We start from the raw sequence: 72,089 nt of genomic DNA, 5'->3' as shown, positions 1-72,089 counted from the left end.
TTGCAGACAGCACCATTATCAGATTCGGTGGAATCAGTTAAACCTCTAATACTCCAAAAGAAGGTTTTCAAGAAGCCCCCTTTTGAATCATTATGTCAAACACTTTGCCAAATGGCCAGGAAATCATGAGGGGTTTATCAGTATCATCTGTCAATGTGGGAAGTAGTCAGATGAAGTTTGCCTCTGAAGTACGGGATGACAGCTGATCAATACTCTAATGAAAAAGACCAAGGTGACAAAATTTTAAAAGGGAAATATATCAAAAAACTGTGTATGTCTCACATAGTCTTCGAGGAAGAAATGAAAGAGGTAGAAAAAATTAACTACATACATTTGCAATGCTTTATAACTTGCAAAATATTTTCATATATAACATTTTATTAATTCTTATAACAATACAATGAAATACTTAAATTACTGCATGATGAGAACTATTAGTAAATCAAGTATTGTTAAACCAAAATGCATGTGCCTGGGCATCTTTAAAAAAGCATTTCTCAAGCCTGGCTCGGGGATCCTGAGAACATGTAACAATCTTTGTAGTCCCATTTCTGCTTTTTTAAATTTCATGTTTTCATTCTGATGATTATCTAAAAAAAATTAACCCATGTAAAATCTGGATCATGTGAATAAGCAATTTATAATCAAGTACAACTGTGAGATTTCAGAATCTCACTGGCATTGAGGAATTCTTGGTAAATTAATTCTTGTTGATGAGCTAATGAGAAAAAAATTGAGGTGTCCTTGGTAAGCATATGTATTAGTCCATTTTCACGCTGCTGATAAAGACATTCCTGAGACTGGGAAGAGAAAGAGGTTTAATGGACTTATGTTTCACATGGCTTGATAGGCCTCACAATCATGGTGGAAGGCAAGGAGGAGCAAGTCACATCTTACACAGATGACAGCAGGTAAAGAGAGAGAGTTTGTGCAAGGGAACTCTTCTTTTTAAAACCATCAGATCTCATGAGGCTTATTCACTATCACACGAACAGCATGGGAAAGACCTGCCCCCATGATTCAATTACCTCCCACCAGGTCCCTCCCACAATACATGGAAATTCAAGATAAGATTTGGGTGGGGACACAGCCAAACCATAACAGCATATCATGTGTTCATGCCACTCAAAGACCAACAGCCATGCAAAGGAAGTTTATTCAGGAGTGCCACTAGAGAAAATGATAATGAAACTGAGCCATCACACAGCACTCACTGGTAAATACTTGCCAGATACAGATACCTATGCTATGGCAGTCAGCACCATATTTATTTTTACAAAGCGTACATCCTTCCACTTAAAAAAAAATTATCCACTACATTAAGGTAAAGATTGTATTTTGAATTTCATTATTGGAAAGACTTTTGGGGGGTATATAATTTGAAATTTTCTATTTGTTCTAGGCTTCTGCAAGGATTATAAGCATAAAATGTATAGCAATTTTGACTTTATACATTTAATACTTTATTATGATACTTAACTCACTCTCACGACACGCACAACTACATGGTCATATCATTATTGAGTATTTATAAGTTATTTTATTGTAATCTTTCAATAATATCAACAAACCTCTGAGTCTCAAGGAAATGAGATAATTATCTAGAGAAAGTTCTGAAGCACAAATTGTCTTTTTGAAATACGAAAAACGTTTAATTCAAACTCTGTTTTGCTAAATTTATTTTAAGATTAAAATCTCGTTGAATAGGAACTAGAAAAGAGCATGATAACAAAACATTGGAATTCTTTTTTTAAGTGAGTAATCTTTTTGCACATGAACCATCACCAGGTGGCCTTGTCTACTTTCTATGTTTAGATTGTCATATAACCATATTTTCCTGAAGTGGTACATCTGACACAGTGAAAATAGTGAAAGGAGAATTAGGAGAAAGACAGCCAAATCCAGAGGAAAATGTCCATGACATATTGTGGAAGCTGAATATATGATCAGTCTATAAGTTAAATAACCACAACTGAAACCCAATACCAAGGCATGCAGGAATGGAAAAACAGAAGAATGTTACCAGGGTAACTGGCTCTGTATCTGGCGCTCTTCGTGACTTCCTCCGTGACTCTGAATAAGGTCCTTATTATTGCCTACCTCCTTTTTTGTGCCAGTTACAAAATGGGGGCCAAGGATATTAGTTTGTAAAGTGTTTTGTGAATCACAGATGCCCTGTATTCTCAAGTATAAAGATCTTCAAGATGTGCAATTTATGAGTCTTTGAAAGTTATTTGTGCAGCATGTCTTGCCATTTTCTTTCTTTTCATTTCACCTCCAATCACTTTACTGCTCTTATGTGAAACAGATGGAATAGAATAAATAGTACTCCAGTTAGGGGGTGTGTTTGATTTCCTACTAAAAGGAATAGCACTTAAGGGCACTGAAAGATGTCTTCTCATTTTGCCCCAGGATAAAATGCAGGAGGGAAGGGTGTGTCGGCTGTCAGCTTCTAACTAGAGTCGGAAGGAAAAAAAGTGAGGCTTCATAGGAAAAAAGAAGTGAATTTAGGAGACTTCTATAGCCCAAGAACTTTAAAAGATTTCATTCTGGTTTAATAAAAATTGTGCACACATTGCAACTGCTCTGTGAACTGGATCCTCTTTGCTTTTGTTTAGAAACAAATAAAATAGCTAAATTATTAATGTGAAGTAAATTGGTTACTATGCATTTAGCATCACTTTTTAATTCACACATATATCTGTATTAACATCTTAATGGTGCTTTACTACAGATTACGCCATAGTCATAATGGCAGCGAAGGAACCATTTAAAGGATAATGTTTGTAGCAGAAACGTATTTGAAGAAGGAGATGATGTTGTTGGGGAGAGGAAAGAATGGTCCAAATAAAGTCAGAAAATGCACCTGTGAGGTCAGGGAGTATAGTCCACAAGACTTTCCTCACTCCTGACACCAACAGTAGAGTTCAGGGGTTCCCAAGACCACCCTCAGTTTCGACAATTCAATAGAAGAAATTGCTGACAGCTGTAATAATCGTAGTTATGGTTTATCACAGTGAAAGGATACAGATTCAAATCAGCCAAGGGAAGAGATACGTGGGGCAGAGTCCAGGAGGTTTGTCCACATGGAGTTTCCAGTTGTCTTCTCCCCATAGCATTGTGAATGGTGTTAATATTCCTGAAAATAACATGTGACATTGTGCATGGAATACCACCAGCCAGGGAAGCTCCCCTGAGCTCTGGTGTCCAGAGATTTTATTACAGAGACGTGGCTAACTGCACACATAGCTGACCTTCAGTTTCCATCTCCTCCAGAGGTCGAGCTGATACCTTTAGTCTCCAGCCCTTCTGGAACCTTTCCTGTGGTAGAGCAGATACCATGTGAGCCAAAGTCCCCATCATAAATTACATTGTTAGATTGCCTGCTGTGGTCCAACGCCTCCTGTCATAAATTCTGAGGAGTTTCTAAGTAAATCTCCCAATACAGTTGATCGTCGATATCAGTGTTATCATACGACCTATTTACATAAGGTAATTGAATCTTACCAGCAGTGCCAATGTTATGCTATATCCCAGTATGACCATGGTATAGTTCAGCTTTATCACAGAACAAATCACTAAGAATTACAGACATATTTGCTATCCCTTCACAAGATAATCAACCTTGCCCATATACCATATATTACTATGAATAGGCACCGTGACAGCTGGTCATGATTGGTTATTCTACGGTCCAGGTCAGTTACAGACAAAGCCATTCACCCTGTCTCAGTTCAGAGGCTTGTACTAAGACCAGTTTTTATTGTGTGCTGTCACATAGCAGGGCTCACCTCCCTGCTATAGGGAGGACATGGTAATATTCAGAACAGTTCCTCCCTCTGATAACTGTACTTTAGGATATGTCTCATTTTGATCTATCCTAGAGCAGGGGCAGTCACATTGCATCAGCGTAAATTGCAAGTGTTCCTAGAGGACTCCCACAGGTGAAGAGCCATCAGATTCCCATACGTGTGCTTCCCGGGTCTCAACAGCTAGAATGGAGGGCTACTGTTCCATGGCTACTTCAGTCTCTGTCTGTATTAAATAATCAAGAGACCCTGTTGTGTCTGGGTACAAGGCTTTCCCAACACTGGGTCCTAGCATCATCCAGCATTATTTGTGAGTTGGCCTGTCCTACTTCACTAAAGCCTCACCACCTGTCCAGGCTGACTCTCATTTCTTGCATTCCTCCTGGAAGGAAATTCCCTTTAATCTGCTCATACTAGTTAATAAGTCTTTTTCTCCAAATGCCACTCCTCACTAAAAGCAAATTCAGTTCATTCGATGAAGCCTCAACTAGAAGATGTCTCCCCTAAAGTACCTTTCTGTTTCATAGGCCAGTGCTGTGTTCTACCATTCATGTTGTTGCCATTGTGTACTAACAGCCTGAGTGCAACTAAAATACACGTTGTGTACCCAAAATGCTGAGTCCACCATACAAGACACAGGTAGACATAATTTAGTTTCTGTATACCAGCCCTGCTATAGCCTTCCTCACCTCAGGGTGGGGCTATTCCCAGAGGAAGCAGAATCACTATGTGGTACCTACTGTTCTACTCCCATCAGGAATCCACCGTTCTTTCCTATTCTGTTTAATAGTTTGCCATCCACAAAAACAAGGGTGATGTATATTTGTGCATAGCACACTATGGCATACTGGGCATGCCACTGCTACATCTTATTCATTATAATCAGGAACCTTTCTAAGCATGGGATCATCCAGGTTTATCTTTACCCAATAATCTATCAGCTAGGAGTTGTTTACCACATGGTCCAATGGCTCTCTTGGGAGCAGTTCCCAGAAATTCCTTCCCAAATGATATCTTTTGTAGTAGATAAAACCTGAAAAATAAGAGTCAGAGATATTGACTTATTACTAGAGCTCTACTCACTCATTAACCATTAGTCCAGTTCATCATATTGTATGACCACAATGTTTCCCAGAGCAGCACTACTCAGGTTTGCAGGCTTCTATTCCACCTTGTCAGGTTCCAGAAGCAAGATGAATGTGAGAAACATATAGCTTCACCCATCTGGGTATCTAGTATAATTGTGCTAATATATAATGTTATTCTTTTCCTCTGAGCCTCTCTTAAGGCACCAATGTAAAATTGGATTCCCCTTATTGCAATAATCCATTTCTTCATTCCTTTATCCCCAACTACTAGTTCTTCTTCTTTCCATTTGTGGTTTATTTTTACTCAAACTTTCCTCCTCTAGACAGGATGTTCAGGTACAAGAAATGTAACCACTTTACATAATATCCATTCAAACATTTCAATTTTAATCCAATCTTCACCTTAATCCCATCAAACACTGCATCCCCATATCCTCTCATTTAACTGTAGATTCCATTAAGACTTCACCAATAGGTTTTGGAATCATAGAGCATTGGGATCCCATGTCAAGAAGCCCTAGAAAATTATTTTCTCCCTTGACCCCATAGGTCATTTTACCCATACATGTACATGTGCCCTTATGTTCTCAGTTGGGGATTGAGCCAGAGGATTCTGGCCCCTCTGTCAATTTTCATCTTTATTAATGTGCCAGACCATTACTCCAGGTCATTCGAGATCAAGTTTCTCATTGCCATCTTTTCCTTCCAGCTTTTCAAATTCCTCCAAAATGGAGTAAACAGAGTAGATTTGTTTGGGGTCTTTTAATGTTGGGGGACCAGCAGGGGTGCCCATTGGTCCAGCCAAGCTCCAGGAGTGCTACATTAATACCTCTGTTTCAACCCATTACTATCTGCTTTATTCATCCCATTTCTTAACAAGGATCTAAAGATTACCACCCTGCACGGTTGACTCTCTTGACTCTCCTTTTTGTCCTTCTCCATTTTCTTCTGAATCACTCTAATTTTTTTGGCATCTGTAAAACCCATAAGGAAACTGAGACAATAAATGTGAGGAAGTTTCTCAGACTGTTCTTCATATTGCAGCTGTAATATTACATGGGGTACTGATGCAAAGGTGGCCACCTTAATCGCAGCATTTACCATGTTAGGGGCATATTCTGTAGATGAATTATCATAAAGACAATCCAACATGGCTTGCATACAAGGCACACTATCTACTTCATCTGGAGTCTTCCATTTGGCAATTATAGGGGGAGTTGGACAGACCTCCCTTCTCAGGGTAAACTAACTTTACAGTAACTTTTATTCAGTCAGCGAGGCTAGCTGTCCTCTCAGGAACAACCTTCTGTGTGTCCAGATCACATATAGTCATCCATGATTGTTCAATAGTGAGCTAGGTCTTATATCAACCCAAACATGCTCTTTCACTCTGCAGCAATCAAAACCAAAGATACCTCCCCTAAATTACTAACTCACAATCCATTTTTGTAAAGGTTATTTGGGAATTTGATGATACCAATGCACAAAACGAAATAACTCTTTTACATTATACGCCTTGGTTTCACCAGTTCCTTGATTTTTCCTTTCCCCAACCCGGCCACCTCCTTAATGACTAGAGGTCATAGAGGTGCTGCCTATTATTGTCCCAGCATAACTTTTCCCTTTGGTAGCAGCCCTGAGACAATGTAGCCATATCTAAGACTGGCCAAGACCTGAGCTTGGTATAGAGTCAGGATCTGCCCCAATACTAGTTTACTTTTATTTTAGCTATTATAGATAACAAAGCCAATGAATTGCATATTTAGCATATTTCTTGTTATTTTACATTTCCTTGTATATCCAGTGAGCTAACTCCTTGGAAGCTGGAACCATCTCTAAATTCCACTGGTAATTTTTGCCTCTAATAACTGATTGCCACACACTTGTAGTTCCATACCATAGGTGACCAGGTAGTCATTCAGGAGTCAAAGGTTCTTCAGCCTCAGCCCTCTCATTCTTCTTCTCAAATCATGTTTCAGCGAGTCAGGGTCACGTGCGAGAATCCCACTCTTGACATCAACTGTGAACTTAGGGGGTATGGTCTCCAAGACCACCCTCATTTCTGACATCAACTACCAGTTTAGGTAGTCTCCAAGACTACCCTCAATTTCAATTAAAAAAACTCTTCATTATTTTGGCAAGTTCAAATTATTAACAACGTAATACTAAAATATTTCTTAGGCTTTTCATGGACCTTACCCAGTTTATGCCACATCTACACCAGCCAAGGCCAACAGCATCATGTGCACAGAAAGAATACAGTTAGGATTCCTGCCTTAGAATTATTCTTGAGTTTATTTGGCAGGATAGTGATGTCATCCCTGTCAGCATGGAACTACGATAAGTTCATCCATGGATAGAAATTTCCTGATGAGGACTTCTTTTCAGCCCTGGCACATTTCTACAGCAAATGGTGGACCCAACATAAACAGCTCCCAGTTTTTCATTTGTCCTGCTAAGACTGGCTGGTTGGGTGGTAAGAATATACCCTTTATCAGAGTGAACGACAGCACAAATATTGCCAAAGTTTTGGGCATAGGAATAGCAAGATTAGCAAGAAGTTCACCACTGTTAACTGCAGTAACTCTCCTAACTTTAATTTGTGTTTATCCTAGTCAACAAACCATTGCTTCTGTACTGGGAAGAGCAGCCTCACGCCCAGTTTGACTGCATACTCTGTCTTTATATTCTCATTTGCTACAATTATTTCAATTCTACACTTCCTTTATCTCCCTCCAATTCTATCCAGACAACAAAGTTAAATTTGTAATTATAAGATAAAAACAGACTACAAAACCTTTAAAAGTTTCTTCATGCTCTGGATTTTCCGATCTTTTTATAGAGATATTATTCAATCCAACCCTTGTTAGTGAATCTTGTTGACACAAAGCCACATTCTTATTTAAACTAATAAACAAAATATGCCAAAGGGATCCCTAAAAGGATGTCATGATTTCCAAAACATATTTGATATAAACAAAAACTAACATTTTAAACCGACTCAGAAGCTTCCCAAATCAGATGAAGAAATATGCAAACTCTATGTTTTCTCTCCGTCCCTTCTCTCTCTCTCTCTCTTTGTGTGTGCTACATTTGTTAATTTTGATCAAAACTTTTATCTTATTTGACTCTACAGAGGATATTTCTTGGTTTCCTCCCCAGCAAACCCTCCCCTTCTCATAGCCCTGATTTCTATAGGCTTTAGAAATTTCACTCCAGCTTTGCTCCACTTGTAGTTAAATAAATCAATTTATTTCATCTGTACAATCAAAATGAATCTTAGCAATTTTGTTGGTAATACTGGAGACAAATTTTCTGCTGGTCACACCCAAGGAAGTATGAACCAAAGCCTCAGGGACTGCAGGCAGTCATCTTGGTCCCATGAGGAAAGCCAGCTCAAAGGTGGAGCCAACTTTACAGAATACAGGAAGAAGTGAAAAAAAAACAGCACTTTCATGACATTATTGAACAACTGTTACAAGTCTTATTTGAAGTCAATACTTTTCCTGAGTCTTTAAATTAAACGAGCTAACATTTTCTTTATTGTTAAAGCCCTCACCACTGAAAGTGTGATCTGTAGGCCAGCATCATCAGAAATGCACACATGAGATCATACTCTGGATGCTCCTGAGCCAGAAGCTACAGCTTAACGAAATCCCCAGGTGATCTGCCTACAAGGACATTTAAGAAGAACTCACCATCCCTTGTTGAATCAGCTTTGTTTGTAACTGCATCCTGAGTCAGACGCATCTAATACTCCTGTCCAGATCAGTGTTCAGACTCCTCTTTAGAGATACAGAAACAGAGTCAGGGAGTTTACATGCCAATCAAAGATTGCACACACCCAGAGAGACAGAAGCAGCAGTTCTATCCTGACTCCCAGCAGCTCCATTCCAATTCTCTCCTGTGATGGGAGGGCACTGATCAACAGTCTCTGTGGGCCTTGTGGCCAGGGTCTAGGGCTACTTGTTCAGCAACCTTGCATTAGTCTTTATTTTAAAAGACTATAGGTTTTAAAGACATTCATCCTTCCCTGTGTTTATAATCATGGAAAACTCCTTAATCTAGGTAATTTATTTAATGAGTAGCTCCAAATATTGGTTCCCAACTACCAGCAGTTTAATACAAAAATTACAGGCTAGCTTAATTCCACTTAACTAAGTAAGCCCTCTGAACAATTTTCCCTCATTATTTCTCACTGAAGCATGCACTCTTGGCACAGTTCTCTCTTTATTAATAAAATCAAGGAGCAAGTGTTGAAAAATCCTTATGCTCTTTGATATTTTAAAATCCTTACCTATTTCTAAAATCCAGAGAAAAGGGAATGCTTATACACTGTGGGAGTGTAAATTAGTCCAGCCATCGTGGTAAGCAATGTGGCCATTCCTCAAAGAACTAAAAACAGAATTGCCATTAGACCCAGCAATCCTATCATTGGGTATGTATCCAAAGGAATATAAATTGTTCTACCATAAAGACACATACATGTGTATGTTCACTGCAGCACTATTCACAATAACAAAGATATGAAATCAACCTAAATGCCCATCAACAGTAGACTGGACAAAGAAAATGTGGTGCATATATACCATGGAATTCTATGCAGCCATGAAAAAGAAGGAGATCATGTCTTTTGCTGCAACATGTATGGAGCTGGAGACCTTAGCAAACTAACACAGGAAAAGAAAACCAAATACTGCATGTTCTCACTTATAAGTGGGAGCTAAACAATGAGAACACATGGACACATAGAGGAGAACAGCAGATACTGAGGCCTACTTGAAGGTGGAGGGTGGGAAGAGGGGGAGGGTGTCAAAAAAATATCTATCAGGTACTATGATTAGTACCTGGGTGACAAAATAATCTGTACAACAAACCCCCATGGCACAAGTTTGCCTGTGTAACAAACCTACATATGTACCCCTAAACCTAAAATAAACGTTAAAAGAAAAATAAAATAAAATAAAATCCAGCCAATGGGATAAGGAAATATTACTATGTAGAATGGATTTCAGAGAAAAGCTTTTCCACAGAAACTTCTCAACTGGTAGACTAAAATGACAGGAAACACTTAAAGATATACCTGGTAAATTGCTGTCACCTTTGTTAAATTAAACTAAATTTAACCCGAAGATGCCTCTGTACATGAGTCCTCACATAGATTGCAACCTGACTTGCATATAAGTTTACTGGAAGCCTAGCTTAAGGGTATACATTTGCAACAAACAGCTGAGTCTCCACCAATCACAGCGGCCAAACTTCAGTCAATTGCAGGTAGCCAACCGTTCAAACTATGTTCAAATAAGGCAAATGCTGAGCTGTAACCAATCAAGCTGTCTCTGTCCCACACTTTCATTATCTGTACCTCATTTCCATTTTCTGTCCATAAATGCTGTCCGAGCACATGGCAGACTGAAGTTATTTGAACCTGTTCTGGTTCAGAGGGCTGCCTGATTCTAAAGTCATGAATAAAAGCCAATTAAGATATTTTAATTAGTTTTAATTTTGTCTTTTAACATTCTTCATACAATTTATGTGCACAATAATTCCTCAAAATGCTTGTTACATGAATTACTTTCATTTTCAAGTTACTTTACAGTTTGTAATACATCTTACCTTTTTCTCTTCCTTTAATCACATTGATTTATATTTTTGCAATAATCCTTGTAGATTGGTGTTATTACCTCCATTTTAGAAATGTTCAAGCTAAGGCTCAGAAAGATTAACAAACACCTGCCCGGAGTCACAGATTTATTCACAAAGGAAGTGAAATTTAAATCTTGGTCCTATGACCATCATTCTAGATCCTTCTATTACCTTGTGCTGAAGGTGGTAGAAAGACCTTGGGTCTTATACTCAATTGCTATTTATCACTGGCACCACTAACGCCAGTCTGGGAGCACACCCACCCACAGCCTATTTCATGAAAACTACTTCAGATGCAAGTCTTACTACAGTAATTTGCATTACACTGGATAAATCAGAGTAGACCATATAATATTCCACTATGTCCAAGACCCTCGAATTCCAAACATGCTGCACCTGAATCCCGCACCTGCTGCTTCTTGCATCTGTGCCCAGCCAGCGAGTGACCTAGATGCAGGCTTTCATGTGTACAATGGTAGAAGACAGATCTGTAGATAAAACTTACCTACTGTTCAGGTACACACCAGTGCACTTCCTGGAGAAGAGAGCCCCATTGTCTTTGACAACTATTCTGCCAATGTTACAGTGGATGGAAAAACCAGTGAATTTGGGCTCATGGGATACAACTGGACGGGAGAGTATGATGGATTACGCTTCCTATCCTATCTGCAAACAGATGAATTCTTTATTTGCTTTTCCTTTGTGAGTCCTGCATCATTTGAAAATAGTGGTGTCCTGATATTCACCACCATGTTCCAACATGCCCATCATCTTAGTGGGAACTAAGCATAATCTTAGGGGTGATAAAGCCATGATTAGGAACCTGAAGGAGAAGCAGCTGACTCTCATCACCTATCCACAGGGTTAAGCTACAGCTAAAGAGATCAGTGCCCTAAATAGCATACCTAGAATACTCAGCTCTCACAAAGTGAGGTCTCAGATGGTGTTTGGAGGAGTTATTGAAACAGTTCTCTGCCACTGCCTGTCAGGAAGAAACAGCAGCAGCAGTGCCTGCTGTTGGAAATGTCCACACCTCCCACTCTTTGTCCTGCCCCACTTGGAACCTTTCTATGCTTTGCTCAAAAATGGTAGTCTTTGCACTCAATGCCAAGTTTTATTACACACCAGTTTCTCCATAATTATAGCCATTGTGAACTAATCAGTAATTTGAAGATTCCATATCTCTAAAGTTTAAGATTTTAAACTTTAACACTCTTAAAACGTAGTCTTAAAATGACAAGTCTTCTTAAGGCCTTGTTTTCCAAAATCCACTATTCTTTCTCAGCTGAAGAGTTGCCAAAATACACTCTGAACTAAGTTACGTCAGTGTGCTATGAACTCTAAGCAGTAAACTGTTTTAAAGGCCTTTGTCTTTAAGAAAACGGTAGCTTCTGATGTTAAATGCAGACACTTTCTGATTAGGTTTCAAATATATAAAGCAGTACACCCTCCTTATGAAATGCCATCATTGGATGCATTCAACAATTACCTCATGCTTATCACATAACATTGCCCTGTATATCATAATGGAAAGGGTATAACAACTATGTTCTTTGGGTCAATATTTTATATTTCATAACATTTTAAAAAATTAGTTTGTTTTTGCCAAAATTTAAAACAGAAATCATATTCACATTTTGCTCCAATGAAGTATTCTGCTCTTTATCATGGTATACTGGGCTGGAGTGCATGAAACAGACCCAATCTCTTCCCTAATAAAGCTTCCATGTTATTTATAATAATCAAAAGGACACGAAGACAAGGAAAATCCTGCAGCAGGATTTGAGAGTGTGGAAAGAAGCCATCCACAGATATTTCTGCAAGATATAGTATAGAAGGGAGCAGATCAAAGAATATACTGAAAAGTGACCTGTATCACCTCTTACTCAGAAAGCAGTATGACATTAGAGAAAGTAAGCACAATACACTCAGACCCCACTAAACTCCTAACCTGGTGGAATAAGTCATGGGGCAGGCTTGAAACACCACACTTACAATCCTTTTCATTGCTATTGATCAACAGTATTCAAAAGGAAGGATAATTGGAATGAAAGTAGTCTAAAGGTCCTTATGTTTTCATGAGGGGAAGTTTTAAAATATTTAATACATTTAGACTTGTTAAGCTATGTAGGCACAATTAAATGTCAAGAGTTATGACAAGAGTATATACAAATCATTGGGAGGGATAGTTTTCAAGTCAATTATTAAAGTTAAGAAAAGTAGAAAAGCATGAAAATGCAAGAAAAAATAGAAAGCATAAAGATGCTAGGAAAAAGTCTAAATATTTAAATGATCAGAGTAAATTTACATAAGCAAAACTTGCAGTTAAAACTGGTGTTACTGGGCGGGTGTGGTGGCTCACACCTGTAATCCCAGCACTTTGGGAGGCTGAGACAGGTGGATCACTTGAGCCCAGGAGTTCAAGACCAGCTTGGCCAACATAGGGAAACTCATCTCTAAAAAAAAAAAAATTAGCCAGGTGTGGTGGCAGGTGCCTGCAATCCCAGCTACTTGGGAGGGTGAGGCAGGAGAATTGCTTGAACCCAGGAGGCGGAAGTTGCAGTGAGCCAAGATCACACCACTGCACTCCAGCCTGGGTGACAGAGTGAGACTCTGTCTCAAAAAACAAACAAAACACTGATGTTACCAGTTTGTAAAAGTTTAATCTAAACATATACCTTTTAGAAAAAAACACACATAAAACAGAAGGAAACAAAAAAAAAGTTACAATAGAAGGATAGAAAACCATATGACAGACAAACCTCACAAGAAAGCTTATATAGCTATATTAATATCAGAAAGACATAGATTGCAAGATAAGAAGGATTATTCAAAAATGTGGAAGAAACTGTTTGGTGTCCAGCAAAATTCATTTCTACTTCTTCCTGGGTACATTACTAAAGTACGTTTCCCAGCTTCCTTTGCAGTGAGGTGTGGCCATGTGACTGAGTTCCAGCCAATGGAATGAGAGCGGAAGTGACTGAGCCATGTCTAGGCCCAGGATTTTAGGAAGCCAATGAGCCTGAGCACTCTCAAGCCCCAATCCATCATGGGATGCAAACACAATTAAGGCCCTAGAGAATGATAGAAGTAACAGATGGAGGAGACCGGGTCCCTGAAGCCTGGTAGAGAGCCACTGGTCAAGAAACACCCACACTGGGCCTTAGATGAGCAAGAAGTCTTGTGTAAAGCCACTAAAATGTGTCCCTTCATAAACAAGAAAAAAAGCAAGAGTTTGCAAAGAATTCAAGTCAAGAGTCTAGAAAATTCTAACAAGGAAAGAACACCAAAGGAATTAATAATGAAGAACAAAATTGAAATGTATGTATTAGAAAAAGAGGGGGGAAAAACACAATTGAAGAAGAAATTCCAAAATTTAAAGGAGGCCAAAACACATAAAATTGAAAATCTTGTAACGAATTAAGTAAACAGAAGATCTTAGATGAAGTCAAGAGTGAGACAGGATGTGGCAAATACAGAAGAAATCAATTACAACAGAATACTATGAAGTCTTGAAATGACTTATTTTCAAGAAATACGAATGTCAAAATTCCCTTGGGAAGAAACAGAAAACCTAAATAGACAAATAACCATGAAAGAAACAAGAGGAAAAAAAGGTCCATCAACAAATTATCTCCAAGAAGGAGATCAGACCCATAAAGTGTTTCCACCAGCTACGCACATAAAGTCAAGAAATAGATTATTCCCCTGTTTACACAAAATATTCCATGAACTGGAGGTCACTATGTTAAGCATACAAGCCAAGCACAGAAAGACAAATAGCAAATGTTCTCACTCATATGTAGGAAGCTAAAAATGTGGATCATGAGATAAAGAATAGATTGGTAGTTACTAGAGGCCAGGAAGGTTAAGGAAAAAGAGGGATGAAGAGAGGTTGATTAGTGACATGGAAGAAATAAGACCTGGTGTTCAATAGATCAATAGGGTGACTGTAGTTAACATTAATTAATTGTACATCTCAAAATAACTAGAAAAGGATAATTTGAATGTTCCTAACAAAGAAAATGTCACTATTTAAGGTGATGGCTATCCCAATTACCCTGCTCTGATTAAATGAATGTATCAAAAAATCAAATGTACCCAGAAAATATGTACATCTAATATGTATCAATAAAAATAAATTAAAATATCCCATGGCATAAAAACAAGAAAACTTCACAAATCATTTTACAAAGCCAGCATATTCCTTATATGGAAACTCAAGATAAATATCACAAAAGGGAGGCAGGAGAATTGCTTGAACCCAGGAGAGGGAGGTTGCAGTGAGCTGAGATCACACCACTGCACTCCAGCCTGGGTGGCAAAGCAAGACTCCACCTCAAAAAAATCACAAAAGGGAAAATTACAGCCGTACCTGTTCAATAAGCAACCATCTAGAACCTTCCCTTGGTGCTCCCTGTCTTTGTCCCTCACTGCACTGCTCACTTCGCACTAGCAAGGTGAGCACCACTCATTCTTTGCACGGTGCTTGACACATAGTAGGCCCGCTACAGACCTATCAAACCCTGTAACCATGTGAATGAGTGGTTGGAATTCAGCAGGTCAGTGGCTGAGCCCAGATTGTTAACCTCATTTTCTAGTCCTTAGCACCTTTCACAACAAAACAGCCAAAGACAGCAGCCTGCTTGTCAATATTCATTCTGCAAAATTTTTCATAAATGTGGCTTACTAAGACCTCAGATAATTCTTTTGAGATAAACTAAGGCTACAGGGGACACTTGCTAAGAAGCAATGCTTAATGTGTTATTGAAAGGATATGTAATCACCTCTGGCACACAACACAGGTTGAGAGAAACTGCAGTTTTCCCTCACCACAGAAACCTTTGAGTGCCTTGGGAACTGAGACTACTCTGTTCTCTGAGGCCAGGAAAAAAACACCTCTCCAAAGTCATGTTTCCTTGCACCCTGCAGATATTACACTTCCTAAGAGTTGGATAGTCAAACAAAAGGATCTAAATATATTTCCCCTACTTTTTTGTTTTTATTGGTACATGATAGATGTATACATTTTGGGTGTACATGTGATAATACGTTCATACAACTTGCTAAGATAAAATCAGTGTAATTGAGATATCTACCACCTTAAATATTTGTCTTTTCTTTACGCTAGAAACATTTGAATTATTCTCTTCTACCTATTTTAAAATATACAATAGATTATTGTAAACTATGGCCACCCTACTGACCTATCGAACACTAGATCTTTATTCTCTCTATTCTTAACTGGTAAAGTGATAAGCTATTCCTTGGGTCATCAAGCCACCTTCCTCTAGAGTCATGCTTTGAGTTACTCATCCATTTGTGCCTTTCCTACAGTATCAACTTTATATGAACAAAGAGTCCCACATCATGTGATAAGAGCGGAAAGATGGTTCATGACCCATGACATAGGAACACAGATGTGATCTCCTCTCACCTCAACCTTCCACAGTTCACCCATTTTAACAAGACAAACTTCTAACTCATTGGCTAAGGAGTGAGTATCAAAAAACCGGCATAATCAGATCACAGGCTGTCTTTCCAATCTCATCTTCCATCATTCTCGCTATGCCCCGGCCTCATACCTTGAAGTTTCCCAATCTCAGAGACTTTCATTCTCACTACTCCCTCTGGTAGGATGACTCTGAGAAACTTCCCTTACTGTCAAGCTCCTACTCACCCTCCCAGGCCAAGACCTGATATCACTCTCACTAGGAAATCTTCCACCAAGCCAGAAATAATCACTCATGTGTCCCAAGAAACCATCATACCCTAGAGTTGAATTATAATTATATGATCATGACTTTTCTCCCCATAATAAATTATAAGCTTTTTGAGGGCAGGGACCATATCATATTCGTTCTTGTATCTACAGTGCCTAGCACGGCAATGCAGGAGCTCCTTCTATTTTCGTCAAATGACCCTGTTGAGTGTCTACTAGTGGCCTGACACGAAATGGTCGTAATCTGATGTAAAACTTACAGTAATCAGAAGAACTAACAAGACCACCTTATAACAATGGGAAAATGGCACTCATGAGGGGGAAAATTGAGGGCAATGCCTTCTGAGACTGGCAAGAAGAGACGATTCCCAGATCAAATGCGAAGCCCGAGAAATGGAGTCCTAGATCTCCTTGAGAACATTTCTTTCTGCCCTGATTCTCTGATTCACTAGTTGATTTGGTTTCCAAAGTAAACTTTCCTTCAGGGAAGACGGTGGGTGATATGAGCCAATACTTTGGATTACCTAGTGCTGTGGAACAAACTACCCCAAAACATAGAAGCTTAGAAAATAACTGTTTTACTTGTTCATAGTTCTGTGGGGTAGGAATTCAGACAAGGATAGGCTGAATAGTCCTGCTCCCTGTGGCATTGGCTGGTGGCCCAACCAGGCTAGAAGTTCCAACAAAGCTTCGTGTACCTGCCTGACACTCAGTGTTCCCTGGTGGCCAGTTTCTCTGTCAGTCTCTCCACACAGCTAGCTTGGGCTTCCTCACAGCCTACTAATCTCAGGCTAATCACACATCTTGCATGGATGCTGGCTTCCAAGAGGGCATGTCCCAAGCAGTGAAATTGGAAGCTGCAGCTCTCTCGAGGCCCGAGCCTCAGAAGACTGCCAGAGACTTCTACCACATTCTACAGGCCAAAACAGGTGCCAGGGCCAGTCTGGACTCAAGAGGAAAAGAATTAGCTGTCATCTTTCAATGGGATGAAGGTTAAGACATTTGTAGTCATTTTTAATCCACCACACTCATTTTTCCTGGGACCAGATAAACTTTGGATAAACCAAATATCAAAGGTCTAAGCCTACCAAGATGAGAGTATAAATCTTCACAATCAGACCATTGCTTAGCATGAACAAATTACTCATCACTATAATACATAATAGGTATACTTAACTTGGCACTCAGTATATGTTCCTGAAACATGTCTATACTTAAGCATTTTGAGAAATGAATCACATTTTAAAGGCATCAAAGGAGTTGCTAAAGGAAATCTATTCTTCTGCAGGAATTTCTTCACTCATTTCTAAGCTGGTTCCAATTCTGCTTATCTCTATTTATTTCACTAAAAACTATTCAATAAATGTGATACTGAATATATTCCTAAACACCTCATTAAATAAGATGTAATTTTATGAATTGTAAGCATTTCACATAAGTTCACAAAGAAGTAAAAAAAAAAAAATACTACCAGAATTACCACAGATACGTTAATTTGTTGAGACTCTCCCAGAGTTTGGAATTTTTACAGTTACTTTTGAAAAATTCTGATAAAATCAGAGATGTGACTTGTGGCCAAAACATCTTTTTAATCAAAGCCTCAGGCATTTACTTGGCAGAATCTTATGGTTTTGAGAGAGGTTACTTTGGGAATGATTGATAAGAACTGTCATTTAATCTTTGCTCTCTGGCTAGACAATAGCTAGATATCCAGTGTGAAACTGTGAAGGCCTGAGAGCTATGTAATACAGGGTTAATTAACCTAGATAGGATGAGAAAAGACTATAAGGTTTCCAGGTCAAGTTCAATTTTCTCAAAAGGATCAACCCAGTTTTTCTCAGTAGCTGTGAGATCTGTCTCAATATTTTGTGAAGTTAATTAGTGAATGAATGCTCGAATGAATATATCACTTGCCCTTTACCTCAATATGCTCTCAAGAAACCCACAGACATACTAGAGGACCCATTAAAATACACAGGACAGTGGCAACAGGAATGAGAAAGAGGAAACAGATTTCAAAAAATATATTTGGAGGACCAAATGAAGACGTGATGATCCAGTTAGATGTGACATGTGAGGGAGACAAAACACGTGGCTTTTGAGTCTGGGTGTCTGGGCGGATGATGCTGACATCAAGTGAATTAAGAATAATAGTGAGGGTTCCAGTATTGAGTGGAGGGAAGAATCACATGGCAGGAATGTAGAGGACTTCCGGGGATCCACGGGAGATGTCCTGCAGGCAGCTGGTATATTTTTCTGATGCTTGGGGAGAGGTCAGAGTTAGAAAATCCAATTTGGGACACGGTACTGATGCCCTCAAAATGTGCTTGATTGTCCAGAGTGTGTGAGAGATAGAAAGACACATGGCAGGATCAGCCCCGTGGAGCACCAACACTTACCTGGCAGGTAGAGGAGACAGAGAAAGAATAATGAAAAGTATACAAGAAACGTGCAGAGTGACATAGTGCAGGATTCACAGAACCAGAGTCTCTAAAAGGACGGAATGACCAACCCAGTACTCCTATTAAACCCACATGTGAAACCTACATTGAGTGACACTCATTCAAGGAATAAGTCTTCTCAGCATTGGATTATCCACAAGCACTCATGGTCCAAGCAGTTAGAAAGACCTCAATTCACATGGCTCAATCTGCCAATTAAGTAGCTTTATGACTTAGAGCTAGTCTCTTCACTTTTCTTCACCTCAGCTTTCTTATCTGAAAAATGGGGATAATGTTCATTAAGCCCCTTCCTTCGGTTTCATAGGTTTTTGAATTTTGATGAGAAAATGCATGTGAAAGCCAGTCCATTGGGAACTAAAAAGCATGTATGGATATAAAGTTATTTCTTAACCTTGGTAGGCAGATTAATGATTGTTCATAAATGCTTGAAACTAACAGTATATGAGAATAACATAAATAACTCTGCATTGATGAAGCTCTTTAAACCACGAAGACTGAACAACAACAAAGTGTTCTTTGTTCTGGGAACTCATAAGTCCCTTTCTAGCAGCAACAGTACTGAGCTGGGATTCAGGGTCCTCCACTCAGCCCTTTGTCACCACCTTGTGCCTGTCTCCTTTGTCCACATGCCACAATCGATTGTTACTATTTGATGCTAGGTCTACTTCCCTTCCAAACTGTGAGCTCCTTAAAGGCAGACCATGCCCTATCTATTGCTCTTCTATTTTATCTGTAGCCCCAGAACAATGCTTGGAACACAAAAGGGGCTTCATCTGTATTCACTGAAAGAGCAAATTAATAGTAACCTCAGATTGTCATTTAACCTTACTCCCATTATAAGAAAACAAAGTGAGATTACATTTACTCTAAGTCCTTAACAACATTAATATTTTCTTCAGTCACATTAAGCAATACCAAGAAATACTTGGCATGTTATTTGGAATAGATAATTAGGAACATACATAGAGATGAAAGTTTCAAGTATGTTGCAATCATTCGAATGGGTTCAAAGCTCTTAAAGGGTGGCATTAGAATGACGTGATTTCAAGCGTTTCTCACCAGAGGAACAGTTGCCTCCATGCACAACAGAAAATGGTAACAGCTTGCGCAGCAGGTGAAGCTCTGGTCTAGAAAAGCTCTTTGCCCTATATCTCTCTATGTTGCTGGTTGTCCCTGAGCTCACTTGCATGTGTCAACCCCACCTCACCCCACTACCAAGTAAAAGATACTAGTTGGTTCTTAACCCCAGATAAAATATGCTAAGAACCTTAAGAACAGGGTGACTACTATAGAGGTGACTCTGGCCCCTCAGGATGGTGCATTTTTAATCTGGAGAAGCTGCAGCCTATGACTGACCACTGAGCTGCTGGAGGTGTTGTTGAAGGTCACAGGAGGACAAGCACTATGCATCATTTCACTATGGTTATTATCTGTAGGGACTTGTTATAATTGTTGCAAAATATAATTGTGCTGATTGATTTCTTCCACCTCATACTCACTGCTCATCTATATTTAAAAGTACATTTGAGGTGTTTTTTCCCCCAATACTATCTACCACCCTCAGAAATTTGAAAATAAGTGGCCCAAATTCAAAAATCAAATGTCACTTAAGAAATGAATAAGATCAGGGAGTAGCAGGCATGACTTCCAAATAGGCAACCCTGTGAGTATTAGTCTGGGTTAGTGGCCAAATTCTGATGCTCCTCACTTTTTTTTTAAGTCACTTGCTCATAAGTTAGACCCAAGATATGCCTCCAGATGGCCAACTAGGATGTGTCCCTGTTCTAAGAATCTCAGGAACAGCTGGAGTACTAGAAAGTTCACATTTCAGTCCACCCATTTTGATATAGGTTGTGATGGGCTCCAATGCCAGCATTCACAATGGTGGCGCCACTCTCCATCAGTCCTCCTTTGGCTCCATGCTGGTCTTGCTGGTGTCTCAGAGGCGATTTCAGTCTTCAGTGCAGAGTTATGCTCTACATTTCCATCACTAATCTGGTAAGCTATCAGCACACAATGTTTGTCATCTCTGCTTCAGCTATTCTATTTAAGTACTAACCCTACCATTCAACTCTCCATTCTTGAGGGTTCCTTAAGAATCAACAAAGACAACCCAAAAGACAACTTTAGTTATTCACTTAAAGAACCCTGTTTTCCTGAAATGATTCGGTCTCACAGAAAAGAACAAAAACAACTAAAAAAAAAGTATAACTTCATCAGTGCCATGGAAATAATCATACAGAAAAACATAACTTCACAGAGCTACCTTAGACCAAAGAGAAAATTGCAGAAAGGGTAGAGGACTGGCCTGGTGTCTGCATTGTTGCTGTAAGAAACTTGGCATCCTTGCATGAAAAGACCTTCAATTCAACACCTAAAAATACTTTTTATTTGAGAGACTCCCAGTGTAGGATTTATAGTTCAACCCAAAACACCAAAAGGGAACGGGACACTAACTCTTCAATAATGTTGCTACTAAATCTTAAATGGGGCCTTCAAAAAGCTATCTTCTTAAGAACGTAATCAATGAAACTTCCTAATTCAGAGCACATCACAGAAGTAAAAGCTTAATCTCTTAGTATGACAATTAGATCCTTGGATTTGCTGAGCTCCTGTAATTCATTCTATTATCCAATAGGTTTCAGGTTACGTTTTGTCAGAACACAGCTTTTCCTTATCCTGATGACTTTTTTAAGGCGTATTTTCATGTCACTTTTAGATGTCACTTATAGAGCATGTTATTTAACTCATTGCCTTGATTTCTTTTCCAGGAGTTACTGGATATTGACAGTGAACCAGCTGCTATGCTGAGTTCCTCATATGCTATCTTGTCAATCCTGATGACCACAACCCTGCATGGGCATCATGAGATTTCAACAATGTTCAAGTACAAGGTCACACAACAAGGATCAGACCTGTATTCAAACCTACCTCTGTCTGCCTGTAAAATCATTCCTTCTCTGGATATTCCTCCCTACAGTTAAATGTCATCTTCTCAATGTGAAATGTCTCCCCTTACCCCCAACCTTCTAGTCAAGATGGAAGTGAGGACCTATCCCAACACTATCCTTTGGGCTATACTTCAAGTTATCTTCTTCAAGAGCTCCCTGCAAAATCATTTCCTCCTGTGCACTGATCACACTCACAGAACAATATATGACTAGTGGAAGCCAAGTTTCAGGTGGGCAGAAATCAGTGAGGAAGATGAGCTTACTTGCAACCTTTAACCTTTTCCCAGAAGTAGAAGGTGAAGCTTAGCGTTGCAGACGAGAAACAGGAAAAGAGCGTCATTGCCAGTGCCCCCAGGGAGCAGATAGCCCCTGCTGGGTCCTGGAAAAGCCCAGGGGGACAGCTCTCTCTGGGTTATGGATCCAGGGGCTCCAGGAAGTTTCCCCTACATCTACCTTTTGCTCCCTTCCTCCCCTCCACACACAATGTGAGGGCTTGCTGCAGGGTAGAGTTAACGCAAAATGTGTCCTCTGACAGATCATATTTCCCAAACCAAAAAATCAATACCCATTGTTCTCACAATAGTAAATAATATTTGAAATTGAAATAGACTTGGAAAATCTGAGAATAAGGTCTCCCTACAACTATTGTGCTTTCTGTGAACTGCTTGTTTCTTGCAACCAATATACTTATAAATAAATATGCATCTAATTAATCTTCCCTACATTTTATTTTATTACAAAAGTAAACCCTATTTGTATATATATGTAGACTACATTATTTGTTCTTCCTTACGAAGGCTGTCAATGTTGAAGTATATTAAAGAGGATTTACTTGTAAACATGATATCAATTAATGACATGCATTGCCTAACAAATATAAAGTACACTCTTAAAATCATAGCCTAAGTCTTTCAGAAAAAATACCTACTTATTTATGATTATTAGTCAAAAAACACATTATGAACTCTATGGCACATGGCATATTCTCATACCTTGGCTCAAGATGACATTCGGGTGAATATTCTTAAATATAAGGTGATTACTCAGTCATCAACTGAAAACAATTTACAGTTCTTCTAGTCAATTATAATTATTGGTTTGCTGAAGCAGAGATCTCAATCTGTTTCACTCTCTGCTTTGGAAAGTCAGAAATGCAAGTCTAAATTTCACAAGTATGTGAATCACACATAGAGAACATTTTACTCACACTGCCCAAGGCAGGCTCAATAGTTTAGCCCAAAAGTTTCCATGAACTTTTTTGTCCTTCTATTTTCTTCCATAACAAAGATCCACAGATTAGAGCATGGCATGTCAGAACTAACTGGGATCTTAAAGACCTTCTCACTGTATTTAATTGCTTTATCAGCACTTGTCTTCTGATGGTGTTGATTTTTCAAAGACAACATTCTTGTTATACACTGTTTCAAATAGTGGTGGTATCAGTTAAGATGCTTTCCGTTCCAAGTAACAGAAACCCCAACTGAAAGTGACTTAAACAATGAGAGAACTGTGTTACCTGATGTAGCAAGAAGTCTGAAGGTGGCCAGTTCCCAAGATCAGGGTGCTTTGCATCTTTCCATTCTGCTGCACTCAGCAGGTTGATAAAGCTTTCATCTGTATTTGTAAGTTGGCTATAGCAATTCCAGATGGTACAAGCAGACGCCACATCCAGCAAAGAGGAAGTATTCCTCCCAGGCTTCCCTTTATGGATTTCAAGAGAAACATTTCCTAGAGGTTTCCCATACACCTCCCACAATTGTCTTGCTGTAATCAGTATTTGCCTCTAGGGCTAGGGAGGGGTCTCTGAAGCTCCTACAAACCCAGTTTCTAAACAAATGCAGTATGCTACTAAGAAGGAAGAAGGGTCTGGTTGATTTGGGATAAGTAGTCAATAGTTTCTGCCACAGGAGTCTCCCAAAATAATCCGTCTTGCCCTATTCACCTTAGTATTAGTATGAGTTTATTATCTGTTCAATCCCCTTAACATTTTCAGCTCCACAAATTGCGCATGCTTCCACATTTCTAGGAAGTCTACCAAAATTTTCAATGTACTTCCCTTTTCTATCCTGAGCCAGTTTTCTCCTAGGGATTCTAAAGAGTAACTAAATACAGAATCATGTGCTATGTGTGTAGGCCTAACCAGGAATCATGCTTCCACCACCATTCACTTCTGGAAGAAAATCTACCCAATTTTCACTTTCAGCAAGGAAACACGTCAACGCACCCACACACTGCCAGTCCTGTCTGGGAATGATGGAGCAGTGACCATCCCCACCTTTCTCAACCACAACTTTCTTCAGAATACATGTACTCACGAAGTAGTGCAGATTAACCATATTGCTCTTCACATCATTTGGATGCTCACAGATCCTCACCAAAGAGAACTAGAAAAGAAAAATGCCTCAATTCTGATTCTTAGCCAACCAGACTATTTAGCGGCTGAATCAGGTGTGCCTCATTCTAACATTCTCTGATTTGCTTCAGTCCTGGGGCACTTGGGCCAACACTTACTCTCCTCATTAAGATGTGAGTCTGTTCTAAGATTTCCAGCTTTTTTTCATTGTTGTTCTTCTTCTGTCTTGGCCCACAAATACAGGATTTGGCTGGTGAGACCGTTATGGATAGCCAGGTGGTCTTCAAAGGAAAAAACCAGATCGCAGGGAGTGTTGTCATAATCTATAATTTATAAACCCTGTCACTGTGTTAATTGCCATTAGAAATTCATTATTGTCACCACCACCAGCATTCACTGACGAGACACAGGTCAGAGCTCTCTCCAGCTGCCAGAAGAGTAAAACGTGCCAAGACTGTGGTGGGGTTGGCAGTGGGGGAGTAAGGGTCAAGAGACACTCCCAGGTGCAAGGGCTTGAACCTCATTAGCCCTTTCCCTGTGACTGTTTACCCATGAGTGTGCCAAGACTGCATATGCCTTGGGAAATTTCTACCTAAACTTGAACTGAGAGGCCCACAAAAGAATGATGGAGAGTACCATTACAGCAGGATTGTATGGACAGCCTCATCCTGAGGGATCCAGATCACCTGCCTGCACCCAGTGTTGATCATGTGGACTCGTACACAGGAGCCCCATCAAATGTACAGGAATGTTCGATGATTCTGCTTGCAGGCATTTGTCTACCTTTTCAAAGCTTTTCTATTTTCATTTCCACACAGTCACTAGAGGGCACTTGAACCCCACTTTTACTGCAGACCAAGTCATTGACTCAAGTATTAGTGGTGCTTTTGGAAGGGGGGCGAGCAATGGGGAAGTGGAGGAGGGTAACAGGAGGGGCATATTTATTTTAACATCTTCGATAAACCCATCGGTATTTGAGAAAGCTTCCAAGTCAGACTTTGGGGATCAAAACCTTAATTATACAATATAATTGTTGTTAATGGAACGTGTACATTTCAACCCAGCAAGATTGGTGGTGTTTAATGCCAGCATGACATATTTCCCAAATCGTGGTCTTTATTTGTATAAATAGGAAAGAAGCAAAAATTGCATCAGCTCTCTGCATAATGAAGAGGGAGGGAAGTGCAGCCTGTGCTGTGGTGGCCAGATGCTCTTTTATCTCTTTTCAAATCAACATGCAGAGCTGGTGGCCCTCAAATAGAAAGCATCTTTCCTAAGGGATGGCAGAACTGTATGTTTGGAATGATAACATTCCATAAATAAATAAAAAAGATTATTAAGAATGCTGTGTAAATCTCCTAGTCAAACACCCCTTCAAGCAACCATCATCAGTAATTCAGTCTGGTCCCTTAATCCCACTGTATACAAATACACAGCATAAATACAGTATTTAACAAGCACCAGAGAGAAAGCAGCGCTCTTGCAATAAAGACTCATTTAGGAAGAATGAACATGCCTTGCCCCCAGTCTTGCTGGCCGCCCCCAGGATTCGGTTCTTGATTTGACTCTCCCATCTGGATGAGATGTCCAGCTCACGTGACTGAATCCCAGGCGTAACGCCCTATTTAAATAAAACCTAAAAATATTAACTTGGTTCCCACATCCTTTTTGTTCCACTTCAGGGAATTCACAGGGTATCCATTAGAAACCACATCACATTTACAAGGCTCCACGGCTTCCTTAAGCCTTGATGCTCCAATGGGTTAAACAGTCTAAGAGGTGGGGATGAGTGCAGATCTGAAGTGCGTGGGTGAGGATCTCCCAGCCTCTCAGCCCTGGCATGGGGACTTGCTTTCCCCCAGCCTGTCTGGTTCTCTGTGTTTATTCTCTGTCTGCTTTCCCCATGTCTCTCGCTGTTTCCCTCTAAATCTCCATCTTTCCCTCTCTGTCCCTCTCCCCTTCCCTCCTTTCCTCTCTGTTTCTGTCTTTGTAACTCTCCTTATTTTTACTCATTTTAGTGGTTCACTGTTTGGATCTAGGACCTTGGTCAGCATGAGCATTGCACTCGCAGAGGGGGTGACACAATTCCTTATGGTGAATACAGGCTAAACATGATGGCCCAGCTTTTCTCACTGGCTTCTGGCGAATTGTGACTACCTGCAACCTCCAGGCATGGGACTACAAACAGGCCAGTGCTCAGCTGTTTCCTCAGCTGAGTTACTAGCCCAGATACAAGCACTTTGAGTACCTAGTTAAACGAATGCATACTTTTTCCTTTCTTCCTCAGCCTGAAAGAGAGAAATAAGATGGCCCAGGTGACTCCAGGGCACTCTGCCCATTAAGCATCTTCTGTGTGAGTAAGAGGCCATTTCTCCAGCTGTCCATTGCAGCATTCCACAACCCAGGCTGCTGCTGTCCATGCTGATGGGTGTTTGAGAGGGCAGAATGGACCCCTGATTCACTTCCCATCAGGAACACTTGCCACCAGGAAACACTCTCAATCTACTCTTCCCTTTCCCTTTGAGACCTTCTATTTCAGGGTCTTCCCCCTGCCAGACTGAGAGACAACAGACTGAGGACAAGCCCTCAGGACAGAGAGTCTAAGGCTCCATGTCCTGACGCTGCAAGCCCCACCTCAGCTCAGCTCAACTCAACACCTTAGACCTTCAGCTCACAGGCGATGGGGCCAATGTCATTCCACATGTGTCAAATTTCTTAACCATGGTCTAATACCTGATTTTTCAACTGTTAGCAAAAGTTAGTTTTTAGAAGCATCTTATTCTTACTATTTTTATGATCTTCGTTGTTATATCCAAATTTCAAATCAAATATGGTGGAAAACGAACTATATTAATTTGCTAGAGCTGCCACAACAAAATATCACCAGCTGTGTGGTGCTTAAACAACAGAAATTTATTTTCTCACAGTTGTGGAGGCCAGAACTTCAAGATCAAGGCGTAGGGAAATTGGTTTCTCCTGAGGCCTCTCTCCTTGGTTTGCAGATCTCTGCTATCTTGCTGTATCCTTACAGGGACTTTCTTCTATTTATGCTTGTTCTGGTGCTCCGTGAACAAGTTTCCTCTTCTTATAAGGACACTGGTCAGATTGGGTTGGGGTGAAGGTATAGGACACAATTCAGCTGCAACAGAAACTTTCATATTTCAAAGAGCATCTAAATTTTTGCCAAGCTCAGCCTAAAAAGAATTGGAAGGCCTGTTTCTAATCCACCATTGACACATTATATAACAATGACATTGAATGAACATTGCAGTGATAAAAGAAAAAAATAAATTGCAGTTACAAATCAATATCTAATAAATCTCTTAAGGATTTTCAAAATTCAGCTTCTCACAAGCAAGATTTTCTTCCCTGGTTAAAAAGAGGGAGAGAGAGAAGGAGTTTTATCTGTGATGTCTTTTGTTTTGTTTGTTGGGAGGAGGGAGTTATTATGATTGTTTTGGTCTTACAATATTTTCTACTTGGCACTTTCTTAACTGCAAAGCCTTTTGCTATTGTTTATATTTATCACATTCTTTTAATAAGCATCGCTCCTCTCCAGTTCTCTACAGGACACTTGTGAAAACTTGGAAAATATTAATTGCTAACAATCCACTCACAAGTTGAACAGGCAGATAAGAAGGAAAAGCCTTTCTTGTTTGACAAGCTTTCCATGAAACATAACCCCGGGTTTGTTTCTTCACTTATTTTTCCCTTTAATAAATGTAATGGGGTAGTTTGGAGTGAGTCTGAGCATTGTGGTGAAATAGGAAAAAATGCTGCTTTGGACCTCAATTACATTGCACAAAAGCTATCCCAAAGGTCTGTCTCTCCCACACCCTTGTGCCTGATACTTCAGCAGTTGCTCAAGGGGAGACAATGCCCTGAGGGACCTCTGGCACTGTCAAGCCAGTGCAGGGGAGGCCAGGAGACCCCACAGCCGGGTGAGGCTTCTCCCTTTGAGGCAGCCTCCAAGACTTAAAGGAATTCTTGTTTACTGCAAACTGGCTATGAACTATAGCCCCTGATGTTCTCTATGCCTGGGCCTCTATGTGTGATTTCAGAAAGCCATGTAAAAAAAAATAAGAGACCTTAGGTCAGATATGGTAAATATTGTATACACGTTTCTCTCTTCTCCCACCTGAATCCTGACTGAAATGACAATAAAAGAATTAAAAAGATGTAAACCCACAAGTTAGCAAGAACTAGAGAGGTAAGAGCTGTGGGTAAGAAATGTCAGATTTTTGGAGGGGGGAAATGGCAATTACCTCAGCAAAGGAGGAGAGGCTGTAATGAAAGAACACACAAGTTCACCCACAGAACCCTTGACAGACTAGACATCTGCACACCACAGGTTCCGTGGAAGCTGGCGGGAGACCGGGGCTTGGAGCAGAGGTACTGACTAAAAGTCTGTATTTGTACACAGTATGTATCCGCTTCTTCCCTCACTCCACCCCAGCTTACCAAACACTAGCTCTTTCCCTCTGGCCTCTCCCAACCCATCCCCTGCTCCATCCTTTCCAGGCAGGTAAACATGTCTTTTTTAGAGAACTTCAACCAGAGAATCTTCACATTCTGGTAACAACAGGGTGTGAGGCTGAAAACAAGGCACTAGGTGGAAGTCTGTCTTCCAAGTGCCCTTTCTGTCTCTGCTTCCAGAACACAAGTGCCCAGATATATACCTTCCAGGCACGAAAATGAAGAATAATTCTCTAGAAAGACTGACTGGCCCTAGGGACTAGATTCACAGAGACTCCACCTGAAATGTTCTTCATCAAGTAAGCCCACTCATATCCTGATAACACTTACTGAGGGGCAAGCCACCCCATGTACATAGTCTCCTCTTAGCTTTTTAGTGTACCACTTCCTAATTATAAATAAACATCTAAGGATCACCAGACATTTGAAGAAGACCTCAACTATGAAAACGAGAACTAAAAAATAAACGTTTTCTGAGGGCTGAGAAGACATAGAGACAATAGAGGGAGCAGAAAAATAAACAACAAAAACAAACAACCCTACAGTCATTATCATCATCAGAAAGTTTTGAGAAAGTGTTGCATTCATGAAACAAGAATAAGATGCAATGAAAAAGTATAATCAGAATGAAAAAAAGGAATTAGCCAAGATAAAAAATATTCTGTAGAGCAGTTGGAAGATAAGGTTGAGTAACTCTCCTTGAAAGGCCAAAGAAAAAGATGAGAGTGAAGAAAAAGAAATCTATCCAACATCTGAAATTCCAAGAAGGGAAAGTGGAGAGAATTATGGGGTGGAAATAATCTAATAAGTGGTTGAATCTCCCAGAACTGAAAGACATGAGTTTCCAGAGAAGGCCCAGCATCATGTGTTTAAAACAACAATCAAAAAACTACCTAAGCAAATATTATGAAATTTCAGAATATCAGAAATAGGACAGATTGTGAATTGGCAGAGAACAAAGGACAAGGAATAAAAATGCCATCATGCCCTCTTACTAGCAACACTGAGGCCAGACAACAATATAACAATTGATATTCTGAGAAAAAAAAAACATGTTCAGTCTACATCTATACCAACACACACTTTTAATCAAGTGTGAGGGTAGAACAATGAACTTTCAGATAAACACTGACTAAGGAAATATACTTCTTATGCACCCTTTCTCAAGACTAACTGGAGTCAGTGTTTCCCCCAAAACATTTTATCAGCTAACAAGGTGCTATGATGTGGATATTTGACCCTTCCTATGTCATGTTGAAAGCTGATCCCCAGTGGTAGAGGTAGGGCGTGGTGGGAGGTATGGGTTGTGGAGGTGGGTCCCTCATGATTGACTTGGTGCCATTCTCACAGGAATGAGTGAGTTCTCACTCTTAGTTTTCAGGAAAATTGGTTGTTGAAAAGAGCCTGGCACCTCCTCCCCATCGCTCTTTCCTCCCCTCGCCATATGATGGCTGCTCCGCTTTCTCTTCCACCATGACTAGAAGCTTCCTGAGGTCCTCACCAGAAGCAGATGCTGGTACCACGCTTCTTGTACAGCCGGCAGAACTGCAATCCAAATAAACCTCTTTTCTTTATAAATTACCCAGCCTCGGGTATTCCTGTATAGCAATACAAATCAACAAAGACAAATAAACAAAATTGGAATCCAGGAAAGGAGAGAGTGAAAAACAAACCCCAGAATAACACAGGAGAGGAATCCCAAAACAACTATTCAGTGACCCTGAAGACTCAGTGAACCAATACAGACTCTGGGAGTTTGGAGAACTCTAGGAGGAAAGCCTCCAAGCTGGGAGTAGGGGCTAGGTGGGAGAATTCTGTATTATTTAATATCTCGAACTTGGGGAAAACTGTATGAGAAGCATTTACACAGCTGTCAGAAGATGCAAGGAAAATTAGTGATAGGTTCACAGAACACTAAGCAAATGGAAAAAAAAGAGACAGTTATTAACTTCTGGGGAAAACATTGTATAATAGACTAGATGTAAATATAGTACTTGTTTGGCTCAGTAGTAAATAATATTTACATTGCCACAATAATGTAAACCCTGAATATGGGCTATAAATATGAAAATGTGCTATAAATATGTTGAGAGGAAAGGGAGAGACGAAGGGAATGATTAGAGAAAATCTTCACGAGCATAATACAGAGTAAATAGATAATATCTAAAACAGATAAATCAAGCATTAGCAACATTAGCAAATTATTTATAAATGTGCAGGTACATGAGAAAAAAACTAAAATAGCTAGAAGTAGCTGGCAATGAATGGAGAGAAAATGGGGGTGGAGAAAAGTGGAACAAGAGTGCTGCTAGGTTTGATTTTAAACCTTTAACTGATAAATTGAGTCATGGAATTTGTGAGGGAGGGGATTGTTCATTTGTTTGTTTTAAGAGACAAGATCTTGCTCTGCCACCCAGGCTTAAGTGCAGCGGCGTCACCGTAGCTCACTTCAGTCTCAAACTCCTGGGCCCAAGCAATCTCCTGCCTTGGCCTCCCAAATCCTGGAATTAAAAGCATGAGCCCCCATACCTGGCCAAATTGCTAAAATTATGTCCACATAGATGACTTTAATAGCTATACAAATAATACATATAATGAATATAAATAAATAGATAAGAGAGAGAGAATGAGACAGACAGCAGAACGGACAGGAGGTAAGGTTTGAAGGAATAAGCAGGAAGCCTGCTGTTGATGCCAAAGACCATGAAGACCCAGGCTGAGCCAGGCACAGGTGCTGTTTTGCCAGAAATGCAAGACGAGCATTGGGGAATCAGGCAGAAAGAAACAGAAGATGGGCATCGGGGAATCAAGCAGAAAGAAACTGCTTTTTAGATTATGTAGGGAAGATTCTGGCTTGGACTGAGAGAAAAATAACATTGGAACTAAGGAAAATGTACTGACTCCCAGGAGAGTCGGGCAGAAATGAACCTGCAATGGTCATGAGCCAGCCTTGCATTGCCCAACCACAGGGGACGCTCTCCCCATCAAACTCCACATGACCCATGCTCCCTGGAGTTATGCAAGTGGACGCACCAGCCCTGTGGGTGGACATAGGGATCCAGGATCTAAATTTTACTTCTTCAACTGCCCCTTAACTCCTTCAAATTATATTTGTTTTCTGTAACTTCCTGCCTGTATGAAACTATATGATAATTCTTTTTTTTTTTTTTTTTTTTTTTGAGACGGAGTCTTGCTCTGTCACCCAGGCTGGAGTGCAGTGGCCGGATCTCAGCTCACTGCAAGCTCTGCCTCCCGGGTTTACGCCATTCTTCTGCCTCAGCCTCCCGAGTAGCTGGGACTACAGGCGCCCGCCACCTCGCCCGGCTAGTTTTTTGTATTTTTTAGTAGAGACGGGGTTTCACGGTGTTAGCCAGGATGGTCTCGATCTCCTGACCTCGTGATCCGCCCGTCTCGGCCTCCCAAAGTGCTGGGATTACAGGCTTGAGCCACCGCGCCCGGCCCCATATGATAATTCTTAAGACCTTCAGCAATGAAGATACATTGCCCATAAGACATTGCTGTCTTAGTCTTAAGAAAAAATGCTCTAAGAGAAATAATAAAATGAAAGGCCCCCAAGTGAAGTTCTTTTTTTCTTTTTTAGAGACAGGGTCTCACTCTGTTGCCCAGGCTGGAGTGCAGTGGCATGATCACAGCTCACCATAGCCTTGAACTCCTGAACTCCTGGGCTCAAGAGGTCCTCCTGTCTCAGCCTCCCGAGTAGCTTGGACTACAGGTATGCACCACCGTGCCCAGATAACATTTTGATTTTCTCTGTTGCTGTTGCTGTTGTTTTGTAGAGACAGGGTCTCTCTTAGTTGCCCAGGCTGGTCTTGAACTCTTGGCTTCAAGGGATCCTCCCACTCTGCATCCCAAAGTGTTGGGATTACAGGCATGAGCCTCTTGCCTTGGTAAGAGGAAGTTCTTAAGTCCTCAAATGGTAGCAGAAGTGATAACAAAGCAGACAGCTGGGCTTGGAATGGGGTCTCACAGCCATTCCGTAACAAAAGTGAGAGATCTCAGGCAGATCACTTCCCTAATCTTACCTAAGTGTCAAGACATTTACTGAGATGAGGAGTTGCGCTAAATATGGAGTATGGCCCATTCCAGCTCAGAACACTTAGCTATGTCTAAATTACACTGCTAGAGGAGCAGCAGCTGCCTCGTGGACAGAAGTCCTCAGCCACTGCCACTCCATCGGGTTCCCCCACAGGGTTGGTTACCATTTCACAACACTTCAGGTTCTGCCCAAAGGGCTTCTTCCTCTTCGTGCCACAAAAGCCACTCTACTGAATGTTCATCCTGTACCTCGAGTCAGGTCTAATCAGATTTCCTTTTGTGTGTATTTTCTTCCAATTTTAATGAATTTGTGGTAAAGAACTAGTCATAATCCTCTACTAGCTCCTTCTGGAACAGGTGTTTGGTGGCAGAGGTTATCATGTGGCATCCTTTGGTGTGTCCCTTCTTGTTGTTCCATTTGAGTTGGAAGGTGGCTACAGAGACTTAGCAGAAGACAAAGTCAGGATATAAGACAATCTTCTATATAGTTGCCAAAAGAAGTGCGAGGTGGTGAAAACATAAAACACACAGGGTCTGCAAGTTGACCTTAAACTCAAACTGTAGTCCTTTCGGCCCACACACCACCCACTGAATTTACAGAAGCCCACTTATTATCAAAGCGGTGCCCCAGCTGACAGGTAGTGTTGTCATTTCCACTTTCTTGGACTAGGGTCATCAAGATTACTGCAATCTAATTCTGAGTCTTCTTTTCAGCCTTTTCTGCTTCACACACTACACAACATGGCCACTCCCTGAGCATGCTTTATCATTTCTCATTTTCACCCTTTTTCTCAAATTCCAAGTCTCTGGACTGTTTCTTCTTTACTCTATATTTGGAGTCCTTTGCACCTTTCCAAATTCAGACCCTGACCCCCATCCTAGAACACTTTCCCCAAACCTCACTGGTTGAAGGGTTTCCTTGCCCACCCAGCTTCAGGACATTCATCCCCTTTAGGACTCCACAGCACAGACAAACCTTCATAGCCCTGCTTCCACCATCTTGAATATTACTTAATGATTCCTCTATCTCTGCTAATCTCACCAGATTATAAGTATAATAACATGTCCATCTCTTCAACTCTAGGATCATTTTTACTCAACACAACATGTCACTCAAGTTTAATAACCTTCACTACCAGAAGCCCGGTGTTCTAGAGTTAACCGCATTCTACTGGACCCTGGTGTGGTATTGGCCAACAAAGAGGCAGCAGGACAAAGAACACACAATGGAGCTTAGTGCTCAACTACCTGGGATCTGGGGCCAGACTCCACTTTGAAACTTTGGCCAAGTTATTTCACCTCTTTCAGCTTCCATTTCTTCCTCTGTAAAATTATCCTTTCTCCCCAAAAATAACTCTTTGGTGGATCTTAACATCTTCTATGATTCCGTTACATTTTACAATTCTTCCTTCGAGAGAGTTCTGCATAGGACTCTGAATGACAATCGAAGAGATGGATCCAAGCCTCAGTTGGGCTGATGAGACAACTTCCTTGGCCTCCCCATTTGCAAGCTCTGTATGAATGGTTTTGGTTGTTTGGCATAATAAAAATACTTCTAATAACAAATGTGAGGGTCCTGCAGGAAATTAAGCATGTGATGGTTGAAGATAGCTTTTCTTTCACCAAATGTTTCTGGTCAGCTTCTGCTCACTTCACGGGGAGGGAGAGGGGTACACAGGCTACTCCTGAGAGAAACCTATCTCTTGACTATCAGTAGGGTAGGGGTTGAGATTTACACATTTGAGTATATTTTTTCTTGTGAGGCTTTCATATTGAACAACTCTTTTTTTTTTTTTTTTTTTAGACAGAGTTGCGCTCTTGTTGCCCAGGCTAGAGTGCAATGGCGCGATCTCGGCTCACCGCAACCTCTGCCTCCTGGTTTCAAGTGATTCTCCTGCCTTAGCCTCCCAATAGCTGGGATTACAGGAACGCACCACCACGCCTGGCTAATTCTGTATTTTTAGTTGATACAGGGTTTCTCCATGTCCGTTAAGCTGAACAACACTTTTCTCCTTATATACTGAATGACCTTCCCCCGGGGCCTGTGAGCTGCCCTGCACTCTTGGTACTTGGTCAGAGAGACAAGAAGCTGCTGAAGTCTGCGATCTGCCTGTCTGCTGGGTGGAGCCCTGTCACCATGGGCCACTTTTACTGACTTCTATGTCCATGTAAGGCAAGAGAAATGACAGAATAGCTGTGCACTCAGAAATCACAGTGTTTGTCCGAGTCTTAAGAACCATTTGCTACCATAATGATCACTGAGTTATGTGTTCAACTGTCCTAGGGAGAAGCTTACATTTGGGAGACTGGGGAGAAGGAAAGAGTGAGAGAGGGTGAGATTCTCTCTCTCACACATACACAGAGTGAGAGAGGAGACAGTAATAGAGGAAAGAGAAAAAGAGGGAGAGAGAGATGAGAATTTGAAGAACTAGAGCAGAGATTAAACAGAATACGCCCTCAGAAGCCTCACGCACCGGTGACAAGCCATGCAGCAACCGTCATGTGGAAGGGCTTTGATGGCTTTAACCTCCACCCCGAGAGCAGAGCTAGAGCTGCAGGGCCGGGTGTGCAGCAGCTGCACTCTGCCTCTACCTGCTGCAGTGGAGATTTGTCCTTAAAGTGCCAGCGAGGCGACGTTTTCATGAGCTGTCTCGGCAATTGATAAGTGAAGTGGAGACATTCACAGGTTCAGACCTGAAGCCTGGTCCTTAAAATGAATTGGAAGCATCTGGCTGTTTTGCTGTCTGTAGGTAATGATGCAGCCGCATCACACACCCAGATGTGATTCTACATTTCTGCAGCTGTTCTGGTGGGAGTTTCTACACCCAGAACATCTGCTGCTGGGACTCTGTGGTACAATTCTCACTCCATCTCTCTGGGTTCTTATTCTTTTCCCAGAAAATGTACTTTCTTTCCGCTCAGTATTTTTTCTATTTTTCAAGGAGTTATTCCCAGCAAAGGGATGCCCACCAAATTCTATTTCATGTGGAAGAGAAATTCATATCATCTTCAAAATTCACAGGCAAACTGAGGGGGTATGATGCTAATTAGTTTTATGAGGTTTGATGACATAGAACATTAGAACCAGGCAAAGAATCATAGTTTATTGCACATTTAGAAGAAATGGCTTTAATAAAGTCACTTCTGTATGTTAAACAAAATAGGCATCATGTTTAACATTGACTTCTGTATGTTAAACATAAACAGAACATCTTTAAATTAAAAAATGTTTATCTCCATGATATCTGTCAGCATCATCAAACTGCACACATAAAGCTCTCTCAGTACTACATATTTAGTCAATAAAATACCCTCGTAAAGCATGATTCCTCAAACATTTTAGGTGATAATATAAAGTCACATAATAGCTTTAAAGATCAACAAGAAATATCAAGAGTCATAAAATATTTATCCACTTTGACCCTGTAATTTCTAGGAATTTATTCTAAAGAAATTATCTTATATAGAGAAAAGGCTTATTTATAAAGATACTTATCATGGGATTAATTACAGTGAAAAATGGATTTGATCTATTGTCCCAAAATACAGAAATAGTTAACACAGTGTCTCTACTTCCATAGGACACATGGAAAGTCAATAAGAGGGACTGAATTGTTCCAGCTGTTTGGGCAGCAATTAAAAAGATATTTACTGAAGCTAATCATAACATGGGGAAATGCTTCTGACATAGATTAAGTGCAAAAGCAACATGTAAAGTTGTCTGTACATTATGCTTAGAATCATATCAAAACTCAGCATTTGAAAATGACCCAAAGTAATTGCTCCAAAACAATCATAGCTATTGTGTTTGAGCGGTAGAATTATGAGCAATTTTCTTCTTTATTTTCCTAATTATTTCTGAAATGGTTATATTGCTTGAATCAACAAAAAGACAAAGAAAAGTGAGTTCTTACAGCGTGGCCAAGACACAGAATCTGCCAAGGCAAGGGAGTCTGGAAAAAAAGCAAGACCACTTAAATCTGAGGCAAGTCTTCAAACACAATCTAGAGCAAGCTGACTTCAGACAGAGGCCTGTTTGCCCACTACAGCCGCAGCTTTCCGCCTATTTTCTCCAGCATTTTAAGGATCCCAAAGTGAAATTAACCCAAGATTCTGAGTTTCACCTGACAGAGCTGAAATACAGTGACCAACTATGAGAAAGCCAACCAACCCAGCTTCAGATGAAGGTTCATGAATAACTACATATGGGGAAACTTATTTTCCTTCGTTTCAGTGATTGAAAAAACTTGGAGCGCAGTTCCTCTCTTTGTTTCCACTAAGAAACTTTTCCAAGCCCACAAAACTTGGGAAGGATGAATATAGTACTTGTGTCTCACTGCACCCAAATGCCTTTGCCAACTCCTATTAAACTTGAAGGAGAAAACAGACAAGTGAATATTGCTTCAGGCCAACTTTTTTAAAAAACACTCCTCTCAAATTTTAAAATAATACAATTGATTTTTTTAATATCCAAAAATAGACTGCTATTTCGTAGCATTTTGGAGGACAGTTTTCCTTTAGGAGTGAAAAGGGATGATTGAGTGATAGAAAACTGATTGATCTCAGGATTTCACAAGGAAATGCCGACCCAGCATCGGGCCCTCACACACACCATTATAATTCTTTGATTTCCTGTCACTGCAGACATTTTAAAAACTGAAAGTAAATAGGAGACATGGAAAATCAATGTGAGGTGCTGAATTGTTCCAGCTGCTGCAGCTCTGTTAATTACATCATATTTTTATGGAGACATTCGGCTCAGACGTGCCAAGTGACCGCATCTGGAAGCATCGCCTGCCATCCTGTTGGGGGAAGCTCTTCTCCCCAGGCATCTTGGTTAACTGCAAAAGGACAAGCTACCCCAGGAAAGCAGCTTGTACAGCCCAAGTCTCTGAGGCAAAATCCGGATGATCAGCGTGTCTTCCGTTACCATAGCGATGAGGTGCTGGGCACTGAAGAGGGGCCATACCTGTGCAGGAAGCGGGTTAGTCAGTAGGCACAGTGCAGACCTAAGGAAAATGAAAGTCTATTCTACTCGGATGGCCAGGCCTCGGTGGGCTAAGTGGGAGAGAGCCAAGAAGAGACCGCATGGAGCAGGCAGAGAGGAACAGTGAGAGCAAAAGGACGGGGTTTAAAGTGCCAGGCCCAGGGGAGCCACAGCGGGCTTCCAAGACAAAGTCCTTTGAGCACCTACCTCCTTGCCAGAACAGTAAAATGAAGCTCTCAGCACTAGTACAGACTTCACAGACTGTTTCAATAAAGGCTGTTCCTCATTTCCTTGTAATTTACATGCTTCCGAAGTGCTTCCTGGTTTCTCTTCCTCCTCTCCATCTCATTTCCTTGCCTTTTTCTTTCCTCGCATCTTTCCAGAAGTTTCCAAGGCCCCACTTTCTTTCCAGCTTTATGGGTGCTAGGGCCAGCTTCTTCATCCAGGCATCTCTATCTCAGCACAATTCATTCTCCTTTTCTCTCTTTGTTTTTATCTCTACAGCACCTCCTTCCCTCATCTATTTCTTGCTTTTTTTTTTCTCATTGTAGCTTCTTGCACAAGTAGCTGGATGAAAGAAAAATCTAGTGTTACCAAAGACACTCTGAGACATTCCTCAATGTCCAGCCTCTGCTGCCCACCTTATCCTTAGTGATGGGGTCTGTCTTAGGCGCAGTCTTGGCCCAAGACTCTGATTTTCCAAATCCTGGATTCCTCAGAAAGCATCCAAGGGCTCTATACACATTTTGTTTTAATTTCATTATTTATATGTATTTCAAATGTATGATACCTATCTCCTATTCTCTAACCCCCAACCTGAAAAAAAACCCTACACATTTTTATTGTAAATTAAATGTACATTATATGTAAATGTCAATGCATGAAATACGTAAGTACATAAATTTAACACGTGGAAGTACATTCCATTTTTAATATAAATTCAATATAAATTGTATGTTTTTAAAACATACAACCTTTTGCACATTGTGAACTTGTGCCTATTAGTAAATCGTTTTGTCCAGATCTGGGAATAAAGGTTCTTATAGTTTCTAAGAACTGTCTCCTTGACTAGGAACGTGGTAGGGTTGCACTGATATTTGGATAAAGTCTGGCCTCTGCCTGGCAGTTCAAGTAAAATTGCTTAAAAGCACATCTTACAGCACATGAGTGAAGGGCTTGTTCCAATGCCAGCAAGGGTTCCTGCCTATGCTTGGGGCTTTCTTTTCCTGTAGGGTAATTGCATTCGTGCAATAGTAAGCTAGGTTGTACCATGTCAGAGACTATTTAAACTCTTGTTTCAATGTCCTGGTTGCTTTCTGCAGTGACCTTTCAATGAGAGGAATTTGAATATTTACTAAATATCATGAGTGATCCAACCTTAAAATATAAATTTCCTGTTGCTCCTCATGCAAAGAGTCTAGGTCACTTTGACTAAGAGAATCTCCTAAAATTGCAAAGCCAACTGCCGACAAACTTGTCATTTACAGCATTTATCTGAGCAAATTTGCTGATTCCAGATGATCTAAGGCTGAATTATTATCTGTAGCCACCAATTTCTAATTTTTGTGTTCATTCCAACAGCTTCATCTATATAATTTATCATTATAAAGATAATTGTTATACATTTGAAATAAAATGTATATTAATACATTATTTAATTGGCTTTATCAACTGGAATTTCCACTTAGATTTCATTTGAAAGGAAATGCTTTGCTACCAAAAAAAAAAAAAAAGTTGAGAACCACTGGCTTCACCACTGTCCCCTGGCCCCCTCCTCCTCTCCATCTCCCCCACTTCTGCTTTTGGCCCCAGGGGACCCATTGCCAATATCCTGCCTCCCCATCAACTGTCCTTGCTCTTCCAGGCTGTCCTCTGCTCCCTTGCCTCCTCCTTTCCAACTTGATCCATGACACTTTGCCTAGAAGTCTGGCCATCGTGCTCTAAGCTGTCTGCTCTAGTGTGATAAACAGACTCACACTAAGGGAGTCATTTCTTAAAATGATTTGAGGGGTTACCACTGCATGGTGGGAGTTGGGGGTGGCAGACTGACATCTTACTATGAACTCTTGTGAGTTGATGTAAAAAGGTGAATCATCCACAGTGAAATTTTAGGCACTTTGACATTCAGAATAATCACAGGCAACCCATGGTCCATCTCATACCCTTTCAAAGTGTTTCCCAAACTATCAACTGAGCACACTAGTATCAGAACCACCTGTGAAGTGCTTACTAAAAAGGCAGATTCCTGGTATCTAGCCCGAACTCTTTGGAAGCTAAGACCTAAAGCTGCCTTTTTAGCCAGCTCCTCAAATAACTCTGCATGTTGAAGTTCAAGGGTCCCTGCCGCCACTGTCTGCACGTGGATGTCAAAGGCTGGGGTAGAGTGGGGACACTGCCTCTGCCTCCATGGGAAGATACAGACTGAATGGCAAGCCAGGGAAGAGAAGTACACAAGCAAGATGAGGACCATACAGAGACAGGACATAATACCTACTGAGCATTCAGAAAAGGAAAAGAAAACTAATGCAAGTTCTCTTTTCTCCAGCTCCAAATTAATCGGTCAGCAGTGACAGAGCAGAAACAGATAGGGGACATCTGAACCACAAGGCAGCCCAGCTCCCAGCACATCCTGGAGGAAACAGCAGCAGGAAGGGCAGGGCGGTGCACAGCAGTGCTTGGAGGCAAAACCACAGGCCATGGGGGCCCGGTGGAGGCACCAAGCCCTGTTCCCTCTGGTCTGCCTACATGGAAGGTGTTTGTTGCTGGATGCACTGCCTTTGCAGCCCTTCTCCAGGGCAGGCCCAGAACTCCTGGAAGGCCCAGGCGGAAAGCACTTGAGCAGAACAAGCAGAGTCCCACTTCCTCAGGCTGTCGTTTGTACCTCTGTTCTTCCTTAATAAAAATCCACCGTGCACTCCAAAAGAGTAACTAGGACACTTCGTTTTTATTCCACATGCATCTCATTTGTCTTCAGTAGGTTCTTCCATAATCTCATCATTATTGCTATGGCCCTCAGAGGACAGCTGACTTGCATTAATCAGGCAAGCCCCTCATCGCTCACCAGATTCTTTACACTTTTACCATGCCCTGGGGCATCCTAACTTACTTGAAAAATTAATAAACCTCCCCCCTCTTATCTTACCTTATTAATGTCTGTCTTTGTAACCCATTATCCCCGCATATCATCAGAGATCACTGGAGGGTGCAGTGAACACCAGCTTGCTCCCCTCATTCTATTCCTGAAACTGGAACACCCCTCTCCCTGAGTGGCCAGAAAGAAAATGGCCTTCGTGGGCCAGCAGGGTGTTTGTTTACCAGCTCAGATGGCACTGTGGACCACAGGCAGGAGAATTCTTAGGCTTCAACTAAAGGCTATTAAGGCCCATTAAGTTGTTCTCTCCTCCTCCACATCCCTCTCCCCTCTCTTGTGCACCCTAGTAAATCTGACTCATTAGCTTTAGATGTTTTGAAATAGTGGTACATTAATCACTTGTGTTTGCACACTGTTTATGTGGGTTGTTGGTCATGGTCTGTAGTTATACTGGCTGTCTCCCTTGCTTACTTAAAGGTACAATCCAATTGAAAATAAAGATTTTTGCAGGTTTGCTCATTACACACAGTGTCGGCAGCTGGTGAGTGTCTTTTGCAATTCATCAGAGGCCTCCCAGACCACCTGCTCTCAGCATCCTGCAAACAGCTGGCTCTGGGTAAGTACCATAAGCTATTACCTTATACAACAAATAAATAAATAAATAAAGGGATGGATGGGTAGACAAATAAATAAATAAGTTGAATTGTCGGCCCTGAATCATTGCTTCTGGAAGGAAAAAGTCCATTTTAAAAAAGGGAAAAAATATATCTAGCCCAAACTTTTGGGGTTCCATTTATAGGAAAAAAAAAAAAAAAAAAGAGGAGGGAGGTGAAGCGCCCAAAACTTTGAGTGGAAATATTTTGTCATTTGGGTCACAAGGCAGTCAAGAAAAGAACTCTATGACAGGCTGGCAATGTGGTTTGGTATGGAACATGAGAAGTGGGGTAGGGGATTGAGTTTAATTGCCTGCTGGATTTTTCTTTTTTTCTTTTTTTCCAGAAAAAGCCACAGGGGGGCTTTGTGGAGCTTGAGCTAAGGCCACCAGATGTCCCAGGATTAAGAAGCCAACCCCAATTTCCAAGGTCGTCACCACTTTAGTTTTTTGTAACGTTTTCCCCAATTTTTAACCCTGAAATGACCCTCTGTGTGGCCGTGCCCTACTCCAGTCCCTGAAGAAAAGCTAGAGATGGTGGGAGCAGGAGCTGAAAGCTGGCCACTGGCAAGAAGGAAGGACAAGTTTAGAGAGGAGACAAGTTGCAGGTCAGCTGCATTGTGGCTGACCTTGACAATACAGAAACCAAAAAGCAGGTGAGGGTCTGGGAACGGGTGTCATTTTGAGAGATTTCCAAAGTTTATCACAGACAGCCAGAAACTTCTCTGAGGTCTACTGAGAAAGTTCTTACAATTTGAAGCTGGATCCTGGATCACCCAACACAACTACAATCCCTGTGAAGGAAGAAGTTATTCATGATACTTGTTAAAGAATGGCGAGGCAAACTCTATTCAAAGGGGCTACTCCGGTGGGGTTTTGTAATAGGGAAGAGAAATCGGGCTCAACTCAGAATACAAGGAAAAGTGGGAATTTACAAGCAAGGAGGTCAAGGGGCAGGCTGGGGAGCAGTCCATGGGAAATTGCTAAGAAGAAACCTCAGGGTTGGGTGTGGTGGCTCACACTTGTAATCGCAGCACTTTGGGAGGCCAGAGTAGGCAGATCACTTGAGGTCAGGAGTTTGAGACCAGCCTGGCCAACATGGTGAAACCTCATCTCTACTAAAAATACAAAAATTAGCCAGGCATGGCTACATGGCAGTGCCACTACAAGCACATGCCTCCAGACCTCCAAGGAGGAGTCACAAGGCTGAGGCAGGAGAATCGCTTAAACCCAGGAGGTGGAGGTTGTGGTGGAGGAAGTCACACTGCCACTGCACTCCAGCTGGGGCAACAGACTCTGTCTCAAAAAAAAATAATAAAAGGGGGAAACCTCAGGAGTAAGGGGGACTCTGCCCAAACTGACCTAACAGGATTCTTGCTGACAGCAGGCCAGGGTGGCCAGACATCACCTGAGGAGCTGGTGGGTGGAAGATGAAGAACCTCATCAGACATCAAGGGTGATCAGGTATCACAGGTAGGACAGTCTGTCTACATTGACTTAACAGGGTTCCTGCTAAAACTGGACAATGCATGGAATTCAGTGAATACGAAAGTCCAAAGGTCAGGGCCTAGTTGGATGCAGGGCCTAGTTGATTAGAGTTTAGTCTACAAGAGAATCTTTGTCATCCCCCAGAATGATTTAGTGTGGTCTCCATGAATTGATCAAATTTTGGCTGTGTCTTTTTACCTTGTCCTTGTAAAACTGGAAGGGAATTCTGGCATAGGATGGGTACCTAACTGACTCACTGTTTATGAGCTTTGTCAATCAAATGCCTGAATGAAGATCTTAGAAACTGATATTTTATCTTATGGCTGGTTATCTGAAAATTCTGCAGCTTTATTTTGCCCCCCTTTTAAGCATGTTTTAGTGTTTTTTTTTTTAGAGTGTTTATGGATTGAGTTAATGTAGAAAATGTTTTGCATTTTACCACATTGAAAAGTTGGAAAATAAAAAATCAATATTCCTAAATTTTTCTTACTTTGATTCTTCAAGAACCTTGCTATTAAGAACCTAGCTACTCTGTGAGGCTAAGGAGCAGTAGCATCAGCATCAACTGGGGGGCGTGTCAGAAATACAGACTCCCAAAATCAGAATCTACATTTTAACATTTCCGATCCCCAGGTGACTTCTTTGCACATTAAAGGTTGACAAGCTCCTCACCCTCTTCTGTGCCCTTGATTCTTTTAGGTCAAATGTATCTGGTGTAGATTGCTACCACCCACATCAATACTAAGGTGATCATAAGAATTTGAATAAGCAAATGCAAATCTAGCAATTTCCTCACCAGTTCTTTGGAGAAGCAGCACAACGTGGTAGGAAAGAATGATGGAGTCAAAAATCTAGGTTGACTTTGACTCTGCAACTTAGTAGAATCCTAACTTTGGGCTATCACTCCACTGAGGCTTAATTCCCTCACTTGACAACAGAGAGAACAGCAACTCCAACGCTCCCTTCAAGGCAATTCCAGAAATAAAGGAGTTCCTTTATGTGGAATCATATACTAAGCTCTACATGTGTTACACATGTACAATTAAGTTGTAGTAGTAATAGAAATAAGTGATGAGGGTCTTGGAGCTGGATCGCTCACCAACTGCATGAGAATGGAGAGCCGCCACCCTGGTGGAAGGTCGAGAAGAGGTAGGCCCTGGCATACTGCAGTGCTACCACTATTCACATTTGTCCTTGTGGAAGTGGATGCAATCACTTTTGAGATATTTCTGGCCCTTGAGAAGAATGTGGGATATGTAAAATAAAAGGAATTCCTCTGGACAATTGATTGATTGCAGAGAGATTACAATTAGGACAGTCATTCAACAGTTCAAGTAAACTTATGAAAGCCAAAGCAACTTCTCGGCAACATTTAAGGAAATGCTGATCTCAGGTAGCCAGCGGATGTACAGAGAGAATGATCAGGCTCACAGGTAGCAGAGCTTCAGAGAAAGCCGAATTCTCATCCTACAAAGTTTCCTATGCTGAGATCAAGCTCTATTAGGAAAACCCTAGAACCCTGAGACTTGGAATGGGGATATCTGAGTAACGCCATTGAGAATTTCAGCTCCCAGATTCCCCTGAGGCCTCTGGGTCTGCAGAAGAGGCCCACCCCACTTTACTAGAAATAGTGCCCTGCAATTTGCTTTGAAGCAAGTGTCTATATTAGTGTTTAGAGTCCCCAAGACCACTCCAAATTTGATTATTCGCTAGAAGGACTCACAAGTCTCAGAATAGAGTCATACTCACAGCTATGATTTATCGCAGCAAAGAATACGAAGCAAAATCAACAAAGGGAAAAGGGACATGGAGTGAAATCCCAGGGAAACCAGGCATAAGCTTCCAAGAGTTCTCTCCCAGAGGAGTCACACAGGACACACTGAATTCTGTCAGCAATGAGTTGTGACAACATGTGGAAAATGTTACCAATCAGAAAATCTCACTAGAGACTCAGCACCCAAAGTTTTAACTGAGGGCTGATCATGTAGGCAGTCTCTCCGTGGCAAGTACCAATATTCCAGACTTCCAGAAATGAACCACATTGTTTTAGTATAAACCATGTTGTTTGCACAGACAATTTAGGCACAGTGAGCCACTCTTACCCATTCCAGGAATGGTAGGAACCCTCCCAAAACCCAAGTTACAAATACTAGTCAAAGGCTAACCTTATCAGCAAGCCTTTCAAAGAATAACAGCCAGGCCTGCTATGTTAACTCTTTTCTACACTATCAGTTATAATTTTTTAATTTAATTTAATTTAATTTTTTTTTTTTTTAGAGACAGGATCTTGCTATGTTGACCAGGCTGGAATGCAGTGGCACAGTCACAGCTTACTGTAAGCCAAACTCCTGGGCTCAAGGTATCCTCCTACCTCAGCCTTCTGCGTAGCTGTGGGAGGTGTGTGCCACCACACCTGGCTAATTTTTATTCTTATTTGTTTTTGTTGTTGTTGTTGAGATGGGGTCTATATTACCCAGGCTGGTCTTGAACTCCTACCTTCAAGTGATCCTCTCACCTTGGCCTCCCAAAGAGCTGGGATTACAAGTGTGAGCCACCCTACCCGGCCTTATAAATTTTATGTAACAAATCATCCCCAGGACTTAGTGGCTTAAAGCAACAAACATCTATTTGCTCACAATTCTGTGGGCTAGCATTTGCAGCTAGGATGAACTGAAATGGTTTGTCTGTGCCTTATGTGCTGTTGTGGGATTCTCTCCTGAGCTTGCAGTCAGTCAGTCATCTGACTAGGATTGAACTGTCCCCACAAATATCCTCACACATCTGGCAGTGGGTTGGTGGGCTGTAACGCAGGACCGCTAAGTTTTCCTACATGTGGCCTATCTATATGATAAAGTTCACAGCATGGCCACTGGGCTCCAGGAAGAAGACAATAAAAGTTGCATGGCTTTTTGAGGCATCGGTTTGTAAGTATCACAATATCATTTCCCAGTCTCCTCTGTCAGTCAAAGCAAGTTACATGATTGGCCCAGGTTCAACAAGGTAGAGAGATAGACTCTACCTCTTGATGGGGGGCATGGCAAAGAGGTACAAGCAGACTTTGGTGCCACATTTTCCAAATTTTCACAGTGCTTGTGCCAGTCATCAATTTGTTCCTCTCAGCTCCAATCCATCCTCCTTTGCTCTGCTTTGTGATCCTAGAGCTAGAGCTTGTAATCATTGCTTTCTTTTCCCATGGTATGATATCTTTATTAACAAAGGGCACTGGGGTGACACTGCAAGGTCACAGCCAAAGGAAGGAGATTCTCTTACTGGTTCCAAAGGGCCATTTTTCTTTGTCCTCGCTGCCAGCAGAACAGCATGCAGGCGGCCTAGTAATGCTCACCTTACCAGCTCTTATGGACCAATTCCAGCCTCCCTGCACCCTCCAGCAATTTTCTCCACCACCCAGTGGGCTGTTTTCTGCAGACCAGCTCCATCTGTGCCTTCTACTAAGTTTCTTCTTCACCAACACACTGTATGTTCCCATGGCAACCACACCCTCTCCAAGGGAGTTTGGACCTCAGCCTCAACGGAGGAAGATGGAGAAGATATCTTTTCTAAGTTCCTGGTCTCTCCCTCAGCTCTGGCAGTGGTAGCTGTTTTCCACGTGTACTATTTTTATCTTCCTTAGACCCCTCTTTTATGCCTTTTTGTAGTTAAACATATTGTACTACTTAATACTTCTTAGGTTAAAGTTTCTCTGTTCAAATTACTGGTGTGATTTTTGTCTTCTGATTGGACCCTGATTGATGCCATGCCTTAAAAAATAATGTTTGCCTCCCCTGACCCCTGCAGCTCCTTTAAGCAACAGAAAAACAGCAAGGTTAAATTTCAGCACACCCTAACCAGAGATGTACTGGGCTTGCTAAGAGGCCAGGGACTATATACCAAAGAAGCTGTAAGCTCTGGCTAATATGTGCCAGCAGAAGTTGCAAAAGTGTGCATGGGAATGGATCCTGAGAGGTGGGGCTGTAGGACACAAAGTTAGACAAAGGAGAATTAATCAGTGTGGGAACATTCTCCCACGATACTCAAGTCTGGGCAAATACTCCAGAGAGAGTATAACACACTGCAAGGATGGCTCTCAAAAGCCTGAAAAATATCGTGGCCCATCCATCTATTTGGCCCAATGAATTAGAAATACCAAAACTGATATGGCAAATGGTCTGAAAGGGGCATTTAAAGGCCAGAGAAGTGGGTATGCTAAAGAGGATATACCAGGTAAGTCTAGGGAGCCCCCAACCAGCCAGAAATGTGCCAGAGAAGGGCCCCAAGGGCAGTCTTTTACAAAAGGGGTAAGAAATACATTCTTGACAATCAAAGGTGTTGCACAAATTATCCAACTAAAAAAAATCAAGAACAGAGGATCAAGAGCCTGCAAACATCTGCCTGAATAAGAAGTCATGATGTTTAACAAGCATCTGAACTTGAGCCAGTTCTCAGTTCAAGAATGACTGAAGGAGAAGCCAGGTCCCCATGACAAAAAAAACGTGCAATACCACAGAAGTGTATTTAGCAGTAATTCTCCAAGTTCTTCCACAAAGAGATCAACAGCCATTTCCTTAGATAACTGTCCAGTGGAAAAATGGGAACACCCAAAACTTACAAGGATCTAAGTGTAAGCTGACTTCGATTCCCAGGGACCCAAAGCACCATTATGCCCCTCCATTTGAATAGAGAAATATGGGGACCAGTCATGACCCACGTCCAGTTCACTAAGGCTACACTGGGTCCATTAATCCAGCCAGTGATCATTTCCCTGTACTGTGCTCAAAACTTACAAGAATTATTGGACCCAGGGTCTGAATGGGCTGTCATATCCAGGGACACAAAGCTCCATTGTGCTTCCCATTATAATAGGGTGAGGTGAAGGCTAATAATGACCCAGCTCCAATCTCCCGATGGGTCCACTGGGTTCATGGATCCATCCAGTGATCATTTCCCTGTACCCAAATGTGTAATTGAAATGGATATACATGATAAATGGCAGAACTCTTACATCAAGTTCTTGATCTGTGGTGCAAAAGCTGTTGAAGCGTGGAAAGCCAAAGGAAGCCACTGAAATATTCCCACTGTCCCCTATCCAAGGCAATAAATAAAGACAATACCATAGGCCAGGGGAAATGGCAAAATTCAGTGCCATCATCAAAATTTTGAAGAATGCAAAACTGGTGATGGCCATGATAGCCTCATTTTATTCACTACTCTAGTCCCTACAAAAACTCTATTGATTTTTCACTAGGAGGACTCACAAGGCTCAGAATACAGTCATACTCACAGCTGTGATTTATTGCAGCAAAACAAAGCAAAATCAGCAAAGGGAAAAGGTACATGGAGCAGAATCATGATACATGATAAATGACAGTGGACTACCACCAATGACATGCTGGTAAACATTTAACAACAGGCTCTCCAGGGGTCAAGGGACGATTGCTATATAGTATTTGCCAATTTCCAGAGTATAATGGTCCCACCATAGGTTTAACAACCAGCTCACAAGGCTCCTGAAAATTGAACAGTTGGCTCTTACGGGCCAGTATGGGCCTGCTTTAGCACCAAAACTGTCACAACCTTAATCAAAGAGAAGTCTCAATTGCAGCTGCTATGCCAATGTGGTATCTTTACTAGAACAAATGGTTTGAATGTGTCTCCTCCAAAATTCAGATATTGCCAATGTGATAATATTAAGAGGTGGAGACTTTAAGTGGTAATTAGGCCATGAGGGCTCCTCCGTCATGAATGGGATCAGGGTACTCATAAAAGAGGCTTCACACAGTGTTTGGCCGGTTTGCCTGTCTGTCTTGTGAGGACACAGCATTCCTTCCCTCCCTCCCTGCATATTCCTTATGCAGCAATAAGGCACTATCTTGGAAGTAGAGAACAACCTTTATCAGACAACTGAATAATGACAGCACCTTGACTTTGGACTTCTGAGCCTCAAGAACCGTAAGAAATAAATTCCAATTCTTTATAAATTACCTAATCTGTGGTATTCTGTCAAGCACAAAACAGATTAAGACAAATTTCATCATCATAGCCATAACTATGTTGTTGGCTAACTTTTTGTTTCCATTTCCATCCAAAAGAAGAATCAGAAAGCAGTTCACATTCAATATGGGATGGTGAACAATACACTATTATGGTCTTCCCACAGGGCTTCATTAACAGAGTTAACTCTCTGCTAACTGCCCTCACAGCCTCTGTCATAAGATAGTCCAAAGGGACTTGGACATTTCACTAAACACCATATTGGTCCACAGTATCAATGACACTATGCTAATTGGACTTGATTTGTAAAAAATGACAAGTGCTTTGTAGTATCTCAGTAAGACATATGAGCTCCAAAGAAGAAAAGCCCTATGAAGATTTAGGAATCCCTTATATTAATGAAGAGTTTAGATTTAGGAATCCCTTATATTAATGAAGAGTCTGTAGGGACCAAGCTGACTTAGATCATCCCTTCCAAAACAAAAGACAAATTATTAGATTAAAAAAGTAGTATTATGCAGGTACAACCCTAGCACTGTGACATGGGCCAAAGATCCATCACAGCATCTGTGACAGGAAAAAGAAAAAAAAAAAAGAACACCCTGCAAAGTTTGCGATAAAATATCCCACTGGGAACCGGCACTGCCTTGTCCAAGACTGCTCTCCCCTCGACAAGGGGACACCCCAAACCAATGTTGCTGATGTAGGGGCATAAAGGCTTAACCTTTGCTTCAGTTTGGGACAATTCTCAAGACCCTCCAGCCCCACCCCAGAAATTCCCCTGCAGAGATCTGTGGAGAATCAGCTCGGCCTTCAGTTGGAAATGCTTCGCAGATCAGCCTCGCCCTCTATCCAATGCTGTCTTCCCCCCTTCTGTATAGACACCTTCTGTATAGACACCTCTCAGGAGTATCTCCCAGTAAACAATCTGCATGCAGCTCTTCATCTCAGGGTCTGTTTCCAAGGAACCCAATCTAAAAGAGCATATAATGGAACTCGGTCTCACTTTCTCTTTATTTGCTTCTTTCTCTTTGTTTCTTGTTATCAGCATCACCGATACCTGATAAGATTTCTTATAAAGGGAAAAATTTTCAAAGCAAAATCAGGCAATGTCTCAATGAACTTGAAGGGACTCCTCATGTTCATTGCCTCATAACAAACCGTTGTCTGCTAAAAACTTGAAATGAAGCTTAGACTTTGCTACCAAATCCAGTATGTCAAATACATGTTCTTTTCACATGCTACTGGGAGTGACTTCCAGCATAATTTTAAGAAGTGTTCTAAGGTCGTTTTCATCAGAAAATGAGCATAATCAATTAGTCATCATTATTTAATCAACTAAATCAATTAATTAAATAATGAACTAAATAAATCAACCTAATCAATTAATGATGTCAGCCCTGAGTAGGATGTAAGAAATAGTGGTTGCCTATGTGACATATATTTGCAGAACCATTGTAGAAATTATATAAGACGACATACTAGGAATGGGTATGAGCAGAGGAAATTACTGGTATAAACCCCATAACTGCTACAGAATTGAGTATTCTGGGGAGAAGAATGAGCTGTTTTACTGGGAGCAGAACTCCTGGGTTAGAAGCAAGGCAAAAGAGTTCTTCCCATAAAAGAGGTGACACTGGAAGTATTTAACTCAAATGACTATCAGATTGGGGGGCACATGCCTCCTTGACCCCAAGGGCACTGAACAGGTTGTTCTAGAATTCAGAGACTGCTGGGACACCAAACACAGAATTCTTCTGAGACTGTGGTAACTTAAGAGTTCCCAGGAGCAGGAAGGCTCACAGGATTGGCTATAGAAATCACAAAGAAAGGAAAATCAGTCCTGCTTGTGATCAAAAGGAATCAACTAAAAAACTGAAAGCGCTTGGGACTCTGAAAAGCTAAAAAGATGACTATTACAAAATAAATGGATAACAGTTCATAGCATCTAAGACATAACATCAAAAAGTAGATCTTACACTAAATGTGTGTATGTGTGCATGTAGGGAGAGGGGCAGGGTGGGTAATATGGTTTGGGAAATAACCTTGCAAAAGACTCTGTATAGCTGCGGAATCTCTACGGGAGGAAAACCCTTTGCCAGTCTTGACCTCAGATCCATTTCTCACTCTTCCTCTGCTCTGGTCTTAATACAGAGGGCTGACAACTCCAGGCTACATTTTTCCAGCCCCTGTATCCATCAGGATTTGGTCAACGGGAAGGCACTTCTGGGAGATTTATTCCTTCTAGGAGAAGGAAGAAACCCAGGATTTCTTCCAGGAGAAGGAAGAAATTCAGGTATTTTGCCCCCTTCTTCTGTGCCTCAGGCAGCATCTCAATAGAGACAATTTTCTCCATGGTTCCAGCTGCCACATAAAAAGTGCTTAAGCATCCAGCTGATGCCAGACACTGGTACCAATAACACTGTCTCCTCCCTGCCCCTCCAGCCTGGGATGTGGAGATTTCCCATTGCTGCTCCTCTCCGGGTTTCCGCACTATCCCCTGTTGGCCTTCTCAGCTCATTTCCCACTCATATAACCAATAATAGCATTAGATCCCTCTGTTTAAAATACTCAAATTGATAAAAATAATAATAATAACCCCATTTAAAAGTGGGCAAAGGACATGAACAGAGACTTCTCAAAAGATCACATACATGCAGCCAATCTGCACAAGAAAAAAAGCTCAACATCTCTGATGAGAGAAATGCAAGTCAAAACCACAGTGAGAGACCAGCTCACACCAGTCAGCATAGTGATTATTAAAAAGTCAAGAAAAAACAGATGCTGGTAAGGTTGCAGAGAGAAAGGAACACTTTTACACTGTTGGTGGGAGTGTAAGTTAGTTCAATCATTACGGAAAAGAGTATGGTGATTCCTCAAAAACCTAAAAACAGAACTATCATTTGACCCATATGCCCAAAAGAACAGAAATAGTTCTATCGTAAAGACACAGGCACACGTGTTCATTGCAGCACTATTCACAATAGCAAAGACAAAGAATCAACCTAAAAAGCATAAAGAAAATGAGGCACGTATACACCATAGAATACTACACAGCCACAAAAATAACAAGGTCATGTCCTTTGCAGCAACATGGATGGGGCTGGAGGCCACTATCCTTAGCAAACTAACACAGGAACAGAAAACCAAATACCATATGTTCTCACTTATAAGTAGGAGCTAAATGATGAGAACATAGGGACACACAGAGGTGAACAACACACACTGGGGCTTATCGGAGGGTGGAGGGTGGGGGGAGGGAGAGGATCAGGAAAAATAGCTAATGGATACCAAGTTTAATACCTGGGTGCTGAAATAATCTGTACAACAAATCCCCATGACACAAGGTTACCTATATAACAAACCTGCACATATATCCCTGAACTTAAAATGAAAGTTAAAAAGAAATATTCAGATTGTTTTTCTTTCTTGCTTAGACACTATTACAAAAAAATAAAAAATTTATTGCTGAGGAATAAAAAGATTCAGTTATTGAAAAGACCAGTTTCCTGCTGCAGCTTCTCATACCACCCTCCCTTCATTTGTATCCTCCTCAGGGATCCCAGCAGCTAAGCCAGAACATCAACAGTGATCATCCAGACCTCCAGATCAAGATGGACATGGAGGATCCAAACAATTGCTAAATTGATAAAGAGTAGAGTAAAATGCTACAGAAACTAGTATTCAGAACAAATAGCCATCCGAGATAGAAATGTCCCTACTCAAAGGTGAACAACATGATAGCTAAACAATAATTCTGAAGAAGAAGAAGAAAGAAGAAGAAGAAGAAGAAGAAGAAGAAGAAGAAGAAGAAGAAGAAGAAGAAGAAGAAGAAGAAGAAGTAGTAGTAGTAGTAGTAGTGGAGGAGGAGGAAGAAGGAGGAATGTGTAGCTGGGTATTGGTGGCACATGCCTTTAGTCCCAGCTACTCAGGAGGCTGAGGCAGGAGGATCACTTGAGCCAAGAAGTTTGAGGCTGCAGTGGGCTATGATCATGCTACTGCACTCCAGCCTGCAGGACAGAATGAGATCCCATCTCCCCCACCTCCCAAAAAAAGGGCATGGAAAATAGTAATGAACTAAGAACTGTTTAGATGATTTTTAAGTCTAGAAAACCAAAGAAGCTTTTAGTTGACAACTACTTTGCATTCCCAAGGTAATCAAAGAAATAAAATGAAAGATGGTAGAATTAAATATATTGGGATGAAAAACGAATTAGAAGAGTTAAGTGAAAAATATCAAGGTCAGGAGATCGAGACCATCCTGGCTAACACAGTGAAACCCCGTCTCCACTTAAAAAATACAAAAAATTAGCCGGGCGAGATGGCGGGAGCCTGTAGTCCCAGCTACTCGGGAGGCTGAGGCAGGAGAATGGCGTGGACCCGGGAGGCGGAGCTTGCAGTGAGCTGAGATCCGGCCACTGCACTCCAGCCTGGGCGACAGAGCGAGACTCCGTCTCAAAAAAAAAAAAAAAAAAAAAAAATTTGATATAAATTAAAGCACAGAATTTAAGGCAGTCTTAGAAGCAGAATTAAATCTATAGAATTATGATGATGGCATAGAGCATAGGTTTGCAGAAATCACCCAGAACAATTAGGAAAAGAATTAAAATAATTCATTACCTCTTGAAATAAATAAGTACCTCTTGAAGCCTCTTGCTATGTGGGCTCTGGACTGACACCAGGTAGCCATAAAATGCCATAAACTTGGGGCACCATAAACTCATACCATATAGTTTAAAACAATGTTACTTTAAGTTTAAAAAAGGAAAAATCCTCAAATTGTTTTCCTTGGCTTGCTTAAGACAACTATTACCAAAAAAAAAAAAAAAAAAAAAAAAAAAAAAAAAAAAAAAAAAAAAAATTACTGCTGAGGAATAAGAAGATTTAGTTATTGAAAAGACCAGTTTCCTGCTGCAGCTTCTCCTACCACGCTCCCTGCATTTGTACCCTCCGGGTATCTAAACAGTTCTAAATTAATTACTATTTTCCTTTCCTTTTTGGGGGGGTTGGGGGAGATGGGGTCTCATTCTGTCATGCAGGCTGGAGTGCAGTAGCATGATCATAGCCCACTGCAGCCTCAAAATTTTCCTAATTGTTTTGGGTGATTTCTGCAAACCTATGCTCTATGCCATCATCATAATTCTACAGATTTAATTCTGCTTCTAAGACTGCCTTAAATTCTATGCTATAATTTAGCACTAACCATTGTTATTTCTGAATACCAGCGAGAATTTATGTCAAAAAACTGCATCAGCCCAGTCCTTCTTCTCTTTCACCTTTAAAAACTTGCTTATAACTCGCCGGGTGCCTCACACCTGTAATCCCAGCACTTTGGGAGGCCAAGGCAGGTGGATCACTGAGGTCAGGAATTCAAGATCAACCTGGCCAACACAGTGAAAACCTGTCTCTACTAAAAATACAAAAATTAGCCCTGCATGGTAGCACATGCCTGTAATCCCAGCTACTTGGAAGGCTGAGGCAGTAGGATCGCTTGAACCTGGAAGGCGGAGGTTCCAGTGAACTGATATGCCACTGTACTCCAGCCTGGGCAACAGAGCAAGACCCTGTCTCCAAAAAAAAAAAAAAAAAAAAAAAAAACTTGCTTATAAGCTTATAACAAAAGCTGAAGGGAGCATTCACCAAGGCAACTTGGAAGGGTCCCAGGCTGTAGTCCTTAACCTTGGCCCAAATAAACTCTCTATGTTAATTTTGACCGTTTATTTCTTTAGGTTGACAGAAGGAAGGTTTCTACCTAGACTTAGAGGGCTCACTCTGTATTGGCAAAAATTATCACCACCATCATTATCATCATCTCACAGCAAATGAGATTGTTACAACTCTTAGACAGTTTGCATGAGTCTACTTGTTACACAGGGTTGGGCTGTTTCTGCTAGATGTTTTAAGGTCATAAAACTGTTGTTCCTGTAGTACCTGTGATACTTGCTTATTTTGTGAGTTAAAGCTGTAACAGCTGACTACTGGACTCCTCCAAACCCCTGTACTTTAGGAGTTTGTCTTTATCATGAAGCATCTAATTCTGGGGTCTAGACAAGGGACCATGGTGCGGCCTGGGAACAACACCTGGGCCTCATCCTCCTTGGACTGGCTGTGGCTCTTGTCCATGCTGGAAGATATTAGATCCTCCAGGAATTGTCCTGAGCTCTGCATCTGACACATAATTAAAATTGCCTACCTCCTAGATTTTTACTGAAAATAAGGGTTACTAAGAGTAAACATCACTTAATTATATACAAACATTGTATATAATTAAAACTATTGGATACAAGAGAAATAATTCTGTATACAAAGTGTATAGAAAAAGTAGAATATGTTTTGGTTTTAAAAGTTACAAGAAGGCATAAAAAATGTGATTTTTTGCTAAAAGGAAAGTAATTTTGTCTAATTTAGAGGATTTTATAAGTTGTAAATTGAAGGGAAAATGACAAATAAAACTAAAGGTATCTAAAAGTTAAGAAAAGAATGAGGCCAGGCTCAGAGGCTCACACTTGTAATCCCAGTACTTAGGGAGGCCGAGGCGGACAGATCACCTGAGATCAGGAGTTTGAGACCAGCCTGGCCAGTATGGTGAAAACCCGTCTCTACTAAGAATACAAAATTAGCCAGGAGTGGTGGCACACACATGTAGTCCCAGCTACTTGGGAGACTGAGGCAGGAGAATAACTTGAGCCTGGGAGGCAGAGGTTGCAGTGAGATGAGATCACGCCACTGCACTCCAGCCTGGGTGACAGAGTGAGGCTCCGTCTCAAAAAGAAGAAGAAGAAGAAGAAAAGAAAAGAATGAAAAAAACTGTTAAGAGGTTATAAAAGGTTTACGGAAATCTTACTTTGTATGTTAAAACTGAATGAGATTGACTGAATTTGTTTATAAGGTTTTGTTATAATTAGCTTTAGCATTAATAATACACTAATGCAAAGGTAAAATTTGATTTTCCTTTTTAAACAAGATGTTTGTTTAGTATTAACGAGGTAGTAAAAGATTTTGTTTACCTTTTAAGTAAACTGCAAACAAAAAAAAAGTGGGGAGAGAGGGAGAGACAGATACAGTTTGCTTCACGGTGCCTTTCTTAGGTCTTATGATTGTTTAGGAGAGTCTTCCTCTATCAAAAGTAAAGGTTTTGGTTTTGAAATCTTGAAATTATTACTTTGACTAAATGAACAACTATCATTTTACAGTGACATGTGATTCTATTCCAAGCAAGTGTTTTAAACCTTTGATATTTGACAAACTTTCCAAAATCAAAATTTCAAATTCTAAATTCAGTCTCTTGAACCTCAAACTAAGTTTTTGCATATTAGGGCCCATGGAAGTTCAAGAGAGACATATTAGATTTACTTGGTATATTGAAGTCGTACAGAAAACACTGTCAAACATAAAATGGAGTTTAATTTACTTTAGGTTACATTTGTATAAAGGTGATATTAATATATCTTTCAAAATTGTATGTGATTCCTAAAATTCTAATATGTCTTCTTACATGTTATCAGTAATAATTATGATTATTATGTTAAATTGCTTTATGCCACAAAATAACCAAATTTCCTTGTTAATCATGTCTTTAACCACGGCTATTCAAACACTTTTGTCATCTACAGACAATTATTGTTTTACCTTGATTATTCTCAAAAAATGGTTCATAATCAGCAACAGTCCAAAACTTGCTTCTTCTTTAAAGCAATTCATACAAAAGACTCTTACAAATACTCCTGATTGTAGGTTTCTGGTTTCTGATCACTTTGGAGCTTATACCATTGGACAAAATGAAACAAAACTTTCAGAACTCTAATGGAAAACTGATACATTTTGGGAATTGCTCACTCAACATTAAGCAAAAAAAAAAAAAAAAAAATAACATGGGACAAACTGATAGAAAACTAACATAATTTTCATGACTTTTGTTTGAAACATTGCTGATTATTCTTAGGTTTTGTTTTCTAGAATCAAGAAAATGTTTTTCTTCTTCTTTGAGCTATTTATAGCTTACAACGAGTTGGGTAAAGTATACTTTTGTGAATAAAATTTGAAACAATTGCCTTTCTCTCTACCGATTTCTCCAGAATTTAGAAATGATTTGTGAGTATTCTTAATTTATGACAATATAGTTATTTGCATAAGTTCAGTAAGAACCTCTTTTCTTTTATAACAGGACACAATTGAAGACATTGATTATTTCACCAGAGTTTTGACTGGAATGGCATATTATCAGACGTAAACAGACTGTTTTAAGAAATTGGTCCTTGAGGAATCACCACACTGCCTTCCACAATGGTTGAACTGATTTACATTCCCACCAACAGTGTAAAAGCATTCCTGTTTCTCCATAGCCTCACCAACAACTTCATTACTGGGTATATACCCAAAGGAATATAAATCATTCTACCATAAAGACACATGCATACATATGTTTAGTGCAGCACTATTTACAATAGCAAAGACATTCAACCCAAATGTCCATCAATGATAGACTGGATAAAGAAAATGTGACACATACACACCATGGAATACTATGCAGCCATAAAAAGGAATGAGATCATATCCTTTGCAGGGACATGAATGAAGCTGGAAGGCATCATCCTTAGCAAACTAACACAGGAACAGAAAACCAAACACCACATGTTCTCACTCATAAGTGGGAGTTGAACAATGAGAACACATGGACACAGGGAGTAGAACAACACACATCGGGGTCTGTCAGGGGTGGGGTCAAGGGGAGAGAGAGCATCAAGACAAATAGCTAATGCATGTTGGGCTTAAAACCTAGATGATGGGTTGATAGGTACAGCAAACCACCACGGCACGCGTATACATACCTACATAACAAACCTGCATGTTCTGCATATGTATCTCAGAACTTAAAGTAAAATAAAAAAATNTGAAGCTGGAAGGCATCATCCTTAGCAAACTAACACAGGAACAGAAAACCAAACACCACATGTTCTCACTCATAAGTGGGAGTTGAACAATGAGAACACATGGACACAGGGAGTAGAACAACACACATCGGGGTCTGTCAGGGGGTGGGGGTCAAGGGGAGAGAGAGCATCAAGACAAATAGCTAATGCATGTTGGGCTTAAAACCTAGATGATGGGTTGATAGGTACAGCAAACCACCACGGCACGCGTATACATACCTACATAACAAACCTGCATGTTCTGCATATGTATCTCAGAACTTAAAGTAAAATAAAAAAATAAGAAAATTTAAAAAAAGAAATTGAAGTTGACTTTATAGAACTGATAAAAAAAGTCCCTTGGAGAAAATGGGCTGGAACCTGTCTACATGGTTTCTTTACAAAGTTTCTGGCCTGCGGTAAGTGAAGAATGATAGGATCCGAAACCTCAAGTAATTCTGGGACCTCGAAGAGGAATTCACCCAATTCATACAAGTATTACAGGAACAGTTTAATGACAAACCCTTGGCTTCATTAGCCTCAGGAGGCTTTTGAAAGTCTTATCTGAAATTCCTTATAAAAAATTCCAGAAAACCCAATTTTCAAAAGACCGTATGTGGCCAATCACTATTTTTGCCACACTTTACGCAAACAATCAAGTCAATTAAAATAAGACTAGGACTTACTTTTCAAATAAATTGTACTATGATTTGTCATTGGTAGAGACAGAGGACTGGAGGAAAATTAAGTTTCAGAAGAAAACTTTAATGTATCTGTTATTAGATCTGTTATTAGATTCTAGATTTTAGCCTTGTCCATTGCTTTTCAGTTTTTATTATTTCCATACAATTTGGACTGAATACTGAATTTCTTACTGGCTCCAAACTAATGTTTACAATTTTTTTTACTTAAAATCACTAAAATTAAAATTGCTTTTCCTAAAGCCTTATAAGCTAAAACTAAACAACTTGATTTTAAAAACTTCGAAAAATCATTACAGCAGCTTCATGTATGAACAGCCTTTGTGCCTGCTGGTGTACAGACTACTCAGAAAGTTCACTGGAACACCTGATGCAAACTGCAAACCATAAAAAAAAAAATCTGTCAGATTGCCATTGTCTGCTCTCACTTCATTGGAAGATGCTTCAAGCCCAATATCTAAAAATCGTTTCAACTGGCTTCCCTCTGGACTCAGAAACTAAGTTTATAGTTTGTTCTAACCATTAGCCTTTGTTTTTCTTTTGTTTCCATAGGAATGCTTCTTATTAAATAACTGACTGCTCAAATCATAGAGAAGCCTGACAGTGGCGGAAGATCACCTGCAACACTGCTGCCTGCAATGAGACACAACTATTAACTGTATCACTGGACTAGCTTATCCTCAGGACTGAGAGGCTGGTTCAATGGATTATAAAACAATCCACCAACCCAATATCTGGACTGTGAAACTTCTGGGGGAAGTTTCAGACTGGGGAATGTAGGGGCTCAGAAAACAATATCCCAAAATGAAGGCCTCAGAAGCAGCCTCAGAAACAAAAGCTTTTTTCTGACCTTTTCCTACCCTCCTGTCTCTCAGAACCATTATCCTTCAAGGCTATCCATAGAAACTAGAATCCCTCTTCTCCAAAGCAGTTCACAGAAACCAGAACCCCTTCCCGAAAACCAGCCATAAAACCTAAAAATATTAATGTAACTTTTCCTTTGCCTGTCTGTATAAAAACTGACCATAAACAATTATCTGACCTACCTTGTTTGACTGTAGGTCATAAGACTTCCATTTCAGAGGGCCCTGCCGCATACCCAGAATAAAAAAAAAAAAAAAAAAGCAGCTCAGACAGAGAGGGCAGGAATAATCTAGACAGACAGATCTTGCTGGATTCCCCGACTCACGCTCTTTTTTTTTTCCAATTATATTTCTACAAAGCTGTCCATACTTTCACCTAAGCATAAAAATGGAAAATTTCCCCTGTATCTAGTGGTTTTCATTGTGGAGGCTCCCACGTATACATGTTAAATAGATTTGTATGCCTTTTCTCCAATTAATCTGCCTTGTGCATGTTGATTTTACAGCAAAACTTCAGAGGGCCAAGGGAAAAGCTTCTTGGTCCCTACATATGTATATGTCACACATCTTTATTTACGTGTGTGTGTGTGTGTGTAGATCTGTAAGTTTATGCTGGCACCTCCAATTTCAATCCAACACTACAGGGTTTATTTTATCCAAGATTACCAGATACATACAGGATGCTCAGTTAAATTAGAATTTCAGATAACAAATAACTTTTTAGTATAAATCTGTCCCAAATAGTGTCCTGTATTTTTATTTGCTAAATTTGGCAAGTCCGATTCTAGCTGTCTCCATTTTCATATTCCCAACAGTAAGAGATCCGACTCCCATTATCCTCAAAGCATTTTCTCAGTCCTCCAGGACACAGCAAATCGCTTAACACAGCCCCATTCCCTCCTTGTTCACAGGCCTTGATCCCTGCTTTGCTTGCCTACTTCATTTTGGCCTGCTGATGGTCTTCGATGATGCATGGATGAGGAGAAGGAAGAACGAAAATAGTTTTTAAGAATGAGTGGGGTAAAGGAAGGGAAACATGGTAACTGCAGCAGCAAGCAACCCCAAATCTCAACAACTTCCCCCAAAAAACATTTACTCTTGCTTGCAGGTCTCCAGGTGGGCTGCACTTCTGCTGGGCTCAGCTGAGCTCTGATGCGCTCCTTGTGTCTTCTCATTCCATGTCCCAAGCTGAAGGGACAGCCACTGTCAGGGGGTTCTTGTGCCAGGAGACAGAAGCTATAGGGACAAGCCAAACTCATGGTGTTTCTTAAACCTCCAATCAAAACTGGCCACTGTTCCTTCCATCTACACTGCATTGGTCAAAACAACCCCATGGCAAAGCCCAAAGTCAACAGGGCTATAAAATACAGCTAAGTGGGGAAGTGGATAAATAATTGAGAAAACAATAATGAAATCTATCACCATTGCAAATTAAATAAAAACAAACATAACCAACATAACAATCATACATGAAGAATAAAGCATCAATGCAAAAACAAAACAAAACCCCTCATACTGAATCAAAAACTGAAACTCAACTGAATTCTGTATAAAATAAAATAACTCAGGATGCTTGAAATGGAAAGAATAATTGCAAAAAAAGCAAAGATTACTGTCTGAAAATTTGACCCCATATCCCTGTGCAGTTAATCAAGCAATTACTTAATCTAAAAGTCAAAGGGGTCTCCTCCCGCAACAAACCAAGTTCCCAACTTCAAATCTCTCTTTTAAAAAAGTTCCAACCCACACTTAGCAGTAATAGAAATTACAGATGAGAGAGAGAAGACAGAGGTATATGCTAGACAGAGATTGTATTAATAACTTCTTGTGACATTTACAAAAATGGAACCATATTATACTACAGAGAAAACCTTAATAAATTCCAACTAATAAGTGTTATTCAGACCATATTCGCTGACAACAACAGACAAAAATAGATTAATGTTTTGGAAGAAACAAGGAATAAGACCCACTCCTGAGAGGGTAAACCATTCAAATTTCACTGGTAAAGGGAAAAAAGCAAAACTACACTTGTAGAATATTTAAGAGAATAACAATAATGGGAAAACTACATATATATGCTAAAGCTGGCATTTCTAATTAAAGAGGAAAAGATGTTGGAACAATTAGCTGGCCTTCTGGGTGAAAATAAGTAAATTTGTTTCCTTTACTGCATAATTCTTTAAGCTAGATGAATTCCAGATGGATTAAAAATTAAAACATAAAGAAGGGAATTCATACTTAGCCATAGATTTTTTAAATACATTTCAGGGGTGGCCAAGACCTTTTTTTATGTTGGACCAAAGGCAGAAACTAAATAGGTAACATTGGCATATCACATACCACTGAAATTTAAAGTTCTGAAGAGAAAAAAAAAATGACTAAAAGAAATTAAATTCTGAGGGAGATACTGCTAAAATTTTAAAACAAAATGTTTAATAGCCCTAATATTCTAAAATGATCATGTAAGTCCATATGAAAATACTGAAACCCAACCAGAAAAAAAAATGCAAATTACATAAACACTTTAGAAGTGAAAAAAATTAAAATGTTCAGTAAGTATATAAAGAGATGTTTGGCCTGAGTAGTAATATGTGTTTAAGTCTACATGGCCATGTGTATCGATCCACAGGAAAATGTCTGGAAAGATAGACACTAAAATGTTAACAAGATTATCAAAAGATTATCTCTGAGGTGGGGTGAGATTTTAGGGTGACTTTTCTTCTCTCCTTTTGAAATGGCCTTTTAAAATTAGCATACAATCATTTTATGACTAGATTACTCAGCATATGTAAAATATACAAATAAAACTGATGAATCCCCTTTTGGTTTTGCAAAGATTCTTAAAATTCATTTTAGTTATGTTGTAGAAAATGCTACTGACAAGGGCAAATACTCACTTTATATTAGAGGATAGAAAACACAGGCTACAAAATGATTATTTAATTTGTATTTTATAAAGGGGATACAATAAATGGCAGTGATTTTTCCTTAGCAATAAAATTGTGTGTCATTATATCTTCTTTTGTGTTTTCCAGGTATCTACAATAAACGGTTTCTTAAAAAATCAATAGTTTTTAAATAATGAATGTTATAGCTGCTACAGGTAATAGTCCCAGATAATGAGGCCCCCATAATCGTTGCAAGGTTTGGGTATCCCAGTTTTATTTTCAGGAATAAAGCATGGGCCCCATAATAAATGCAGATCCCTGAGAGATCCTCTCCACAGATTCTAAAAACCAGGGACAGAAAGAAAAATACTGCATGATCTAATTTATTTGTTGAATCTGAAAATACTGAACTCATTGAAATAGCAAGTAGAATGAGGGTTGGCGGGATGGGGAATTGAGAGATATTGATCATAAGGTAGAAAGTTTTAATTAGATAACTATACTGTATAGCATAGTGACCATAGTTAATAACAATGTACTGTATATTTCAAAATCACTCAACGAGTAGATTTCAAATGCTCTCACTACAAACAAAATAAGTATGTGAGGTGATGGATATGTTAATTAGCTTGATATAATCATTCCACAGTGTATACGTCTATCAAAACATCACATTGTACCTTGTAAATATACACAATAACTATTTGTCAAATAAACATTTAAAAAATGAATTTTAAAATAAGAGTAGAGCTGTTTACACAGAATCTAAGCCTTGAGTAGCAATTCCTCCTCAACAAATTTTCATGGGGCACTTTCTAATACCAGTGAGGCATGAGGGGAGATGAAGAGGAACAAGATACGACCCCCTCTTCATGGAGTCCACTGCCTCACAGAAAGGTGCAGTGAATATACAATGTGAAGTGTGGATGACAGGCCCAAAAGGGAAGAGGGTGTAGGGGAGAGTGATCAGCTATCTCATTTTACCTGGGACTGAAGGTACGTGGGACTTACTTTCAGCGCTAAAACCAGGAAGTCCTGCCCAAACCAGGACAAAACGACCACCCCAGAGTGAGGACTGGGACAGCTTCCGAGCTCAGGTTCATCATAAGCGGGGTTCTGAAAGATAACTGGGCATATTTTAGGAGACAGAAGCCCTGCCCCACGGTTTTGTCCTTGCCCAGGTCTTTGTCGGGAAGGCAAAGGATTGTGTTGGAGAACAGAATCGGGTTTACAGCAGGTCATTTTCCACTTTTGGGGTTACCAAAGCCCTTTTGGAAATGGGATGAAAATTGATTTTATCCCTGACAGAGGCCTCAAATCCTGCTTCCTATAAAGAAGCTGGGCTGTACGCCGTGGCTCACGCCTGTAATCCCAACACTTTGGGAAGCCAAGGCAGGCAGATCACGAGGTCAAGAGACGGAGACCATCCTGGCCAACATGGTGAAACCCCGTCTCTACTAAAATACAAAATTAGCTGGGCATGGTGGTGCATGCCTGTAGTCCTAGCTACTCAGGAGGCTGAGGCAGGAGAATCACTTGGAACCCAGGAGGCGGAGGTTGCAGGGAACGCAAGATCGTCACGGCCCTCCAGCCTGGCAACAGAGTTAAGACTCCTGTCTCAAAAAAAAAAAAAAAAAAAAAAATGCTGAACCAGACATTGTCTGTGATGGATGGGCCTGCAGGTCCTCTTGGAGAACATTGGGTGTAAGGCCCCCATGCTGCATAACTGCATGGATGGCAGCTGTCCCTGTTAGGAGTTAGGTAGGATGCCCTTCAGGTCCCGCAGGATATTAAGGCCTTCTTTCCTGTAATCTGGGGGAGTTTCCTAGAAGAGCCCCATAAGACATTACAATTCAACTCTGAGTAACCCATTCATCCTTACCCAAGGAGGGGTCCTCTATTTGCAGAGAAATAAAGACAAAGCAAGTTCCTCCACTCTGTGCCTCTGGATAAGAGAACAGATTGATGTAAGCACCAGGAGTGATTGAAGGCCAAGCAAAAGCCAGGGAGGCAATTAAGCACCAGCTGGTGGTGACCAGTTGGGGAGGTGATCTGAGAGCAGAGTCTGAGTGGACAGTGAGTCACAGGAGGGGGGCCTCATGGGGGACTCCAGGAGAGTTGCCAGGTAGCCAGCTCTACAGAAAGCAGGGAGAGAGACAGCTGGCTACAAGGTATGAGGGCTCCGGCTGCATTCCCAGGGCTCCATGACACTGTATTCACCCAGCGCTGCTACTGATCCACGATACAGACAGGGACTTGCATCCCGGACATCTTGAAGAGGACACTCAGCCTCTGAGCATTACACTCTGACCACAGGGTTACTGAAAGAGTAAAGTGCGCTCCTATCTTTTCTGTTTCTAAAGGACAAACAAATTCAGTGATGTTCAACCCTTTTTTGCCAAGCCATTTCTCATCCCAGCATGCCTACCTCACTAACACCAAAATTACCGTAAGTTTGCTATTTCACGAAAGAGGCTTCTGGCATTTCTATGCCTTCCTCTGAGACTCATCCTCAGAGGGGGCAATGATGTCCCCTCACTTCTGAGTGGACAGTGCCATTCCCTGGGAATATCAGAAAGCAACAGGTCAGAGTTCCTGGCATAGGAAAAGCCTCCCCTGGGATATATTTCAAAAGCTGCAATAGCATCCCGCCCCCAACCCGGCCAAATCAAGCCAAGATTTGCCTACACATTGTTGAAGAGAACAGAGGTGAAGAGCAGTGTGTACTGAGGCACACTTAGGGACTTCTCTAAAATATACTGCAGCCATCTGCCAGGCCAGGTGGTTCCAGCATGGCCCAGATCAGCCTCCTAAATACCTGCTATCAGCAAACCACTGAATGTGCTCCATCCCTCCTGAGTTATACTCTCCTCTAGGGCTTTTCAAAATGGGTCCTTTGGAATACTAATGCCCTAAGGTGCCCTCCACTAAAAAGGGCTTCTTGGCCACATGACGCTGGGCAAACAGCCTGCTGGGCCCCCTGCTCTGATCCCAAGGGAGACTCCCCAGCTGCAGCCCAGCTGCCGCTCCCTGTCTTTCGGGGTAGGAGGTGGCAATGACACACTGTGACCGCGCTCCAGTGTTTTCATGTGAGGGACCTGTGTACATTTCCTGAAAATATACTGTCTCAGTCAGGGTCCAGCAAGAAAGACGACCCAACTAGGAAGGTTCCAGAGGCTTTAGCCACTGATGGGACTATTTGCAGAGCTGTGGGTGGAGTGAAGGGAATGCCCAAGGAAAGGCTGAGGCACCTGGAAATTAGCAGTCTTGGGAAGCCTTGGCCACCCTAGGTCAAGGGCAGGGGGAGGAGCGAGCTTCCCCCTCCCCCTGCCCGCTGCAGGCCACTGAGATCTGGAGCCACGGGGAGGGGCTGCCCACGGGAGGGGGGCATCGGAGCAGGACCAGGCTCCACAGCAGGATCAAAGAGGGAGGGAGGTGGGTATGGAAGAGAAGGGTGCACCGTGCATGTGGCACCCTCTACAGCAGCGAGCCTCCTGGGGACCGAGCTGGGAGGAAGACGTGGGCATGGGACGTGCAGGAGCTGGGAGGTAGCCAGCATGGACTAACCAGAGCAGAGCTTATGCATCAGCAACAAAGAAGCAAAGCATGAAAAGTGTGTGTTTCCCTATGAGACGTTTAAAAGTTGTTTTCTTTTGAATGCCTTAAGAATAAAGGGAGAGGGGACCTACTCCTAAGAGTCCTAAATGAGGTAAGAATGTTGAGTTTTGCTGTCATCCTTGTGGTCTGCAGTTTCTTTCCTAAGGAAAGCAGTGAGAAGCACTGAGACCACGTTTCCCTTTATAGAACGGTTGCCCTTTTGTGCTGGCAGGGACGTGGCTGCAGGCAGAAGGCACCTCTCTGTCATCGTTCCCTAAAGACAGTGAACTGTGCCAGTTCTGGGCCCTGAACACTTCTAAGAGCCAAAGGCTTTATTCACCTTCAGCCAGAGGCAATAATACCCCAGTGGTATTCAACGCTGCATCATGTTGGAAGCAAAAATTCAGTCTCTTTCAGTTCGTTTCTATCTCTGGATGTCTTGAAATTTACATTTCATTGCAATAAGAAAAAAGAAATCAAAAGAGAGCTGCTCCAGAGAGGAGAGTTATCCCTAATTTTGATGGATCATGAAACACCCCTTCTTGGAGATCTAAAAGGTACATCATCAACATCTCTAAGTAGTTCTCCAGAAAGAAATCTATTTAGCTCTGCTTAATCCAGGATTTCCCATACTTACATGAAACTAGAACCCATTTATTTTAATCCAAGTACTCTTTGGAAAGTACAGTGATCTTCTGTAAGCCATATTTCTACAGTCTATATTTAGCAGAAGACTTAAGAGTGCAGTAATTTTTTCAGACAACTAAAGAGTAGAGCTAATAAGATGATGCTCAATGCAGAAAGGAAAAGTTACCAGCAGGCAAACTTACCAGAAAGGATAAGATTGGCGTTACAGCCTGCTAAAACAGAAAGGGTTTGGTAACCCGCATTCCATCCATCTGCATTTAAGGTGACAGAGACACACCCACTCATGCCAAGAAGTAGCTTACCTCATCCTAACAAGAAAGACCTCTAAAAGAAATCTGAGACAGATGTGGGAGAATCAGAGAAAAATGGCACTTTAGGAAGCCGTGGTGCTGACAGCTTTTCAGAGGTAGTGTATGGCGTACAGCAAGGATGTGTTCCCAATAGGAGCAAAACACAGGCCGGGCGCGGTGGCTCAAGCCTGTAATCCCAGCACTTTGGGAGGCCGAGACGGGCGGATCACGAGGTCAGGAGATCGAGACCATCCTGGCTAACACGGTGAAACCCCGTCTCTACTAAAATACAAAAACTAGCCGGGCGAGGTGGCGGCGCCTGTAGTCCCAACTACTCGGGAGGCTGAGGCAGGAGAATGGCGTGAACCCGGGAGGCGGAGCTTGCAGTGAGCTGAGATCTGGCCACTGCACTCCAGCCTGGGTGACAGAGCGAGACTCCGTCTCAAAAAAAAAAAAAAAAAAAAAACCCCACAAGTGGGCGGCAGCAGCTGGCAAGGACGCCTGAGGAGGGCCATGACCAAGGGAGAGCCCGAACGTCCAGGATCAGGGTTTTAAATCTGATTTCAGGAACAATGGAGAGCCATAGAGGCTTTGGAGAATCCTGAAAATGAAGATACTGTGCACTGCAGTGCACAGAAAAGATGGAAGAGGACCAGATAGCGTTCAGAGCAGCAGTGAGGAGATTATACTAGTCCTCATGAAAGAAGGCTGACAGCAAAACTGCGACTGTGACTTTGGAGCTAGAGAGGCAGAGATGGATCTGAGAAGTAACAAAGCTAGAAACTTTATGTCTTACTGGTAAATTGTTACAAGGGACTACGGAAACAAGGGAGTTGAAAATGAACTAGATTTATGAGCCTGGTATGGAATGAGCCTTTAGACTATAATCTACCCCAGCTTGAATTTCTTGGCACTTCTTCCTCTCCATCTTAGTGCTTCATTATACTCTGGGTCAGCTGCCTTCTATGCTTCAACACCTTCTGTGCTCATCAGTGCCAATGCCAGAAACAAAGGCGGCTGGGTGAAGAAAATATAGCCAGAAATAATAGAAACCCAATGAGAAAGGAAGTCTGGAATGAATTCTTTGGAGCTAAAAGAAAATCAAAAGGAGGGCTAAAGATAACCTTATAAAACCCAAGTGAAAAGTCAAAAAACCAAACTAAAAGTCAGTTGTATCCCATGATCTGAAGTCCAGACTCCTTCCAGGACCTCAGAACTGAGCTTCACAGCAACCCCGTCTCCACTTTGGAGACTGAAAGCTCAGCTGTCATTCTAAGTGACCCTGAAATACATCAGTGCGCAAGTGGATGATGTTTAAATAATCCTCAGACTATGCCCGAAGAACATCTCTTTCCATGACAGCATCTCACAAGCACATTCTGATGGCGCCTAAACTCAATATCATCATAGAATCTAAGAAGCATTGACTCGAGTTCAGCTTCATACTGAAAAAGATGGAGGCTGACCTCAGGTGGATGAAGCAGGAGAATTACCTGTCCTGGTGCATCAATCCTTATTGTACCAACACATCTTCATTATTAGCCCAAAGCCCTTTCATTCACCAAATTGTTGGCATTCACCTGGCCATCCTCCTGGTGGCCCAAACTCAAAAGCTGGTGGTCATCTTTGATCTCTCCCTCTTCTTTGTTCAAGTTTTGTTAGTTCTGTATCCACAATGTTACTGACAAGTGTTTTCTCCTTTCTGTTTCCACAGAGCACACCTTGTAAATTTAGGCTCCCATCATTTCCATCATGTACTATTGCTGTGGCATCCCAAAATGGTTTTTATGATCTGCTTCTTGTCCCCCAAGTCCACTATGCAGCCAGAGTAGCTACCTAAAGCAAGGGTAAGGCCAAGCATGTCTGGCGCAACCATAACTGCTTGATTCCAAAATGTCCAAAGCCCCCTTTGCACAAGATATATTTGCATGGTATTAAATGTTACCATTTCATGTGCCAACATAGTTCTCTCAACATATTATTGAAAGACGTATCTCCCCTTTGACTACACTCTTCACCACAATATATTTCTATTGTTTCCTATTTGGCTTGATGACATTATTTGTATACCATATGGCTTTTTCAAAAATTTAAGAACTCACAAGTAGAGAATTATTATGATCTCGACCTGTCAAAAATCTTGCCAACATCAAAGATAGAGCCCTTCTCAAATGCTGTAGATTCCCAGGTGCTTCTGCTAAATCTCTTTTGTTAAAAGTAATTTCTCTGTCTTTTGACCTCTATGGAAGGTTTCAACACAATCTGCATTGTATTAGAGTTAATTACATTCCTATCTCATCTCCCCTATTTGAACATAAGCCCCCTGAGGGCCAAAGCAGTGCCTTACTCATCCTCACAGCCTCATGTCTCTTAGCTTAGTGCCCTGCTTGACAAATGTTTACTATTTCATGATGAAATAAACAAACAGTCTTAGTTGGAACCTACACCCCCTTAGCAAACCAAAAATAAATGGAGAATATGAAACGTCAATGGGAGGCATCACTCCAGCTGCTGCTCCAACACTGTTAATTACACAATACTTTTATTGAGCAATTCAGTGGTAATTCTTGCCGCTATTCCTCCTTAATAAGATCCATTGTGCACCATAAAATAGTAACTGGGATGCAGTTTGTATTCCACATGCATCACATTTCTTTTTAGCAGGTTCTTCCATATCCATAATCTCATCATTATTACTATTACCCTCAGAAGACAGTTGACTTGCATTAATCAGTCCTGCTGCCATTCCCTTGCCAGATTTTCTGTAGTTTTATTGTGCTTTTGGACATTTTAATTAACTTGAAAAATTAATTTTAAAATCTTACCTTATTAATGCTCTGCTCCCTTGGAAATCCCTCCTTCTTGTTTATTATCACTGACCATTTGAAGATGAGATCATTAGTGATTAAAGCTCCAGACAACTTCCACGCCCATCCTGCTGCAGATTCTGTGCTATTTTTAAATAGAATGTGAATAATAACTCCAACTTTTAAGCAGGTGGGGAGGGAGTTCTGTTGCTTAGGGAGTTAAAAGACATAATTTCAATTATGCCATAACATTTACTCCACAACTACTGCTCTCTACAGAAGCTCAACAATGCTCGCTTATTAATACCATATACAGAGGTAAGTTTTGTTTTACCCATTTGACAAACTGAAATGAGTAAGGCACCAGACTTGGTGACTCAAGAACACTCACACAAAGCCAAAAAAGCAAGACACGTCTGGTAAAACTAACTGGTTGATTCTCAATGCTCTATCTGGACCACTATAAAGGCTTGATACCCTTTTAATATAATTTACTGTAGTGATGCTCAACTTCTAATTATGAGGATTTACTCTTAATTTTAGAAAAAGGACAGACTCATATATCCCTCATTTATAGTGTCTGTTGATATAGAAAATATCTGACAAAAAGCTAGTATGGGTTCAGTAATTGTTGTACAGGAATCCTTGTTTTATAGATATTAACTACTTCTCCGTTTAGAACACATGGTTCACATGCGTGCAGGATATATTATTTACTCGGTTTACAGACAATTCTTGACATGCCTATGTATTTACACCCTCCTTGTCTAAACTCTCTTGCCAGCCCCCTCCCAACGCAACCCCTCTGGCCAGGGCTCAGGTGCCCACAAAGAGGGAAACCACTAATTTTAGTCATACAACTCAATAAATGAATATTCAAACCAAAACACTGACACAAATGTCTAACTTCGAACATTTTCAAAATGGGGCTTATTTTGCTACAATTCTTTTGTAGAATGACAGAAAAATAGAGAACTATTCTATCTACCTGCCTTCAGTCTAAGTTAAACATAGCAAGCTATCTAAGTTACCTGTTGATTGGAAGGAGCAGATGCACAGTAAAGCTAGTTTATTACCAGGATATTTTAGGAATACAGAGTAACAAGATGAGACCAATTTGCAAACAGTATGGTCTGTAATTCAAGTTCCTGTTATGTCATATACTGGCTGGTATTCTCAAGTAACTCACCTACCATCTCAGAGCCTTCGCTTATAAAATGGAAATAATGTAAGTGTCTGGACCATAAGGGTATTGAAACTATTAGATGTACATCAAGAAATTTGCCTAGTGCTCGGAACGTAGTGAGTACTTACTAGATATTAGCCAGTAATAGCAGCAACAATAGCAATAGAGGTGGAAGCATAGTTAGGCCCCATGGGAACTCTATGAGCTCAAATCTCCAACTCTCCAAGTCTGTCTTTCAGAAGCTGCAGAGTCTCTTGTCAACCGCTCAATTCTCTTTGCTGCAGATTGTCTTGCTCTTAGCTTCCTAGTTTCTGCTCTTCTGTAATTCTGCCTGAATATAGCTAAAATGAAGCCCTGCAACTAGAAAAGAGGATCCATGAGGGGAGGTGTTTGAGCTGATTTTTCCCCTATTGCCCCATACAATAATGGGCACTTACTAGGCCTTCCATCAATCAATATTTGTGAGAAGTGTGAGCTGTCATGGCACCCACACTGAATGCAACTCTACATGGTCTTATTAGTACCAGTAACCCAGCACCATCTTAATGACCCAGTCTCTGTTTTTCAATTATATATCCCAGGAAAAAGGATATGATTGGCCCGAATATGGGTCCAGTGTCCATTGTAATCAACTCAGCAGGGGTCAAGGAGGCAAAGTTACATATGACTGCCCACTCTAGAATAAATTCTTTAAGAAGGGAATGGAAATAAGTAGAGCATTAGACCATCTTTTGTTTACATAGCATAAAAATTCAAAGGGAGACAATTCAGGACTGGCAAGGGGGATTAAGGATGGCTTCATGGACTAAGTGGTATTTCAGGTGGGTTTTAGAGGATGGGTTACGGTTTGATGGGGAATTGTTTTATATTCTTCATGCTTATGAAATTTTGCTTAGTATTTCACAGTGAGGAAAGATACACTCTATCATTCTAATACAATTTTTGCTGAGTATCTGTTAATACTATGTGCAAAGCTTCATAGTGAACACTGCGAGATATGCAAAGACTTATGAGCAGATTCTGCTTTCAGGATATTTCTGTTGGTTGAGGAGAGAAGACCTAGACATAGGAAAACAAGAGCTGAGTTCAAGGTTTGAAGAAAGCTCATTAGGCTACAGCAAAAACAGAGCTTGGCTTCCTGGAGAAGGTGAGACTCATGCTGAGCATTGAGCTTAGTATGAGTAGGCATAGAGAATAAAGGAGGAAAATGTGGCAGGCACTCTTCATGGCATACAAAAACTCCATTCCCAACCCCCCTCTCCCTTCCTACTTCCATTAGAGTGACTGAAAAGCTACACACTCATTTCCAAGCTTCTCTTGGAGCTCAGGGGGCATAGGATTTCTGGTCAGTAAGACATAAGTGGAAGGCAATGTGGATTTTGCTCTCCTAATAAAGAGACAGGCATCACTGGAGCCCTTCCTTCTGAC

The 72,089-nt window shown here is 40.9% G+C and overlaps 1 long non-coding RNA gene across 1 annotated transcript; it reads right to left on the bottom strand.

Moving 5' to 3' along the window:
* Nucleotides 1–35,646: 35,646 nt before the first annotated feature.
* LOC108536904 (uncharacterized) lies at nucleotides 35,647–69,575 on the bottom strand. Its single transcript, XR_001887655.1, has 3 exons — nucleotides 69,494–69,575; nucleotides 37,758–38,117; nucleotides 35,647–37,532 (listed from the first exon to the last, which is right to left on the bottom strand). It is a non-coding gene; the product is annotated as an uncharacterized LOC108536904 (long non-coding RNA).
* Nucleotides 69,576–72,089: the final 2,514 nt, after the last annotated feature.

This window comes from Rhinopithecus bieti, unplaced genomic scaffold, assembly GCF_001698545.2.
Source record: "Rhinopithecus bieti isolate Rb0 unplaced genomic scaffold, ASM169854v2 scaffold_13577, whole genome shotgun sequence".
Classification (NCBI taxonomy): Eukaryota; Metazoa; Chordata; class Mammalia; order Primates; family Cercopithecidae; genus Rhinopithecus; species Rhinopithecus bieti.
The sequence above is the reverse complement of the archived record's forward strand: the minus strand, read 5'-3'. Positions and strand labels throughout refer to the sequence as shown.